Consider the following 71,653-nt stretch of genomic DNA (forward strand, 5'->3'; position numbering starts at 1 on the left):
CTCGCGAGACCCTTCTGAAGCCAAACCTCTGTCGGCTGACACTGAGCCCCTCTTTGACACTGTAATAAGAAAGATTGGAAGAGCCATAGAAGAGCATCGCAGGACACTGACTCCAGTCCCAGAGCAGCTCTCCTTGTACAATGTTGTGTGGAAGCCGTGGCTGCAGCCGTGCTGTGGGACCTTCCCATTCTGTTGGTGTGATAAGGAAGGCGATAATAAACTTGCTGACCTATAAAGGAAAGAACCAAAGTTACTTCCTCAAAACTGTTTTTAAATCAAGAGTGTTTTCTTTGGGGGTGTTGATTGGTGGGTTGGTTGTTTGGTTTAATGGAGCCTTTATTTGAGAATTGTTCCAATGAATGGCACAGTATTTGGTAAAGGTGGCTTTAGGCTGGACACTCTCAGGGAGGGATCAAGACAGAATGATCTGAAGAACATGTTTTAACTTGCATCTGCTGACAACTGAACGAATAGTTCAACTGCACTGAAGTGGGCCGAGATTAGAGCTGTACAAGTAGTGACATAACTTATGTTTTGTTGTTTATGAGTGTATACTTAGAAGCTTTGCTTTTGGTTTTTGTTCTGAATTTCTAAGTGATTCCTGGACTGAGGCCTCCCTTAATTTTGTTATCCTTACTGGCAATGCATAAGATGTCCCTATAATAAATTTTTGCAGACTATTGCTTCCAAAAATAGTTCAAAAATAATTTTTCCCACAGTTCCTCACAGACTCTCCTTTAAAAGTAGCTTTCTTCTTTCCTTGTAGCTAGTCCTTCCAGCAGCAGTGATGATGGCAGCTGATTAGCCTGGGGCTTCTGGATCAGGAGAAATTGCCCAGGTGAGGCATAAAGCTCGGAAACGTGACAAGCCGGGTAACAGCTGTCTGTGCTTTCTGAAGAGGATGGGACTCCTCTGATTGAAGTCAGCCTCTTTTGACGGAGAACACAAAAGAGAAAGGATTTTCCCTTTCCAAAGCTCCCATTGCACCCAGCTCCCTAAGCAGCACTGGCAAGGGCATAGTAGCATTGATGGTCACAGAAGTGCCACACTGATAAGCAGTTCAGTCATTTGGGCACAGGACTGCACAAGTTACCTTGCTGCCCATATCTCAGTCATAACTGGTTCCTGCTAACAAGTACTAGCTTCGGAAAAGACTCTTTGAAAGATGCCCAATACTAATTATGAAGACAAACAAACTCTAATTTACTAGTAAAAAAAGAAATGCAGAATTAAGGCATTTTTTGCTTCACAATTTAAATGTTCATCCCACCAAACAGCTAGATTTACTTAGATCTATCTCCTTTGCTACTGTAAATTCAGTTCTTTCCTTCTTTGTGTTAAAATAGTTGTTCCTATTAAAGTGGCCCTGCAGGTAATGCTTTTCATTGTAGGGTACAATATATATCTGTTCACATAGACAAATTTACACTGGTATCTCTGAATATGTAGGCATCTGAGAACATAATTTGCCCATTTGATTTATTTCACATGTTTTTTACTGTTTTTCTAATTATTGCGCTAGGACCCATTTTAATTGTTCATCTCCTTTGATAAATGTTCAGTTTATTTTGGTTTTTTTTTTCCCCCTTGTTTCCCGTGATTCAGCCACCAGGAAATCTGCAGGTAAACACAGCCCTACAGCTTAAAAGCAAAGTTGTATTGTATGCTGTGACTTCATGCATTTCACAGACTGTTATAATTCACCCAGATGCTCCATCAGTGCTATTGATGAAAAAGGCACTCAGTCTTACTGTGAAAACTTCAAGAGATGAAGTGAATCCATCACTTCACATGGATTGTTGCCTAATTTCCTCCATTGTTAAGAGTGTGTGCTTTACTTCTCATTTGAATGTATTCTATTTCATGCGTTCTTTCTTGGCTAGATTTAAAGGCCTTTTCATATTCAATTTTCAGTGTTTTCTTTACATGAAATTACTGTAATCAGACTGGCATTTTTCAATTTTCTCATTCATTTTCCAACATCTCACTTCCATTCTTAAGCCAGTTTAGTATCTGGGATTTTACATCCTCTCAATTTTTCAACACCTTTAAAAATATGTGGGTATAAATCCTGTTCATATGATTGAACCAGGCTTTTTTTGCACAGAAATATTTCATAGTACTGTAGGATATCCATTTGGAGCTAGAGGGTACAGGAAGATGTCTGAGCTAGAATTTGTCCTCAACACTGGCCCATGAAAGCACAGTTATCAGGCCCTGCTGATATGCAAAGTGCCATGGGAGCAGCAAATGTTCAGGTCTTGGTAACACAGACTTTACACATGGAACGGTCATGAGCAATAATAAAGTTTGCCTTGACAAAACCAAAGAACTTGTCTGTCTTCTTCTTTTGAGTAGTCAGCAGATGATGATATCTTGCTTTCTTGTGCCGCTGAAGCAGAAAAACAACTTTTAAAAATTCATTTAATTTCCTTTTTCTTTGGGAATTCTAACCTTACGTTCGTCCATGTTAAGTGATAGGAGCAGGGGCACCTCCTCCAGCCTCCCTGGCCTAGGACCCTCTGCCCGGCTGCTGGAGCCCAGCCCAGTGCCTAGGGACCCAGGGTCTCTGCCCAGGCTCGGGGACACAGCTGGTGCTTTCCCCTCTGCAGGTTCAACCCGTGGTGAAGCTCAGCACATATCCCAGAGACACACACATAGGGGGACACACACGCGGAGGACACTGACATGGCCAGTCATTGTCCCCGTGTATTGTGTTGACATGTATTGTATAGTCTGATGAACATGGCACAGGCTTACAAGCAGTTTTGGTAGACTCAAAATGGCATTTTTTTATATAAAAACAAAGTACTGCATCAAAATAGTCTCCTTGACAGTAAGTATAATGAAAATCTCCTAACTCCACTGTTAGGAGTCCTTCAGGCTGTTTTCCAGTTGAACAAGAAGTGTATGATTAAAGCAGGTATTTCTTTAGGGTAGTCTTATTCACTTACAAGGAATGTACCATCTCCTGTACATTCTATAAATACCACGGGAAGTCGTTTCTCTTTTTGCTGTTCTTAACCTCTTCTTGTCATCAATTTGTTTGAAAGTCTTTTTTTTTTTTTCAGAGTAATTTTTCACCTTCAGGCTATTCCCCCTGTTCCATTTATCATATTGCCATTGCGGCAGTGAGAGTTGCAGTTTCTTACAGCTGGGCTACCAGCTTTTCCCCATGTTGAGAGAGTACCCAGATTTATTTTGCAAACTGAAAGATCTAACAGCTAATATTTACTAATACATTGCAACCTGTGCTTTGAAATTTTTTTTTTTTTTTTCCCATTGCTTATCATTTGCAGCTTTTTGGAAGCTTATTTAAATTAGTGAAAACTGCCTATTTGAGACTAGGATTTTTAGACATTGTTAATTTGTTTATTGTTGCCACACCTGACAGGAAGTTGCAAAAAAGAACAAGGCCATTCCTCTTTGCTTTACAGGATCCTGAGATATAAAACTCAGAAAGTACATAGCAAATAAAATGTTGTGGGTAAGAAAAAGGTCCCCTAGGAAAAAAATAATATTCTATCATATTTGGAAGTAGACTGCTATTAGTTGTATTACCATACTAGTACGATAAAAGTAGTCATTTTATGTATCTTATAAATTGTTATATTAAGTAACTAATACAAATATGTCATATAATTCGTAAATACTTTAAAACGTTGGATGAATATAAGATCTATAAAACATGAAAGCAATGATGTGGCTTATATGCGGTTTTCTGCTTCCCTTTCTTAGTCTTTTTGTATCACCAGCAGCATAAACTCACATGAGGAGAACTGAAAGAGGACTTTCTAAGTATCAGTTATAACTCTTCAGCCTAATTCCCCCCCAAAAAAAAAAAAGTCAAAGCCAAAGCATAAAAATAAAGTACTTTCACATTAAGTGATACATGTGAAGCATCAAGCTTGAGTAAAAGTAGTTCTGAGAAGCTTGAAGGGAATTTTAAAAAGTCTGGAAGAGGTAGGGTTGTACTTTTCTCTTTGTAACAGCAGTTTGGAGTTAATAATTCAAGTTTTGTGCACTCTCTCTAGTAAATTGAGAACTCCAGGGCAACAGTTGGGTTGTACCAGAGTGCCACATCAGTTTCTCAACCCCACCCCAGGTAAAATTTAGTGCAGAGGAACACTGAGTTTTCTATTCTCCATGCAGACAGATCTCCTGCCTTCAGGAGAGAAGCTAGGAAGGACAAACTAAAGGCGTCTCCAAGGTTTCCCTGCCTTGGTGGCATTTCAGGAAGGGACCTTAAAGATCATCTAGTTCCAAGCCCCCTGCCATGGGCAGGGACATCTTTCATTAGATCAGGTTGCTCAAAGCCCCATCCAGCCTGGCCTTGTACACTTCCAGAGAGGGGCATCCACAACTTCTCTGGGCAACCAGTACCAGTGCCTCACCAGTTATCAACTCATTTTCTTGGCCAAGTGGTATGAACTGCTTTATTACTATCTTATTAGAAATAGAATAAGAATTTATTGTTGTCTTAGAAAGACCAACAATGCTTAATCTCAGGTGGGGCGTTTGTGAGCTTAATCTTGGCTGTGAGCTAACCAGGTAGTAGAAAGTAATCCAGGTAGTTAAAAAAAAAAAGAGAGAAAGATAAAAAGATAAATGCTCTCTCCACTCCTCAATAAAGTAAGCTTAACAGACTCTTCATATATGTAAAATAGATCATATGATTTCTGCTAGCCTCAGGAATTTATAGGTTGGGTCCTCACATACACAACATTTTGCTTCCCTGAGTCAAACCATCCATCTTGACATAACGGGTGAAGACAGGGCATCATATGTCTTGTATAAACTAGCACATTTTCATAGACAGAAACACCATCAGTGAATACTACTGCTCCCAAACTCTATGCTGCTCAAGGTTACCTTCCTTCTCCATAACACTAGATTTGCTGTTAACAACCCTGGATTACAGGTCTTTGGAGCAAAGACCCTTTGAAGCTTTGCAAAGTGCATCAACAAAATTGGTGCCAGAATGAAATAGACACATGAAAAGAAGGAGGAAAAAAACCATTAATTTTACTCTAGGTGAAACACTTACATTGGGACTGGTAAAAGGTTGACTAAGTAGCCTCCAAGGATAGAGAATGCCTGTAAGTGAGATTTTGCCCTGAGTTCTAAGCGTTGCAGTGGCCCTCTAGACTGTGTAACTCCCAGCTTCAGTTTATTTATGATAATTTGGATAAACAGCTCATGAGAAGCTTTCTTCAGCCAAATAAAAAGAGTTCATTGAAAGCTCTGCAGAATGCTGCACATTCCTGCACTGACCGGTACCCTGCTCTGGGAGCCTCGCACCTATCGAGACGGAAATTTTTTCCCCATTGCAACAAATGTGCATTCCACTTCCATATCTGAGAACTTACTGAGACACCGTGTGTCCCCAATCCGGTCTGTGCTCCCTCTTCTTTCCTTATTTATTTCTCTCTGAAACTCCTAATGAAACTGGGGCCAGGCCCTGCATCTGACTAGTTCTGAAGGAGTCACCAATAAGTCACTGAAGCTCTTGCTCTTGTTCCAGCTCTAGGAAACTCCCTGTGTCCCTTGTGATGGGCTCCGGCTCTCTCTGCAGGAGACCCAATGGTGAGTCACGAAGGGAGAGAGGATTAATTGCTGTCTTGCTGGCACAGTCAGTCACAGCAGGTGAAGGCCAGATAGCCTACACGTTGAAGACAGTGGTAGTCTCTGCTGATGTGCAGCTTTCAAAAATACAAACAAAAAGACTGAAATGTGAATAAACCCGGATATTCTTTCCTGTAACAGACTGCTCCCATTCAGAAACATGAAATCACTTAGCCCTACAGGTAACTGAACAAATCCACGCAGACTCGCACTCATTCCCTTCAGGCAGAATTACAGGCAGGATGGCTGGCTTACAGGACCATTTTTTTTAGCTGTGTATCAAATTTTGTTCATCCCATACAATAGTCATCAGTTTGATAACTGTATTATTTTCTGAAGTTCCTTCTTTCAAGAAAAGCTATCCTGTCAAACTGAAATCCTCAGAAAGCTCCAAAAAACAGATAACTATATACGCCTCTATCAATCAGAAGCTCCCCAGTGCCTGGTACTGCAATGGTTTCAATGTGTACATTCTTGAAGGAGTGAAGCAGATGCTTCCCTCCACTCCCACGCTGAGAGCTCCCACTGCCATCAGCTGAAGATGCCAGTGAGAGCCAGGCAGCTGGCCAGTGTTTTCTGCAACCAGACCTTTCGTGTGTTCTTTAAAATTCCTGATTTACTAATATCTCACTGCTGTTGAATGAAAGACTCATCTCATCTAGTATTCTTGTGTAAACACACATGCATAACTTGTTTTGAAAAGATAACTTCAGGTTAGATATACAGAATTAAATCTATGTAAGTGTATCAAATTATACCATTTGTAGATTTAGCCCTTCAGGAAGAGAAATACCACTGGAAGGTTCTTCAGAAGTTATAGGATCATACAAAAGCAGGATTTGGAAACACCCTACCTGCCAAATACTAATCGGTTTGTTCACATTTCTTTTTTTCCACCTGTTTGATGCACTACTATTTCAATGCAAATCATTTGCTAAGACTGAATTTTACTGCTTAGTTACAAAACAGTTTTCATCTAGTTGCATTTATACTGGTCACAGCCTAAGATGATGTAGATAGTGTTCAAAACTGGATTTCAAGAGCATCTTAAAAACCCCCTAAAATCTAAATTTCGATACTGAAAATGTTTTCAAATGCAGTAGCAAGCAACATCTGAGCATGCAAATTAAGCTGTTAAAAATCTAATTATCTCTCTTCATTTAAAAATTAGTCATAAAATATTTGTTTTTTAACTGAAAAGGAGATCTTTGAAGCTTAAAGAAGAAAAGTATTATTACTTTTTTTATTTTTAAGTTTTGTTTAATCTTCTTTTTTGCTTTAGAATAATAGGAATATTTTTAAGCTGGTTTTGAACTCTCCTGAACATACATTGGTCAAGTGCTTCAGCTTGACTTCAGGATGTAATCACCAAGATCACATAGTTTTCAGTGTTTCAAGCTGAGTGTTCTTCTGTGGAGACCATGATGCAACATTTTGAGAATCTGGCTGGCCCCACAGTTTAACAGTTTTGTCCCTGAATATACAAGTTGGTATCTGTGATGTCCATGCTTGAGCACTGTCTCAAGCAAGACTGATGGTTTCTGTCAAATAGCATCTCAGGGGCAAAGCAAAATATCAGCAATCAATGGCAGTACCTGGAAATGTCAACATCAGGATTATAAAAAAAAAACCTCACATAGCATCTGTCTGTACTATGACAGTGGAATGGACACAACGTTGCCTCATAATTTCCATTAAGTGTCACATCATAACATAGTGTTTGATAACTAAGCATTTTTGTCCTCTCTAAAAATAGTAATTAAAAAAATGTATCCCTAAGTAAATTACTAGTAATATCATATAAAGAGCAAACACTTACTGTCCTGCTTTTCAGGATGTGACTTCGGTTAGCATTGTTTTCTCATTGGTGCTTCAGTGTTTTTCTCTTGTACACTTCAGTATCCTTCACAGGAATGTTTTGGGTTTTTTTTTTTCTTATAAAGGATTTTACTAGCCTCAGCAGAAGACTGGGATACATCCAAAACTCAAATACATGAGCTAGTTACAGAGTTGACTTTCTGCCATTAGGCAGTTCATTTATTTCTTATTAATCGTTGCTAAAATCAATAAACTATTTATAAACCAGTTACGTTCATTCGCTCCATGAAATCTCATAATTTCTTTCTAGACAATAGGAGTAAGACAAGAATGGTATTTTATCCTTTGTGTACTACATACTTTCTTTTCTACTTCTTAAAGCTGGCAGAGATAAAAAAGGCCAGAGATACACTGTTTTGCCTTGGAAACTGGGGCACTCCAAGTTCAAGATTCTGGTTTATACCTCTTTCTTGTGTGTGATCTATGTTATAGGGTGATGTGGAGGTCCTCCAACTTCTGTAGAACCTTACCAAGGAAAGGAACAGCAATGCTAAGGGCTTGCAGTTTCTAAGCAAGGAAACTTGATTTTAAATATTGCTTCTTAACATTTAAAAACATATTTCCAGGAAGCCACCATTAAGGTGCTTACTGTGAATCCACAGTGACCAACGTCATCACCCTTTAAATGATAGATTTGGTAATTTTTATGGAATGCCTTTTAGTTTAGTAAATAGCTGTCAGATAACTTAGCCTCCAGGACTGACGAGAGCCTTCAGTGCAAAGCTCTGGCTCAGGTAACTGGCCTCATTACACTCACTTTTGCCTTCAGATGACTTACTGCCTTGATTTTAGTCAGCTGGAAAACTGTCATCTGCCTTGCTGGGTTTGATCTCTCGTTCTTTGCCACCTACTTCTCATTATTGATTCGTAAAACACAGGAACAGGGTTATGACGAGAGCCCATGAAATTACAGCACAACCAGTGGTGATGGAACAGACTTCATTTCTTATCTTGAGAGAGGCAGCATCACCTACTGAACGTTAAAGTAGATTTCCCTGCAAATATACTTTTGTTTCTGGGGCATCTTCCTTCTCTGTTTGAATGTCTGAGAAATGAATGATCAGTAAGCTAACTGTCTTAAGCCAAGATTTCAAAAGTAAGCTTGACTCTATATTACTGATAATATTATGTCTTCATGCCAAAAGCTAAGGTTGCCCTGAATTTTCCATGATCATTAGCTCTTTTCAGGCACTGAAAATTTTTTTAAACTTTCACATTTTGGAAAAAAATTGTTCAGACGACACTTAAATAAATATTTCTTTTTGCTCAGGAGAGCAAAAGGATTTTTAAAGGATTGCAGCCAAAGACAGAAGCAGACCAGCCTTCCAGAACAGCACATCCTATGACAAGTATTTCCCACTCACTTCAGTCATGGGCCCAACAAATTAGTTGCATCTGATTGTACTTTACTTGAGCTACTGACCCATGTAAGTACTACAGGGGGGCTTTTTCTACTCTCGGCCCAGCACTCCCCCACAGGAAGAACTCTTCATAACTTCCAGTCGTCCCGCTTCTGGCAGTACTGCTTAGGGCAGGTGCCACAATAACAAACCACACTAATTTCTTCAAGGGATCAAAATCTGGGGAATCTTACCCACTGTGCAAATCACACCAGTCTCTGAAGTTTTAAACTTTTCTCCTTTGTCTTCCAGTCACATGTCAACAAATGCTATCACATCTGTAACCGTAGCTGAAAAACCAACACAGATCTGCTGAAGAGCAAAGACTGATTTGTTATTCTAATAACTGTACAATTAATAATTACCATATTTTGACTATAACTAATAAATTTTGTTTAAAGTACCTAATATCTTAAATAAGCATCTTAAGTGCAATGACTGTTTAGTTGTTACGATATGCAAGCGTACCAACACAAGTATACTCAGTAGGCTCTGTAAATAGTGCTAGATGGGACTTTTCAAATATTGATACAACTGATAGACAAATGTCATTTTAACCTTGTTACTACCTGTGAGTCTTCAATATTCAGAAAAGCACTGAGTCTTGATGAACATTTTCAAATATAAAAAAAGTTTATGAATTTTAATATTTAACACTTAGGGGCACAGCCCATTCTCTGTCTCTGCACTGTGTGACAGAGTCTTGGTCTGGAACTGGGTCTCTATATACGGCGGCAAAGACACTGCTAACAAGGAGCTGCCTTCACAAAATGCTTTCTTGGCACTTGCAGGCTTTTTCTGTGATTGAAAATACAGCTCCTGCAAACACTGATGTTTAGGCTACGTGCAGCTGGCCCATCCATTAAGTTTGGATGACTGTGGGTGCTGAATTTACAGCTGGTCTCTTTGGTTATTCCTGTATGTTGGGGATCCACATGTCACTCAGAGTGATTATGTCACCTTGCCAAACGGATTGGCTTGAAGAACTAACAATAAAACAGCCTTATTGTAAACCCCAAGCTAAAGGTATTAAAGTCACAAAAATGCCAAAATAACCTGTAAAGACATGATGAATAACACTGAAGAAAAAAACCAAATTTAAAAATCTATCTAAGGTTAAAAAATGCACTTTTCAGTTCTGTGGGGAGAAAAAAAGAACAGATATGTATAATGTAACCTAACTAAAACTGGTTGAATCAACAAAAATACATACTAAAATATTCACACAAAATTAACACATCAAAATAGCAAGTATTTTTAAAAATTCATATTCAATCTATATGAAAGAACTTGAGAAACCACAAAAAAATATTCATTATCAGGAGATACTGAAGTTGCTTTATTTCACTATATTTCAGTCTTTCTCTGGAGGCCAAACTGAAGATGCTGTTGACAAGGAGGATTTTAAAAAGAGCACATTACCTTACTCTGCTTCTGATTATGGCAGGTGGTCAGGGAGACGAGATGGAAGAGCCTTTCTGGCTGGATAGAGTGAGATTTCCACAGGTGTGAGAGTCAGGAGTGGTGCGATCAGAGCTGCACTGGAGTAAAAGGGCCAAAACCAAATCCCTACTTTTTTCACCATGTCTTTGCAGAGTGGATCCTTTCTTTCACTCTTGGTTTGTAACCCAGGAACTTTCTCCTGCTTCCCGAGTTGTACCATTTCCACCTAGTTCTTTCCAAGTCCCTCAAAAAAAAAATCTTTCCCTTTAGTATTTCTGAAGCTTTACTTTAATATCTGCTCCTTGATGCATGCAAGCGTCCTTCTCTCCTCAGGAGTGTCCTTGTCCTAATTTGAGCTGGAAGCTCCTTCCTTGCACTCTCATTTCTTTGCCCCACTCCATGAGCTTCTCCCAGCTTCAATTACTTCTACCAGTTACTTCTTTGGGCAGAAGTTCTTGGTTCTTGAGGAAAATGGTGCAATTGCTACTGCTATATCCAGATAAACATTTAAGTCCCTAATGTTCTCCTTGAGACTCATGCACTGCACCCACTGATGATGCTATGAATCTCATTGTATCCATACATTGTATTTATCGAGGTCTAGTTAATAAGTTCTGATTGGTTTCTCCACCTTGCCATTGTATTTTGTATAATATTTATTTTGGCCTCTGAGCAATAATATGTCTACACCAAGAACTTCTATCCTTTTTTCTGTCTTTCTTTGAATAAAGCCCTTATTCAGTGGATTAGAGCATGACACATTTGTACCCTCTTTTTAAACCACCAAAAGCACATGTAGCCAGTAAAAAGAGGGGTCCAGTGCCCCCATGGGCCTGTGAAGTTGCATGGCAAGCCAGACTGCGCAACCACAGGAGTATTGGCGCTGGCACAGGAGAGAACTCACAGACAGAGGCACTGTAAGAACATAATGAGGAATTAGCCAGGCTGCCAGAGTTGGTATGCATACACCAACATGACACTATGATGATTGATTTTCTTTGATCTCAAAGGGGCTAGTTGGCTCACCCTCTGCATTAGCCATGGCTATCCTGCTTCCATCCATAGAGTGGTTCTCCACACGGCATGATGCAGCCTACAGTCTCACTGCCCGTGATTTCTGACCTTCCACTCAGTTACCACCAAAGCTCTTTCTATTGGCCTTGGCTGTTACAGGAGCTGTATTTCCAGCTTCTGTTTTAAAACAGTTCTTCCTTATTCAGCACTTGCTACCAGGAGCAGGCAGGGAAGCCTTCCCCCGCGGCAGGCGGGATGAAATGCCTTTGACCAGATTTTTAAAGGAGACTGACACTCACCAATTACTCTGATAGGAATACAACCCGTGCTTTTGAAAACCCCTCTTTCGATGCAAAGATCAGAAAGCCTGAGACGAAGAGGAAAGCGAGACCAAAGCTCCTGCAGCGAGCGAGTGAGCAGGGAGTAAGTCAAAGGTTAGCTTTAAAAACAAACAAACAAAAAGTCGCCTCTGTTTTTCTCTCGGGAAGGCCTTTTCCCCCCCTCGCTCGCTCACACAAAGCTGAGAGGGCTTTCTAGCGGGGGGTGACTTTGCCGCTGCTGGCCACGAAGCCCCGCTACGCGGGGGCGGCGGGGGCCGGGGTCAGGGCTTTCCTGGGCGGCACCCAGCCCCTTTCCCACGAGGCGTCTTTGGGAAGCTGTGCTGAAACAGTCCACTTCGCTGTGCCTCCCTGGGACGGCCTCCTGCCTCTGCTCTTGCTGCACCTTCCTCTGCTACCGCCGGCTGAGAGGGCAGCCCGGCCTCTGCCTTCCCGCGGAGCTGATCCACCAGAGCAGAAACAGCAAAAACAACGTGCGAGCGGGGTTACAGCGTGTGTCAGAGGAGGGAGGGTTACAATAATTAACAACCTCCGTTTTCCTTCCCTCTTCAGCGTTTCAAACCAAACTCCAGTCTTTGGAGGGTTAGGTGGTGAATGGCAGGTATTCTGCTTTCATTATTCCTATTATTATTGCTAGAGTTACTGCGGCTTTACAATGGCGTACAGAAAGCATAATTTGCCTCCAGATTGCTTCCATGTGACCTTCACTGCTTCTCTAGCAGCTGTGCTCCTAGCTGCCCCTCTTTTTATCTCGTTTGTCTGCCCTGTTTCTTTCTCCAATTTTCCACCCTTGCGCATTGCTCTTGCCCCAGCTGTAATGAAAGCTGCGTGTTCCTAGCTGAGTGGTTTGAAGCCAGAAGGCACAATCAGATCATTTAGACCAGGGAGTGCTAATCATGATGTGAAAATGCATGAGCTAATTCAAAGCCTAGGGCCAGACCATCTCTTTCCGCTGTTGCTCTGAAGGCAGGGTGCTGCTGTGCAGCAGCAAGGCCAGAACAGGGCAGCCATAATAAACTACAAAATCTGGGTTGCTTGCCATGAGAGTTTTGGTTACTGACAATGCACAACACTAAGTGGTAATGCAGTGCTATAATCATGGTAACAGATAACAACTATTGATATTACCCAGGTCAGTAAGAGCTATATCCCCCCAGTGAGCACTGTTGCAGTTGATTCCCTGAGAGCGCAGAATAGACAGGAAAAAAGACAGACTACTGAGCATCTCCTGATTTTTGGCTTCTACCTTTCTTGCAAGGACATCCCTTGTTTTATGGTTGAGGAACAGCACCTGTTTCTGGCTCACCAGCTGCAAGCACTGAGCAAGTGACTATGTTCACACCAGCTGGGAGCTTTTTCTTCCTTGTTCCACTCATTCCCCACTTGTTGCCTCTCCCTTCCTGAACATCTGGATGCCTAGAAGCTATGGGAGAGAGGGAGGAAAGGGGCAACGAGGTAGAACAGCATGTTGCATGTGTTTCTTCCAGAGCCATAATGCAAGCTGAAGTTAGCATTTTTAATTACATTCTAATATACTGTTGAATGTGATTAACCTGTTGTGTAGTATATTTTTATAGAAGGTGGAAAGCAAGTATGTATTTTCAACTAATAGCTAAGCAGCAACATACCTCCACACATTACTTGAAAATGTTTGTCCTAATACTTATAATTCACTTTTGTTATATTTAAATAAGTGGTAAAGGATTTGGGGTTTTATTTTGTTTTTGCATTAGCATGCAAATAATTTCAGTATCTGAAGTTAGACAAAGAAAACAAGAAAGCAAATTCTTTTGCTGTGTCCAGTTACTGAGTTTTAGCTTAATTGACAAGAGCTTATCCCAATTTTTTCTGTTGGAGCTTGTCCTGAAACCATGTTTCTCAACATTTTTAAGAATCAGAAGTTCCTTTCAATTCTGGTGGATTCCCAGAGCAAGTGGTGGTGTTGTCAGCCTTCTGGGCATGAGGGTGAAATGTGAGATATGCCTGGCTTCAATAAATATTTTGTCTGTGGGCAGATACTTTTGAAGCAAAGGTTTGTCTTTTTTCTTCTCTGTAAGACTTCAAGAAGGATAGACTCTAATCTGGGAATATATTCAACAAGTGAAATATTCAGAGGATGGGAGAACTGCCTGGAGCCAAGCTATAGTGGGGGAAGAAGGGGCTCATTTTCTAGCAGTTTCAGGCTTGCAGCTTGCTTTCTGTAAAGCAGAGCTGAAAAAAAAAAATGGGGTCTGCACGAGGCACCTGGCTAGAAAAAGCTATATAATGCTACTTGGAGTTGTTACAAATCCATTTGAGTTAGGTCCACCTAATTCAGCCACGTAACCAAGCAAAAGCTTCTTTTGCTAAATCTCCTCAAGTGACTGTTGAGGCAGCTGCAGGCTTTGTGGCATTCCTGCAGGCTGAATGAATTGTATTGTAAATTGATTAAGCCTTCATTAATGGCTGACAAATTTGGAGAAAGAAGTGGTAGGGCAGTCATGTGTAGTATCAGCTGCAGAAGACAGTTTGGATAAGGTTTACAGACAATTAAAATCGTTTAACTAAGGGGAATATGTCCACACAAAACTGTGCTGGCCAGTTCGTGCTGTTCATGGCTCTGCAGGATTTGGCCTCGTTTTGCAGAAATATTTAGACTGAATTATTATAAAGTCCTATGACTTTTTATGTGGAGGTACGAGCCTGAATAATTGATGCTGTGTACTTCTAGATGTAAATGAAGTAATCATGTTTTTAGTTAATAATGATATTTGAGAACCGTTCAGTTGAAATTAAGTAGTAACAGCAGTGATAAATTGCAAGACTGTACTTGCTATCAGCTTGAAAACGACCAGCTCTGTTAGACTTTGGGAAATCCACAGTTGCCTCCAGTGATTCTTTGTCTGGGGAGACTCCTATTGAGAATAACTTGGCATCATCACATATATTCAGAGTCCCCTTTGTCTGTGCAAAGACTAATCAATCTATAGAATTAGTATTTTAAGATTACTTTGGGATTATATGAATGAGAATTTATATAGTGGGGAGGCTTATTAGTGTGAGAACTAAAAGTGATCTTGAAATAAAAAAAGGAATGGTTTGATTAGAAGCAGCTTCTTCAAGTCAAGGGCCACTTTCTTCAGGTTATTTGAACTCTTTAGGTAAGAGTCTTAAAACTAGCTTTAATTGAGCTCCTTTAGGTAGCTTGGAAAAAGATGTCTCATGAAGTGGCTGCTGGGGAAAATACTATGGAGTTTATATCAGATTGTTGCTCTGATCATGTTTACAGTCAACTGTTAAATTTCACCTGACTGCCCGTTATGGGGAGTCCCATAACTTGTGTTTCTTTACAATACTTTTCTTTCTTCCGCTTAAGGTACACAATCATGATTATATTGCACTTGGAAACATGATTGAATAATAAATCGCCTTGCTTGCAGAAAATGCATGCTCTATTTGTCTGACTTCACTTCCCAAATACTGGCTCTGTCTCAGCAAAATTGATGAGCTTTCCAAGACCTGTGTTTTCTCCCCATGAATTTATGCACTAATTCATCTCTTGCTGTCTTGCTTTTGATTGAGCTCTTGTTCTCTCAAAATAAAACATCTTTTCCCACTCTTGAATCGTTTATATGGGGTCTTCTGCCCCTCTCCAGTTCTCAAACTTCACTTTGAAAATAGTCCACTTTTCGTCAGTACACAGTTTGATCCCATCAGTACTCGTGTCTTTGAGGTAAAATAATCTCACTAGTCCCTCTTTTGTAAAGAGATACAAGGATTGATTGAGTTATTTTTTTCCTCCAACTTCACACTGGTGACTGTGCTCAATTTGTTGCTTACTATAAGCTTAACTTATTTTCAGGACCGCTGCCTACCAGGAGATGATTGCACCGCTACCTTGCACAGCCATTGCTGCCATTCTATTCAGGTGAACAGATTTCTGGGTCCTCCCTGCATGTATTTGTTTCTACTTCACAGAATTAAAATTGCATTGTTTGAATTGACACACCTTTTATTCCCAAGCAACCCTGGATTCAAATGAATCACTTTTCCTGATTCTTCATTTGCTTTAAGTCTTTGTTGTTCCCTTCCCTATCTCCACGTAAGAAATTCAACTCCATTAAAAATCATGTCATAATTGTTCTCTCCCCCCTGCCCTTTTTTTTTTTTAATTCCTCCCAACCCAGACTGTAAGCCCCACACTGTTCTAAAGTTGTCTCTCCCTTTGTACAAATCCTTAGAGAAGTAGTCCGAGGTGCCAGGCTCTTATACAGATAGAAATTCCCTGTGAAATCTTGTAGGAGGAGCACATTTCTTGAACAGAAGGATGCTATAATCTCATAATGCTGGAATTATCTAGGTATGCACTAAGCACAGCAGTATCACCTTAGAAAATAATTCTAAGGCAAGTACAGGCACCAAATTTTATAGTTTAGTAGGTTTTTTTCAACATTTGATTGTCTGTGCTAATGGTTTCTAACCTGTCCTCAGAAAATCATTGTCAATAAAGCTATGGGAGCTCAACTATGGTGTAAATCCATATTAAGTCTTGTAAATAAAAGTTACATAAATAGTGGCCTGTATTTTCCTAATGTTTTGCATTTACCTGACTCATTAAGCAGATGATGTAAAATCACTTAGTAATACTAGCTGACAAATGATTTTTAGGACCATCTTAACTACATAAATATTTAAGGTCTTCATGTTTTTAAACAATGAGATCTGTCTCCCAAGTGGAAGTCTCTGCCTATGCCTTTAACATTATCATTTCCAGAAATAGCTTTCTATGTAATTCTGAAAGGGTTTATATATATATACACATATGTATCTATATGCATGTTTTATGTTCTACTTTCAACACTATTGCTTTCAAGATATATCGGTGTTTAGTAACTAAGCACTTGCACTCTTCCTCCATGTATTGCTGAAAGATGATCACTTTGAGCTCTAAGCATGGTTATTTTATAATGTACAGTAATGCTACATAACAATTTAGGATATGGACTTGTAACTATAAGCAGTAGCTTACCTGAGGTGGAATTTGTCCTTGACCCTATCTTAATCCACAAGCAAGATTACTACAGGGATCGGCAAATATCCAGCACTTAACACCATGAGAAAACAAAGTGCTAGGATGGGGCTGCAGACATCAATAAAAGCAGATTTCATCATTTGCTTTTTTTTTTTTCTTTTCCTTTCTTCAATGTAACAGAAAGAGGTGGAGAGCACTACTCTTGTCCCCAGCTTGGAAAGAAGAATGCCCAAGTGACTGAAATGGGCTGTTGGGGGCTGCTTATTTCCAGGGTCGTTTAGAGACCTTCTCCCTGCAGCTCTGACTGAATGTATTAGCGCTCTGAAAGGATTCATTATACCAGTATAATGCCCTGTAACTCTTAGGAGATACGACATTGGCAAACGGAAAATTCTCCTTTCCTTAAAATGAGTAATCCAAGCACAGAGATGGAAATTGCCCACAGTGCTTCTAGCACAAGGTTTCACCACAACTCTGCAAATCGCTGTTGTAACTTAGTAGTAGAATGTACAAAAAAAAAACAGCTGGAACTTTGCTCTTGGATGATTAAATCCTCATAGCCGCTGGTTACTTATTTACAACTGGGAGTTCATAGTCACGTTTACAGAAAGTCCTGTGTGTTGTGTTTGCCTGTTAGAGGTGATGGTTACTTGTTCAATCAAAAACATATTTTTGTATACAAGATCTTCACACCAAAACTGCAAATCCTGGAATGATTTGTAGGAGCTTTCTCAGTCTGTGCTAGAGAGTTGCTGCTGCCCCATGTCCTGCAAAATTAGTACATATTGCAATGATAACTCTGTCCAACTGAAAAATCAATCCAGGATTAGGTTTTAAGACTATTTATCAGCAATACTTACTTGGAGGAACACATAGGTTCAAATGTTCTAGGCATATTTATATTAAAAGTATGGTATGTATATGTAAAAATGTAAATTCTGTTTTCTGCAGATATTAAATATAGTTAACACTGGTATGGGACCTGGTTGGCATCTTAGAATGGTGGTAGAGGAGATGGCTTCAAGTTCAAGTGTTCTTGAGTTGGAGGGGAGAATTTGTCTAGGTTTTTCCACTTCCAAATATAAAAACTGCTTCATTCACTGGAGACAAGATACTCAGAAAATGCCAGAGTGACTTTGGAACATAACCTGAATTTTCATAGAATTTATGAAACTTAAAAACACTAATTTTTCTCCACTCTTTGAAGTTTTTGATAAATTTTGATATCTATGCAACTGATTCAAGATGAAAATTCCTGGGCCAAATGAATAAGATGACAGCCTTCACTTATGTCCTTGCTTCTTGGGCTGTAGAAAGGCTACTGCAGCCTCTCTGGCTAGAGTGATCTAGGTGGTAGAGATGGAAGAAATGGAACCAGTATAACTCTGTCCTCCTTCTTCCCACTGAAACTGGGGCTGGGAAACAAAGTTTCCCACTGTTTTGTGTTTCATGCTTCAGATCTGCTGCCAGAGGGCTCCCGTCACTCTCCAACCCTTACAAGTCAGGTATCTAAAAAGTTATTTTGTTGTGTTTCAGGAGGTACCTCCTAACAGCACTGACTTCATGTTTACTCTGGAACACGTTTGGCTTGAGTGCAGCTATGGACTCTAAACCCAATATACTTCTGTTTCTGGCTGATGATCTTGGAATTGGAGATATAGGTTGTTACGGGAACAATACCATAAGGTAAAAGATCTCTCAGTACAACATATTTAACACTATAGAACACCTATCCTGGGTAATTAAGACTAATTATAAATTAAGAAATGTTCTTAATCCAAGCCTCTAGTAATTGTGTATTTAAGTACTTGCATATATGCACATAGGATTGGGGCCTAAGTAAACAGTGTGCAGTGAAAGGAAAAAAAAACGTATTTTCATTTTGTTTTTTAAGTTCTTTCTGGGAATTCCTCCCACCCTCTCCTCCATTTGCTAACTCTCCAGCCACTTGGTTTAGTATTACGGTTACTGTTTTCTCTCCTTCTCATGCATGAATTTCTTTGTTCCTTTTCATGCATAGTTAAGCCTTACTCTATCCACCCAGTGCTTTTCCAGAATCCCTCATCCACTTGCTTGCCGTGTCCACCAAAACACTCTGATCCAGACTCATGTGGACTGACCCACATAATTTATATGTGATTATGTGCCTTCAAAACTAGTGATTACATTCCTTCAAAAATAAAATGGCAAAGCAGAACTGAATGGGCATTGGGAGCACATCTTACAAGCCTCAACTCATGCCCTCCAAGTGGAGCACAGATGTTTTGTTGGCATGCTCTGGGTGCATCTCCCTCACATGATGCTGGTGGGGTTGTGCAGAGAAATGGGAATGTGCTTGTGGAACTCCATTGTCCTTCTCTGCTGGTGGTGAAGACACTCTTCACTCTTTGTGGTGGTGTAGTCCATTCTTCTGGGAGAGCTAGGCTCCGATACAAATGTAACTATGTAAAGATATCACCATATTATGAAATAAATAGCACATGTTAAAAATGTGGAACAGAAAGTCTTGGTTCCAAGAGCTCCAGATGCCCTGTGACATTCTCTGGCTCAATGAACTCTGAAATTTAGGGTCCAAATGTGCTGGCAGAAGTCATCTATTGGAAGTACTGGAAGAGAAAAATATCAGCCTTTCTTAGATAGGTCTTTCCATTTCAGTTTTATTTTCAAACTAAACAGTACCAACAATGCCTAGGTTTCTTTTCAGCGTTGCCAAATGCACTCTATGGCTATGTCCCAAGAATGGATTCTCCAATGGCTACAACCTACTTCACCCACTGTATCAAACTTGTTACTGTATCAGTCCTGGAGCATGTAAAGAAGAGGGTTTTGGTTTTGGGGTTTTTTTTTTTGTTTTTTGGTTTTTTAAGGAACTGTTCAAAAGCTCTAGTTCTTCTCGGCAGTTTATTAAAATAAGTTTCAGATTACCTTGCTTCTATTAAACTTGAAACTGTTTTTTAGGACCCCGAACATTGACCGCCTGGCAAGAGAAGGAGTGAAACTTACTCAGCACATTGCTGCAGCTCCGCTTTGCACTCCGAGCAGAGCAGCTTTTCTCACTGGCAGATACCCCATTAGATCAGGTTGGTCCCATTTTGAATTACAAATATCTGTGTATGGTGCTGAGGTACTACAATAGCCAGTAAGTATTGGAAAAGGAGAATTCAGCTATTTCCTCAACATGAGATAGAAGATACACTGCTAGAGGCTCAAACGTTCTATAAGTAACTTCTGAATGGGAACCAAATGGGAACCGCTGCCTCACCAGCTGACAGATCTTTAGCCTGACTTTATAGGATGTGGGAGCTCTATATGATGAAAATAGATAGGGATGGAGAAATGCCAACAGCAGTAATATCTGTCATTTCCTTACTGCAACACAGCCTAGGGCAAACTGATGGAATTCCTCTTGATGGTGATGGTTAGAGGTAAGGGCTTGAGACAGGGCTCCCGAGAGAAATGGGAGAGTTCATTGTCAACAAAGTGCAGAAAGTCACAAAACTCCAGTGAAAAACAGAGTGCTGCATCCATTCCCCACCTACCTAAGGTGTTTTATGGAGGTGTTCATAGATATCCAACTCTCACTAGGTGAGAAAATTTTGAAAATGAGATGCCTACTTTGAGAGCCAAGTGCAAAATCAGTGTGTGTTGTGCGAACTGTATCTCATCTAACATAATACAACATCCCTCTGGGCCAGGGAAATGCAACTGTTCTCTCATTTTAGATGAAGAGCAGAGAGACTAAATTATCACAGTTACTCAGAAAGGCAGAAAATAAAACCTACTATATACTGTCACCAGTGATTTACTTCAGTTTCATGGTAAAACTGGTGCCAAGCAGTATTTGCTTTGAAATATAACTCCTGACTACCTAAAGTACTTCGACACACTGACGTGACTGCCTACAAGACGTGCTCGCTTTTATGTCTTGTGAGGAACTCTGTGGGCTTCAGGTTGAGCTCCTGACGCAGAGGTTGGCAGGAGCAGCCCAGCCTCTGCTGGCAGAGAGTGAAAGGCTCACAGGAATGACCAGAGCTCTTTCTGTCAGGAATGGCATCCAGCAACGGGTACCGAGCACTGCAGTGGAACGCCGGGTCAGGAGGGCTCCCTGCTAATGAAACTACTTTTGCCAGGCTGCTACAGCAACAAGGCTATACCACTGGACTGATAGGTAAGAGGAAATGTCTTCATGTGACCTTGAAAAATGAACTAGTTATATGAAGGGAATTTAGGGACTGTATTCGCCCAAAATGGTCAGTTAGTCACAGATATGAAGCCCCTCCAAAAGGCTGAGGGGGAAAACCCCTCTTATATGCAAGACAACTAAAAATACTGCAGGCTAAAGAGTTTTAAGACAATGCTAATGCCTGTATAGGGCACCTGAAATGGGAAGAATTAAAAACTGTCTCGTGAATATAATGGGTAAGCATTTATTTCACTTGGCCTAAGATTTTTCAACGGTTGGTCCACTGAGAGAGTTTTGTTAATGTAGAGATTTTTCCAAACAAAACAATGCCTTTAAGTATTTCATCTGCTTTTAGGAGGCAAGAGGCAGAGAAACAAAAGAGGATAGGGAAAGAAAGGAACCAAGTTTGTACCCACAGAGGAGAAGATGAAGCACAAGTGTCTCACAGATGATGTTGTGACATCCCAAAGAGGCACGATATGGTGGCTGTTTCCTCAGATGAAGCCAAAATGCAAAGGTGTCAGGGAAACAATGCCCCAGAGCACCTTCCTGTCTGTGACTTTGGTCAGACCTCAACAGTTTCAAGATTCATCATTCTTTTGCCAAGTATCTCTAAAATCAACTGGCAAAGTCTCTCTTTTTCTTTCCATTCACTTTTATTACTGTCAAGTGACAGGCAGTCCTGCAATGGATCCCTTCATATAAATGGGTCAGTAGGGTAAGCACTGTGTCCCTTAAAGCCAGGGGGTTTGGGGCCAGCTGTGCCAAATTCATTGTCATCTCCAAGTGCTGGAAATAGATGTGGCTGCATTGAATCACGAGCTAATGAACTGTTGTCTTCCTGGCTGAGTCTGTAATTAATTGGCAATCGCATAACCCAGCAAACCTCAGGGTCCTTTGATCCACCACGTTTTCTAAGCAGACAACAGCTTCTGTCTACTTGCTCTATTTTGGACAGGGATAGAGTGAAAAGTTGGTTACAGCCTTTTCCCCTTTTCATATGGAGTCAGGACATGCCCGAGAAATCATCTTCCTGCATCTGGTGATCAAGATATCTGTTAAAATTGGCCAAAAGTTTACTGTATCTTCCAGTAAATTTGTAACATTATGTTAAAATGAAGTTGCAAGTAAACAATTGAAAGTTAGGAAGGGAATGTACTAAAGCAGCCAGCGAGTTAGAGTACCTTAATTACTTAATTGAAAGGTAATGAAGTCTCATCCTTATGTGACCTGTAGCCGAGCATCTTGCAGATTTCTCTGTTTATGGCACATCCATTTGGGGATCACCCATTATGGTGTGACATTCACCTGATCAGGCACTGGTTTCACCCAGCACCCTTGCGCATGAGGAGAATGCGTTGATACTCTGTTGAAAATGGAGTGACTCGCCTAATTCCCAAACAGATGCTGACGACGCTACCTTGGGCTCCTTTTGAGTTGTCTACCTTAATGTTCTAATTTCTTTCATGCTTTAAAACCTTCAGGAAAGTGGCACCAAGGTGTAAACTGTGAATCCTTCAATGACCATTGTCATCATCCTCTAAATCATGGGTTTGACTACTTTTATGGTATGCCTTTCACACTTCTAAACAACTGTCAAGAAAACAAACCTCCAGAGCTGGATGTAGCCCTTCAAGCTAAGCTTTGGCTTTACAGTCAGATAATTACTCTTGCTGTGCTCACTCTCACTGCTGGAAAACTGACTGGTTTGATTTCCATCCGCTGGAAGATAATCGCCTGTTTTACTTTGGTGGGCGGCCTTTTCTTCATTTCTTGGTACTCCAGTTACGGCTTTGTGCAGTATTGGAACTGTATCCTGATGAGGAACCACAATGTCACTGAGCAGCCGATGAGGTTAGAGAGGACTGCTTCCCTCATGCTGAAGGAGGCAGTGTCATTTATCAAAAGGTAAATGATTGTCTGTAGTTTTCTTTAAAGGGGCCAGGATGTTCTGGGCACTTGGAATAGAGTATTTTTCTCCAGTAACTATAGTTGTATCATGATAGCTGCTTTGAAACTCATATCCAAGTTCTCTATTTAGAAACCCAATGCACTTAAATTTTAATTGCAACTGTCTCGCATTGGAAGTTACAGTAAATGAGATGGATTTTAACCAAATGATACATGACCACCTCACTATGCCCTGCAATCTGTAATTACTATATTTGCTCCAAAATTAACCAGCTAATTTTTACACTTCACTCTGCAAGCCTCATTCGTGCTCTTTTTCATAAACCCTACAAAATAAAATGTGATACACAAAATACCCAGATAAAATGTGATACACAAAATTATTTAATGTGAAAATCTCAGAACACTTTAAATCTATTTTTATGGATTGAGAAGGAAGCCAAGTAAGATCATTCATTTTCTAGATTCAAGTTCTGCCTGCACAGCCTTCTGTAATATTTCTGTGCATCAAGTGTCTTTCTGTAAAACAGGGAAAGTAACTATTATTTTCTTAATGTTTGTGAAAACAAATATATTGAAAATTGTACGTGGCCATCTTAGAAAAGCCACATGAATATTAAAGTAAATATGAGACTGTATCCAGTTGCATTTAATTAAAAAGGCATCAGAGTTAGGCATCTGATTCATTTAAGCACTGTGCAAATGCTATACCTGTTTACACATTGGAATTTGAAAATAATCTGGCTGAAAAGGATCTTTCTTGCCCATACTTCATGCAAAAAGAAAACTGTCAACTGTGATCAATGAGGATGCACTACATCTGGGTACTGTCTAGACTCAATGTCTGTGTCTGTGGATGGATGACTATGAAACCTTTCAAAATATTCCAAACACACATCCAAAATTATTTTTATTTTTGGTTTGTTTTTAAGAAACAGGCATGGACCGTTCCTCCTCTTTGTTTCCTTTTTACATGTTCACACCCCTCTCTTTACCACGGCAAAATTTATTGGGAAGAGCCGTCATGGTTTATATGGAGACAATGTAGAAGAAATGGACTGGATGGTGGGTAAGTATTCTTCATGAAGGATTTGTTTCAGACACATACACCTGTGTATTTTAAAGCAGGAAAACTAATAAGGCAAAAATACCAACAGAAATCTAAGCTATTAAAAACTTCTTACAGGGCATTGCAAAAGATTATTATTGAAACTTTATAAATGTGGTTTGATCTTTCTAATTGGTTAATGGGAACCTTGCTGTCTCTCTTCTTAAATTTAAGGCAAAATTCTGGATTCGCTTGACAAAGAAGGTTTGAAAAATCATACGTTCACATACTTTGCCTCTGATCATGGAGGACACTTGGAGGCTCAGCATGGATCTGCCCAGCTAGGTGGCTGCAATGGTATTTATAAAGGTACAAAAACCACTATGACTTTACATGAATGTTACAGTCAGAAACATAATGAATTTGCCTGGCTGAAGCTATCAAGGCTGGAATGAGCTGCATTTTTATCTTGAAATGTAGGTGACATACAGAGGTGCTTTAATCTTAAAGTCACCTTTTCTTTCAGTAAAGTGCAAGCATTATTACACATCTCCTTGACAAAGGTATTGTCTAGCTTGATACTTGTAAATTATGTGGTGTTCTCAAGTAAAAGGTGCTGGAAAAAATGTAATAGTTCCCTATATTGAATTCTCTCCCTCTCGTTCTCCCCCTGCCATCCCCCTCTCCACAATAGGACTGTTTCCTGATTTACTTGTTTCTTTTTCTCATTATGTTCCAGAAATCATTGCGGCCCAGCTAATCAACACAGAATAGAGTAAAGGCACATTGTGTCATGACTTGCAGCACCAATTTATTTCCCGTATGCTTTTATTGCACCTGAAATCAGTGATTGGCATAAAATCCAAACGGCCTTGGTGGTCTAAGAAGATCTCACTCTTCACCTCCTGCTCGTCCCTTTCTGCTGTGACTCATTCTTCAACCTGCTGAGCAGTGCAGTGGCTTTTTCAAGCCAAACAAATATGCATTCATTGCATTTTCTCCCACCTACCCCGACAGCCCTGTGTCATCAGGCCACCTCATCCTGTGAGCTGTCATGAATGTGTGACAATGTGTGTCAGGGCTTAGGCTCTGTTATCACCAGTGAAGCATCCACCTCTTGCCCAAACTTTTGATGTTTTTATTTTCCTAAAACAGGTTTCTTCCATTTCAGAACCTTCTTGAGCCACTCCACAGGGCACAGCAGAGGTCAAAGACATGGAATTTAGGCTCCCACGAGGTGGATGCTCTGCTGCTGAGCAATGGAGGTTGCTGGCCCTTATGAAAGGGAAGGGCTTTCAGTTAGTCTGTTCATGCTCCATCTCACTCCCTGCTTTTGCTTGAGAAAGTGCTTCTCTTTGTGGATGATAAGACTGATTCATAAGCCTGACGGGATCTAACAAAGACAATGTTTTTCTTTATTGAATATATGAATTAAAATAGGTTTCAGCTTTGGGAGTTAGGTAAATATTGTCTTCATACACCCAGCATCAGGATGCTTTATTAGGTTAGTTCCTGTTAGTAACAAGTTGAAAAAAGGTGTTTTCCTGCCATTTGAAGTAAAGTGTATGTGGTACAATTTAATAGGTTCAGATTTTTTTTTCAGAGTTGAGTATGTGAAGTCCAATGCAAATGAAGAGTCAAATCTGTTGGATAAGCAGTGTATTACTGCATCTTTTTCTGTACATTAAAATGCAACAAGCCAATGAACAGGTTTGTATTTGCCTCTGAACTGCCATATGCTGATTCATTTCACTGCAGGTGGAAAAGGCATGGGAGGCTGGGAAGGAGGGATCCGTGTGCCAGGAGTATTTAGGTGGCCAGGAGTGTTACCTGCAGGCACAGTTATTGATGAACCTACGAGTCTTATGGATATTTATCCCACAGTTGTTCATCTGGCTGGAGGAATATTGCCGCAGGACAGGTATGGAGATGTTTTCAACAGGAGGGATTGATAAGAGAGCTAACTACTAACAATTTACTGTGTTTCTTGTCATCCTGGGAGATCCCACAAATATTGCTTAGCCTCAAGCCTGGTCTGAGATTTTAAACTAGTGAACAAACTCTCCCAGATATGCCCACAGGTGTGCTCATGGCCAGAGGAGTTGTTCCTGCCAAAGACCAGGTCCTAGTTTCAAACCCAGGTTCAGCCTCATTCAGGAAAGAATTGGTGGCTGAGGTTGTTTTGGTACTAACTGACTTGACTTATGGACACTTACAAATGCCTCCTAAAGTCATTAAACCCATCCTTGCTCAACAGATTTCTTTAAGCTCCTTTCAAAATTGCTAAATGTAAACAATTATGAGATTGGTATTGATTTCCTGAATAAATTACTTTTTTCCACTAGACCAAGCTCTAAATATTGTTTACGTATTGCTAAATGGAATGAGTTGACCCAGCTATTAAAAAAAAAAAAATTATCTAGGGATTTAAATATTTGCTTGGTAGTCTGCTGGCTGCTCTAAATCTATGACCAAATTATTCTGTATGCTGTCTCAAGCACTGGTGCAGCCAATGCAAAGGCAGTGATAAGTATGCAGTTCACTATCAAGTTCACCCCTGCCTGAATATGCTTCTCCCCATTACATTAGGGTGATTGATGGACGAAATTTAGTGCCTTTACTGCGAGGAAGAGCTCAGAAGTCGGAGCATGAATTCCTGTTTCACTATTGTGGGTCCTACTTGCATGCAGTGCGGTGGCACCAAAAGGACAGTAAGTATAAATGTTTGTTCCATGGTAACTGCAAAACATGAGTTTTCTCCTCTTGGTAGCTGTCTTGCTAATTGACAAATTTATTGCATGATGGGTGTTTATCAGTACTGATGTCTGAGATTCTTGAAATTGTTGTGCATGACATACCAGTGACTCTGACTAGCTGGACATGTCTTACAGCAAAGAAATATTTATAAGCAACAAACCTATAGGAAGTGGGGTGGGAATACAGGCTGTCTACTACTACACTGGAAATTTAATGTGGTTTTCTTCATATTTCTAGTGTTTTCCATCTTCAAAGTCAGTACTTCACACAGAGAATCTGATTTGTGGTGATGGGGGTGCCAGGGTGTGCGGGAAGAGGTCTCCTTAGTAAAAAGCGGTACTCCTATCGCTTGAAGACGCTTTCCATTTTCCTATATTGTCTTGTAGTTCTGCCATAAGACTTCTTTCCTGCCAGGTGGAGCCATCTGGAAGGCTCATTATGTGACCCCTGTCTTCCATCCACTTGGGGCTGGGGCTTGTTATGGAAAAGGAATTTGCCCATGTTTTGGGGAAGGCGTGACCCATCATGACCCTCCGTTGCTGTTTGATCTCTCGCGAGACCCTTCTGAAGCCAAACCTCTGTCGGCTGACACTGAGCCCCTCTTTGACACTGTAATAAGAAAGATTGGAAGAGCCATAGAAGAGCATCGCAGGACACTGACTCCAGTCCCAGAGCAGCTCTCCTTGTACAATGTTGTGTGGAAGCCGTGGCTGCAGCCGTGCTGTGGGACCTTCCCATTCTGTTGGTGTGATAAGGAAGGTGACAGCACACAAAGTTTGTGAGATGGATGTCTACTAACGTGTCCTGTGGCACTGAGTCCTCTGCTGACAAAGCTTTCAGAAAATAACTGTGTCCTTTCTCTCTCTGGGAAGCAAAGTGGATGAAAATAAAGAAAAGGAATGTGATTTTCCTCTTCATTCTTCACCACTAGCCAAAGGTCTAAGGAAATCCTGTCTGGTGTGCTAAAGGGCTTGAATGGAGGCTGGTTTTGCAGATTTGTGTGTAAGAGAGGACTGTAGAGCTATATGCCTAAACTTTGCCTAATTTATGCCTGCTCAGGGAAGACGAATGGAAAACTCTGCAGAGAGCCTAGTCTATGGTACTGAGCAGGCAGCAGCAAGAAATACTAGACTTAAACAGAACTCTATATGTTTGCAGTTGTGCCCCTACAGTCCACAAATCATAGTTGTACTCTATCCAAACATAATAGTTTGTGTCATTATTGCTTCCTGTACTCCTCTGTTACCTCTTCAGTGTCATGGTTTAACCCCATCTGGCAACTTAGCACCACACAGCTGCTCGCTTGCTCACTCCCCCCTGGTGGGATGGGGGAGAGAATTGGAAGGGTAAAAGTGAGAAAACTCGTGGGTTGAGATAAAGAAAGTTTAATAGGGAAAGCAAAAGCCGCATACACAAGCAAAACAAACCAAGGAATTCATTCACTCCTTCCCATGGGCAGGCAGGTGTTCAGCCATCTCCAGGAAAGCAGGGCTCCATCATGCGCTACAGTGACTTGGGAAGACAAATGCCATCACTCCGAATGTCCCCCCCTTCCTTCTTCTTCCCCAGCTTTATATGCTGAGCATGATGTCATAGGGTGTGGGATATCCCTTTGGTCAGCTGGGGTCAGCTGTCCCAACCGTGTCCCCTCCCAAATTCTTGTGCCCCGCCCTCTCCCTCCCCCCCGCCTCCTCGCTGGTGGAGTGGGGTGAGAAGCAGAAAAGGCCTTGAGTCTGTGTAAGCACTGCTCAGCAGTAACTAAAACAACTGTGTATTATCTCACTGTTTTCAGCACAAATCCAAAACATAGCCCTATACTAGCTACTATGAAGAAAATTAACTCTATCCCAGCCAAAATCAGCACATTCTCCACCCCTTATTCCATACCATTTACATCACGCTCAGGTCCCACACTATCCAATAGATTCTCATTAACCACCACCACCCTTCCCATCCTTTGATATAATACACAGATATAATTCCCTTAGTCTGTGGACTACCCCTGTAAAATGTCCACAAAATGCCCATTGAGTTCATTTAGTCCATGACTTTGGGCTCCATCTGCTATGGTGGTCACTCAGGACAGGAGAAGTGGTGTGTTGCCTGGAGTTACTGGGCACCAAAGCCAGCTCAGGTCAGGTTGCTGCTGCACTTGCACTGCTTCTTGTAAGGCTTGTCCTCCATTGGTTCAGGTGGTTCCTGCTATAGTAATTCCTATAACATGCAACTCAAATAATGGGTTACAACAATTTAAAGGTGTTTCCATTACAATCTCCATACCTGGTCCTTGGGACCAGACCATTGGGTTTAACATTGCAATGAACTCCTCCCCTTGCCCCTGCTCTGGCTTGGACTTACCCACAGCCTGCAGTCCCTTAAGGATGTACCTGCTCCAAGTGGAGCCTTATCTATGAGCCACAGTCTCTTCAGGGGTATGCCTGCTGCGGCATAGACTCATCCACAGCCACAGTTGCTTTGAGGTGCGTCTGTTCCAGCATGGCCTTCTCCATGGGCCACAATGCCTTCAGAGATATACCTGCTCCAGTGTGGCCTTACCCACAGCCACAGTCCCTTCAGAAGTAAACCTGCTCCAACATGGCCTTACCCATGGCTGCAGTCCCTCCAGGGCTGTACCTGTTCTGTTGTGGGCTTATCCATGGCCACATGCTTTGAGGTGCTCCAGCATGACCTCATGAACAGCTGCTGATGCTTCAAGGTGTACCTGCTGCAGCATGGACTTATCTACAGCCATAAATGCTTCAAGGTGTACCTTCTCCAGCATAGACTTATCCTTGGGCCACAATCCCTTCAGAGGTGTACCTGCTGTGGCACAGACAATAACCACAGCCACAGATACTTCGAGATGTACCTGCTCTGGCATGGGCTCATCCATGGCCACAGACGCTTTGAGGTGTCCTGCTCCTGTTTGGACTCATCCACAGGTCACAGTCCCTTCGACTGGAGTTCATGCTGGAGTTCCAGCCTGTCCAGTACAGCAGCACAAAAAACAGCAGCAATGCCCTGGCCATCTGCCAGCCCAGTGCATGGCCATTGCTGTTATCAAAATGTTCCCAGGCACAGCAGAGTAAGATGATCATCAGTACAGCAAGCAGCAAAAGCAAAAAGCAGCCACTAATGAGCACTGGATTCTAATATACAGTAAGGCAAGCAAGCCCCATGGCAAGCACAGGAGCCTGCTGATTAATAGCTGAACAGCAATAACAGCTATAGATTTGATCTAGCACGTTACAATCAAATCTGTCGTTATCTCAAACCCTTCAAGCCTCACGCTGGGCACCAAAAAGGACTGTCGTGGTTTAACCCCAGCCGGCAACTAAGCCCCACACAGCCGCTCGCTCACTCCCCCCTGGTGGGATGGGGGAGAGAATCAGAAGAGTAAAAGTGAGAAAACTCATGGATTGAGATAAAGACAGTTTAATAGGTAAACCAAAAGCTGTGCATGCAAGCAAAGCAAAACAAGGAATTCATTCACTACTTCCCATGGGCAGGCAGGTGTTCAGCCATCTCCAGGAAAGCAGGGTTCCGTCACGCGTAATGGGTACTTGGGAAGACAAACACCATCACTCTGAATGTCCCCCACCTCCTTCTTCTTCCCCCAGCTGTATATGCTAAGCATGACGCCATATGGTATGGAATAGCCCTTTGGTCAGCTGGGGTCAGCTGTCCCAGCTGTGTCCCCTCCCAACTCCTTGTGCACCCCCAGCCTCCTCGCTGGTGGGGTGGGGTGGGGTGGGAGGCAGAAAAGGCCTTGACTCTGTATAAGCACTGCTCAGCAGTAACTAAAACATCTCTGTGTTATCAACACTGTTTCCAGCACAAATCCAAAACATAGCCTCATGCTAGGGAGTAGCTAGTGAAGAAAGTTAACTCTACCCCAGCCAAAACCAGCACAGCAGTAATCTTGAGATGTTGAGCAACACCTGAGACAGAGTGAATCTGATTTAGTGAGGGATCATTGTCAAGTTGTGAATAGCTTTTTGAACAGATCTGCAGCTTAGCTGGGCAACAATAACATATATCACAAACAGTACGAAGTACAAAATGTTAAAGTCCAGTATGACTGTGCAACAGTTGCAAAAGAGAGAGAAGCATTTTGCTCTTCAGAAAGAGGTCCTGGTGCATACTAATTTGGCAAACAGCAATTTTATTGAATATAAGATGCCAATAAAAAATGTTTTGGATTAATAGCTTGCACTGTTTCAATGTCAGTTCCAGAAAAACAAGGTTCATTTGAGAGTCATATTGGAATTAATGCTCAAAAATATTTGGTAGCAGTATATACAGGTTTACAAACTACAACTTGTATAAAGGGGTCTTGCGAATACTAGTTAAAAAAAAAAAAAAAACCAAACCCAAAAAGCCAAACAAACAAGCAAACACATAAAACAAAAATCCTGCAGTGATGTGACCCTAGCCAGACTTTCAAAGGAGACATGACTTTGCACTGAAGTTTGCAGTGAAATTGCAGAGATTTTAGGGCTTTGAATTGTATTAACAACTGGGGTTTTTGCAGGAGTGGGTGAAATCAGAGTTTATTATAAACATGCTGCTAGAACTCTGAAGAACTTGGGGGCTGAAGTGAGTAAATAGAAACAGATTATTTTAGTTTGATTTTTGTTGGTGGTGGTGTCGTCCCGTGTCGTGTCCCCCCACATAGGAACACCCCTGCAAATGTTTTACTTGCTCAGCCAGTTTAGTTGATTAATGATTTTCTTTTTATGTCTTAGCCTTTTTTCAGAAGTGTGACATAGAAACAATTTTACAAATTTCTGTTTGTGTCATTTCAGTATTTATGTTCTTCGCTACTATAAGTTCACTCTGAAAACTTGTCAAAGGTAGAAGGGACTATACGAATGCCAGTGTTTGCTTTTGGTACTCAGACCTGTGTGAAAAGCCAGATAGAAAGTGGCAGTATAAAGCACACAATGACTTAAAAATTGAGGTTTTGCTGGCAGAGAATTTGCCTGTATGCAGCAGTAAGTAAACAGCAGCTTCCTGTGCTCAGGCACAGTGAAAAACCAGTTAGCTGAAGAGAAGGAAATAATGCAGGGCTCAGAACGCAGAGATAAAGATCACCTCCTTTCTGCTTCATTGTTAAAAAGCTCTTTTTCGTTAAAAAAAAAAAAAAAAAAAAAAAGAGGTCTTGGTTTAAAGCTTAGTTCTGTTGAAGACAATAAATAATCACATCTGTTACCTCTGTATTGGGTCACTAATGTAGTGGTGAGGAACAGGGTGCGAGGTCTGTACTAGCAGAATGCCTCCTCCACTTCCAGATAGTGTTTTGTTATCAGGGAAAAATTTAAAGGTATGGGGGTTTGGGTGGTTTGAGGGGTTTGGTTTGGTTTGGTTTGGTTTGGTTTGGTTTGGTTTGGTTTGGTTTTTTAAGGCATGCCAGCAGCAGCATGGGCACATCTTCAGTAGTGATCACATGGTGAGAAAGATGTAAACAGTCTAGAAAGGCTGAAAGAAAAGTTTAGTCATAATTTGGACCAAAGACAGGTGGAAATGAATACTTATGTTATTGGCAACTTTTAAAGATTCACCTTTCCCAAGGCATAATGTAATTTTTGAGAAATATTATTTTTTTCAAGCAACATCTTTGCACCAGAAGCATCACAAGCTGTTAAGTAATCATACAAAATAAGTAGTATAGTCAAAGAGGTGTGAGTAAAAGTAGCCCAATTTGAAAACTTGTATCTTACAAAATGACTGAGTATAGTCATAAGTACGAGGAGGTCAGCAAATAAAAAACTGCTTCCAACCATGATTATCCCTGCTGTGTATTATACAAATCTCATAGTTTAAGCTGCTTCATCCTTCCACCTCACTGACTCCTACTGACTTATCTAGAACAGTGTTAAATTCAGCATTCACTGTATTCAAGTAACTCGGAGAACTGAAATGTCAACAAATGAATAGATGAGAGCTCCTCTAAGGAATTGCTTAAGACCTTTTGAAGGGTAAAGTGTATTATAACAGAGTTAAGTTCTGAAAGAAGGGCGGGGGATACTAAACTTTCAGTTCTTGGGGGTGGGGGAAGAAAGTGCAATTAATAGCTTCAGCACAGGTAGGTCTATCTTTCCTGAAAATGCAACAAAGAAGAAAAAACAACATGACAGAAGAAAAGGGGAAGGACAAGCTAGTCCTGTTATCCTGCCTGGAAGGCTGGAAAAGTAGAGTGGGAAAGACAAAACCCCGGGGCTCCAAGTGCTGTGGTGTTATTACTTATAGCAACTCTTTTGAGGCACTGAAATAGAGCAGTGACAGGCTTTATACAAATCCGCACAGAATTAACTGGATAGGGAATATAGCAAAGGTATTAGCCATGTTGTGCCAGTATTTCAAGAATAAGGACTTTGTACTCCGCCTGGAATTCATGCAAAACCTGCACGACGGTTCCAGTTTGCTGGTGGTTGCTGGCGGGGATCCCAGGCGGTTTCTGTGCTGGAGACTGGGGGAAGGGAGAGTAAGAGGAAAAGGAGCAAGTCCCAGCCCGCTTCCTCCCACACACGTCTTAAAGGATCAGGACTGCTCAGCACAGCAGAGAGCAAGAGGGATTTCAGAGCAAGAAGAATAACTGAGACGAGGGTTTGTTTTCCGCACTGTTAAAAGGGGTTGGCCTTTTTATTAGTCTTGATCATTTATTGTGACGTACTGGGTTACAGAGGGAATTACTGTCTGATGTTTTCTCGGATTTCTGTAAGTAACTCTGCTGATTTCTAGAGGCTGATGTTAGATTTAAGGATTAAGTCGCTTTTTTCATTTAACAGCTAAGGAAACTGGACAAGCCCTAGGGCCCAGTACTGGGTTCATGACACTCCTAGCAATGTCAGTGAGAGCTCTGCTTTCAGAATGAATCAGGCCCTAACAGAAAAAGGTGAATATGCATATTTAAATTGCTGTGGTTTGGTTTTTTTTAAACAAGTTTGATATTTCTTCTCGTCCTTTAGTAAGGTTAGTGTTCCTAAAATGGGCTTGCAGTAAATCAGGAAGCATTAATTTTAATCATGCCACTGCCAGTGGTATTGAGATCCAGATATTTTTTAATACCACCACTGCACCTCCCTGGTTCAAAATTCACAGCTTTCCTGAGGGGCTGTACAAAGTCTCTGTCTAAATAACAATGTGCCTGCCATCACCAGCTGGCTGTGCTGCATGAACCTGTGGGGAGAAAGTGGAAGGTAGCAGAGCTGTTGTACCAGCTTGGAAAGCCTATCAATGCCCACAGGAAATCAAGGCATTTCTTAGATGTCCAGATCTGTCTGGTTCCTTTAAACCACTACAGCTCACAAGGGCTGTAACAATCCTCACCTACTCAGCGTAGGCTGAGTACATTTTCATTGCAATGGTTTTGGCTTAATCATGTACCCCAGAGCCCTTTAAACGCAACGTTGCCTGCCAGTTGCTGGGAAGGCAGAGCTCTGCTTTCATTGTTAAAGCACCATAAAGACGTTCCCATTATAGATAAAGACCAGTTCTTCCTTCTCGCAGGTTAATGCCTTTGTGCACTTGCCTGATCGTCACCTCAGCTCTGTCCTATGGGGCCATAGTTCATTGGGGCTTTGAGAGAACTGCTGCCAGGCTGTGATTCTGAGGCACCACTACCATACAAGTAAAACACTTGAGCTCCTAGTAGTGAATCCTTTGCTTCACATTAGTACAGCCTGGTTTTTAAAGCATGATATTAGTCTTCTGGCATCTGCATTTGCAGCAAGGTCCTGCTTCAAACAGCCAATGCATTGGTCAGAGGGATCTTGCAGCTTCCCCATTAATCTCCGACTCAGCCAGTGGGCAGGGAGGATGAGGTCTCGGTATGAGCTTTCAGGATCTTGCCAATAGAGAGCGGGAAGCATCATCAACCCTATGGAAAATTCCACATCTAACAGAGATCAAGCTTTTTTTTCCTTTTTATTTTTTTTTTCCGTATGGTCTCACCCATAGCCAAACAAGCACCTAGATGCTACTTGGAAAAACCATCAATGGACCTCAGGTTCTGACTCTTTTTATACTATTCTCCTGATCAGAATAACAGCATCTGCAATTTTTTTTATCCTATGGCCCATTCTTTGAAATGCATAGGTCAGGATTATACGCTACTTTGGCCAGTTTAGTATTCCTCAGACATTCAAGGTAAGTGTAACACTCTTATATACCAAAAAGGCAGAAAAAAGTTATCTCGGAAAATGCTTTTTTTTTCCCCACTGGAGAACATGCTGACTTTGGAAAAAAAAACCCCACACATTTCATTAGTCACGATGGAACTTTTCAGTTCTCTCTGTTTAGAAGTGACTTTATGTTAACAAACATGCTTTTAGTTGTTATAGAAAGTAAATATTCTTATTAGTTTCAATCTGTTCCTTAACAGAGCTGACAACATCTTTGTTCTTGTGCTGGTCTGAAAGGGAACGCAGCCTGGAAAAGAAGGGATTTCGCATGGACGGGATATTTCAGATTTTTATCTCTTTTCACAGTGAAGGAATGAATGTCATCTCTGATTTACTTCAGTGTACAGCATGAAGATGAGCATATGCCAGTCCCTGTAGAGCCAGTTTATCATGTACTTCTGCATGACTGTTTGCATGATTCCAGTGCAACATTTTCTGCAGATCCCTTAGTCTGTGGCCATTCACAAGGAAAAGGAGTGCATTTCCCAAGCCATTCTTTGTCCAAAGCAACTAGTTGTGCTATTTCAGCAAGCATAGGCAATTGCTTCCACTCATAAAATTTGCCTTGCCATACAAAAATAAATATTTAGAAACTGAAGGGTTATTTCTAGGTTTTTAAAGTCCAGGTTGAGTTCATAGAGTTGGCAGGTAGAAAAACTGGCTTGTTAAATTTATAAATGGCATTAAGCTTTTAAGTCCTTTAAGGAAATAATTATAATAATATTTATATTTCTGGAAAGTTTTTAGTAATATTCAGATAGAAACACCTCCTTGACTATATTAGATGGCATCCAAACCTAAGAACGTTACAGTCCCTTCCCTAAGAATTACACTGCAAATATTACTTTCCAGGATGGCTTTTCTTTGAGGCATTTTTTGTAGTTTCAAAGCTCACAGTAAGGATTAGATTATTTCCCTGGACCTTACAGATAATTTGACATTAAGTAAAAAGTGAGATACTGGTTTTACTTATCATTACCTCCTGTTTGTAAAATGGTGAAAACCTTCCTTTCAGCGAACAACAGTTCTGTGCAGGTATTGAGTAACTGGCACCTTTGACACTTGTTTAAAGCCATGGGCATTTAGCCTTCTTGCCAAACACTCACAAGTCCCCCTGAAGTTACTGGCAGCTGGGAACAGGCCAGATCTGTTCCAAATCTGCATGCTGTGCTGTCTGACCTCACCTGGCCTCAGAAGTGCCCCTTCTGCCTTGCAGTGGCAGTTCAACAGGGCTCTGCAAGCACACGTTCAGGAATGCCAGGCCTGTGTCATCAAGCCCTCGTAGTCAGTTCACCTCTGTTGCAGCCAGCCGCAGGCAGTGGCAGTGTGATTGCAGTAATGCAGGGTGGTTAAAAACCAACTTCACAGGCAAGGTAACCAGAGCTACTGGGCTCTGATTTTTTATTATTATTATTATTTTGTTTTTCCACCAGAATTTATGTAACCAACTATGTACCTGTTTCATACATGGGGAAGCCACGAAGTTTACCAGGGAAAACAATGGTAAGACAAGACATTCACTGAGGGTCTTTTCTGGTTTTTACGTGTTGTGCTTAAGAAAATTGAAACAGATCTCTCTTTTTTTTTTCTTTTAGAAACTCATTGAGAATCTGAGAGCAGTTAATACAGGTTTAGAACTATTGGTCTTTCAAGGCTTTTCATCCTACTTTTACAGGACATGGAGGTTTAGAATTATATATATAATATATAGTATGGTACATTTACTATGCATTTATCACATTGCAGTATCTATTAATGAACTAGCAGTCAGTAGATATGTTCTAGCATCTGTATTTTACTTCAGGTGAACATCCGTAAGGTGCCTCTTGCCAATACCTTGAGCAACTAAGACGTGCTGAGATATTCTTAGGGTCTTCTAGGAAGATAAACAAGATTAAGCCTGTTGCTGCAATCTTGAAAGGAGCACTTTCCAGATGCTGTGTGTAGCACTGGATGCAATAGTCAAGGCCTTGCCATCATAACCAGCGTGCTTCCACACCAACCACCTCCATGCTCCTGTCCCACCCATTCCAGCAGCCTTAAGAAGAGTGTCCTACACCCCTGTACAAGGGGTGCCTCAGGAGCCTTGCAAGCATCCAACCCCTCATTCTACTGGAAACATCTGCTGAGATCAGTGCAAATCTCAATAAAGAAATGCACACGCAAAATTCCTGTGTAAATAAAAAAAAATATTACTGGTTTTAGAAAACTCAAGAACTTCTGTAAATATTCAGGAGCTCCATCTGCTGGCCGTATTTGGCAGCTGTTTGCATCTATACCGAGTCGTCATAAAACTTTAAGATTAATAGTTTAAAGTCTATTGTAAAGCTTACAAATATTTTAGTAATATTACCTCTTTTGATTTCAGGAGCTGCCTAAACATATGGCTAATTTTATGCTTATTTCCAATAACCTGTGTATCAAATCCTTCAAAACCCAATTTTTTACTGATACTGGCTGACGATCTTGGTATTGGAGATGTGGGTTGCTATGGCAATGATACAATAAGGTAAGACTGTATTCTATGAAATAAATTATCCCTTCCTGGTGAATTTCAGTGGAAAAAGTACTGATGACACTTAGTATTAGAAAATTCATTATTAATGGATTAGTTTATCTAGATACACTTCTTTTCAAACCGTGTACAAAATAAATGTTCTACAGTAATTCCTACTGGCGTAATAATTATACAGGCATGCTTGAGTAACTTTCCTGGACTTCTAATTTTCAGCATATACAGGCAGAACTTTGCAAATGTGTCCGTGTGTTGTGTTTGTCAGGCATGTGTATAATTTATAAGTTTCCACAACTCCAGGATTGAAATATCAAGGACTGAGATTAGGATTTAATATCAGCTAACAACTAATGATTGTGTATATATATCCTGTGTTTACTCTAACCTATTATAGACTTGGAAATTGTGTTGTCCTATATCTATTAATGGAATCTTTTTCACTATACTGCATGAACTTTTGATATGGGATAGCCCTGAAAAACTTTTTCTTTTTTTTTTTCTTTTTAGCTATTAATAAAAACACATTTATCCATGGAAAATTCATTTCTAAGGGTCAAGGTATCTCAAAAAATAGATAACACAGAGCTTTCCTAGTTGAGTTGTAGATAAACAGAGAGTTTTGTAAATTTGATGGTGATGTCCTCGACAAAACTAGGAGGAGTGGGATACCACAAACTTCTGTGTAATACATTTTCATCAGAGATGGGATTTTTCTCTTTAGGACCCCTAACATCGACGGCCTGGCAAAGGAAGGAGTGAGACTTACTCAGCACATTGCTGCAGCTGCTGTCTGTACTCCAAGCAGAGCAGCTTTCCTGACTGGCAGATACCCCATCAGATCAGGTTGGGCCTCTCTCTAATGGTTCACTGCAGTCTGTCTAGCCATTATTGCTATTAAAAATCCCCTTAAATAAACCACTTTTAAGACTAGTTAATCTAAGGATTGGGGGTCTTAGTGAGATGAGCAAAAATAAAGATGACTAGATTTAGTGATTGATTTCTATGGGAAAATCCCCACATAAAGCACATTTAATGTGGCTAAATGACAACACAGAAATGGATGAAAATCCAAACAGCACAAACCACCCAGAGGTAGAAACATGAAGAAGAAAATTGTGTAAACACTGTATGTTCAGTGGTATTAAGATTATATTAAGTCAAGTGTAATATTTTGAATATCCTGGTAAACTTTTTCATAGTGAAATGTGCCAGACTGTGGAATAGTTCTCAACAATAACGTTTTAAAACAGATTTACTTCAGCCACTGCATATGGCAGTAATAATCAGTAGAGCTCCTCTGATGTAATTCTGACTTGCTAAAGGAGAAATGTAATAATGAACTGTACATTTCAGAAGTGTGTACCCCTGACTCTGTAAGCCTTTTGTTCTATATAAAACCTTTCTTTCCCCCCCTTTTCTTTTTTTAACATTATATTTTAATAGAACTTTTATTGTAAGAGGTTGCCTAATGTCCAAACATAGGCATCTTAGTGCCATTTGTAGACACTCCAGCATAGCTGAGGCATCTGTGTTGGACTAGCAGATAATGACATGGGACTTGGAGGAGACATCGTTCTGGGGGTCAATCAGAATATCCCAGGGCATACTGAATGGCTTATAAAAAGACACTAGGCTTAGGCAACTGAGTCCCATTCATTAGAAAGAACAATCTGAGAAGACTGAAAATCTGAAATAATGGCTTGTTTTATTTTAAAGACTGTTATTCCTCTCTAGGCATGGCATCTGGCACTCAACGGCAGGTTCTCTTCTGGAACGGGTGTTCTGGTGGGCTCCCACCAAATGAAACTACTTTTGCCAGAATACTGCACCAGCAAGGTTATTCTACAGCACTTGTAGGTATGAGACATAGCAACTTGCTGCCTTTTCATTGCTTGTTATCCAAACAAGGCAGCTTCTGTAAATATTTTTCTTTGCCGAAATGTCTAGGATCAGTTAAACTAGAGTTTCTTGTATGCTTAGCTTTCAAAATCAGCAGGGTTTTTAGAATGCCATCCACAAGCCCTTGTGTCAGCACAGCACATCTGATAAATCCAAAATGAGGATGTATGGAATACATAGATGTACACTGCAAACAGAAGTAAATGCAAAGGAAATAATCTTGTTTGCGCAGTACAGATTGCATTAGGAAGAACCAACAGAGATATTCACTGATCTATTCGAGCAGAAAAATGTTGTCTGCCAGTTGGTACCCAGGCATCACCGTGGTCTTAATTCTATCTGGTGGCTAGATTTTATGTTATTTACACATCCTGCTTATTATCACAGCTAAGACTCTAAGAGTGCCTTATTTTCTGCAAAAAGAAACTCTGCCAAAAAAGCTGAGAGTCCCATTGACTTCAGTGGGTTTTGGATCAGAATACATGTCCAAAAAATAAAATCCTATTAACTCTTTGCTAATTTTGCCTGAACAGCAATTTAAGGCTGTGTCTTTCAAGCCCCTCTCATTTTTAAACTCTTTTTGATGTAGTCAAAGGTGTCATGTGCTTAATTTTAATTACTGTGTTTTTCACACCTCTGCTTGGCTCCGGCACACTGAGGTGTCATTTAGTTCCTAAATTGAAGTGAGTCTTAGTGATACTTAGTCGTACTTCACACAAGCCTGTGCAAAGGGGCGAACCTTCCCTAGCTCACTGCAGTCTGGTACAGCTTATACAGTAAACTACACTCATATACATGAGCACAAAGATGTTTAGCAGTTCTCAGAAGTTATTTGTCTAGCTAATAGCCCCTAAGCCCGTGGTTATAGACTGTCTGTCCTTCAGTGTCAGGGTAATTACACTGCTCTGTAATACGACTTCATTAAGGTTCATTAGCAGCATATGACATACTCTGATATGTCCAATTGTACTGGATAATTGGAATGGCCTATTTTTGCTACTCATTTTAGGGTGAGTGTAGACACACAGAGCCAGTATGTACACCTTCTTCCTGAAATTTGTTCTTGGGCTGTGAAGGACAGATAGAATTTGTATGTAAATTAGTTAATATTTTTGCACTTAGCTGTTTCTTTTGGCACAAGAGTTTCTCCAGTTTGTCCCCATCAGGCTACCCATTAATGAATGGCTACTTTATCCTGTGAAAAATAATAAGCACCAACTATTGCAACCCTATTTGTTCTTATTCAGGGAGGCGTCTGAGCTGGACCATTGCCCTACATGGAATTTTAACAGATAGGTGAGGAAAACCAGCTGTTCTAGGCAGATAAAGTGCCAATGCATGACTGCTCCCTGAGAGTCTGTCCCCATTCCACACCAGCTCCTCCCTTGGCTGCACCTTAACTGAGGAGTGCAGCCAACCTATTAGAAATATAGGCAGACACACCCAAGAGTAATGATGTTGGATTTAAGATCTTTGTTTTATGTTTTCAGGAAAGTGGCATATGGGTGTGAACTGCAAATCCCGCCGTGATCACTGCCACCACCCTTTAAATCATGGCTTTGATTATTTTTACGGCATGCCTTTTACCCTTCTGAATGAGTGTCAAGGCACAGATGACCCTGAACTGGCCAAGTCTTTGCAAGATACATATTGGCTGTACACACAGACGATCATCCTTGCAGTGCTTACTCTTTTGATCGGAAAACTTACCAATTTATTCTCAGTAAAATGGAAAATAATCATATGTCTGGCCATCTGTGGTCTCCTGTATTTCATCTCCTGGTTCTCCAGCTATGGTTTCACCAAGTACTGGAACTGTATCCTGATGAGAAACCATGATATCACTGAACAACCGATGAATCTAGAAAAAACTACTTCTAATATGCTGAAGGAGGCAGTTTCATTCATTGAAAGGTAACCAACAAAAATTGTATCACATTTTAAGGATTTTTAAAAATAATGCAATTACTGTGTAATACACCCCTAGGTTAGGCAGCCGGCATGCTGAACTACCTGTGCTGATGCTGGCCAGTGATTTGTTGTTCTCTGGCACCCCCCTACCTGTCAGCATCCAACTGCTGTCCTTTGTCTTATACATAGCTTGTCAGCTCCTCAGGAAAAGGAAAAGGATTGTTTTTGTGTTTATGCTTTGTTCACCTAATACAAAGGGGTCCTGGCCAAGGACTGGGCCTTCTGCCAGTAGGCACAGAAAAATTATTAGCCTGATGAATGGACTGTCACAGAAAGTGTCATATGAAGTTAATACTTTACAAACAGGATGGTGATAGTGAGTTTTGTTTTGTTCTCCAAGGGTGTCCTTCATTTACAATACCATTAGTAGTCTCAACTGGCATTGAACAAGCCACTAAGTCTTTAAAAGTATACATGTGTCAAGTTTGGGCATATCCCTGAATAAGGTTGTACCATTTCTGTCAGGGTTTTTTAAGGGAAATTGGGGGTAAGATAAATCTCTTCTGTAAAACTTTGAGCATAGATAATCTCAGGCTCCTAGGATATCCTGCCTGGCCTGATGTTAAAGGGGTACGGTTCCCCTGTCATATCTGCCTCTTCCATGAGGATGTCTCTTATGCTCAGTGACACCCATATTAATTTTAAGCAAGCGAGTCCTATTCTCCTTGCCTCTGAGAGTGTGTCAGTCTTTTGGCTGTGAGCTTTCCTAGTTATTTATTTAATGTTCTACACGTCTAGTTTGGAACCAGAAAAAGAAAGGGCCCATTACTATTTTGGTCTTAATACAGAACCAAAATCTTTGAGCGGTGTTTTAATCCCCTCTGTCTCCCAAAACCTAAAAAATGCAAAGATGTCAAAATCAAAAATTTTTCTTTTACACCCCAATAATAATTTTTATTGAGATAGTCACTACCATGTCACTGTTATATTTTGGGTTGAGTGACAGTCTGCAGAGAAATGACTGTTGTTTTCTTTTATTTCAGAAACAAGCATAGACCGTTTCTTCTCTTTGTTTCCCTTTTACATGTTCACACCCCTCTCATTACCACAGAGAAGTTTCAGGGAAGAAGCAGACATGGCCTCTATGGAGATAACGTAGAGGAGATGGACTGGATGGTGGGTAAGTGGTCGTCTTGAAGAAAATCCTTAATTTATTTCAATGTGGAAAATAAACTAAAGGGGTGGTCACAGAACTCCCTTTTTGCATATGACAAAAATCAGTGAACTTGCCTTGGATACACAGTTAGCTCCAGAGATTGCCATTCCATTACCACACACCTCTTTTTTTCTTTCTTGAGATGAAAGCCCAAACTTTTCCTGTAAGGATTTGTTATTTTTATTTTTTTAATTGACACACTTCTGTGCTGCAGTGTTAAGTGCAGTCAAATAACCAGATATGTGCTTGATCATGTGGTTAATCAAAATGTATGACATTTCTCCAGCTCCGTCTAGTCTCAGAAGATATAACTGGTGCTGCAGATGAACATTACATTATACAGTGGTTGTTTTGTGTACTTGTTTGTTTCTATCGAAGAATAATCCTTGGAGCAGAAACCAGAACTCCCTCCTAGCCAAAAGTCCAAGTTAAAAAGCTATGGCGTTTCACTTAATAAATTGTGTTAAGTCAGTATATTGTGAAGACTCACTTACGTCTAAATCTAGGCTTTGAGTGCCAATTGGACACTAAGCCTTACTTTGTAGTTGCTTTCTGCTTCAATGGAGGGAGGGAGATAGCTCCTGTTTGTATTTAGTCAAAAGTGAAGACCCTATTGAGAAAGCATTCACCTCCTGTCCAGGCCAAGATTCAATCCCTGAACCTTTTCTTCCTCCAATAACCATGTTTACAAATTTGTATTTTGAGAGGAGCCCCATTGCTTCTGATGGGCAGGCTGAGAACCTCTGTGAGATCCAGTTGAACCAGAGGACTCTGCCATGCTTCTCCTGCAACTTTTTGGCACCAGTCACCTTCAGGCACAAGCTACACAAGCAGAGCTGGATAGCAGAAGTCCGATGGTGTAAGGAACATGCCTTGTATAGGCCAAACAGGATGGCAGCCCGTGAAGACAGAAGTCTCCAGGGTTGGACAGCTAAGTAAGAGATTTGGGGTCTAATTTAGAACCAAGATGCCTAGACTCAACCTAAACTCTTTTTGGGGGCAGGTGTCTACTTTTAGGTAAGGTCAATAAGTAGTTGTAAAGGAGAAGAGATTGAGCAAAAGAGATAATCACTGCCTTATGCTTTTTCCTTGTATACTTCAGCTTTTGCTGCCATTTCTGTAGCTATGGAAGCTGTTCTTGGCAAATACATTTGATGCAGTAGGTGATGAGGACAAGCAATCAAAGATAAATCATATTCTGCATAAACATTTGATGCTATCAGTACCGAAAACATTCATTATGAAGTTAGATTTGAATTGCACTCTGTGGAGTTTTCCCACTGACATCAGAAGAAGATTTTGGTTGATAGTATGCAGCCTGATCTCAGAGTCCCTGTTCAGTTCCTGGTGAGACACAACAGTTTTCTATGATTAGGAATCTAGGCAGCACCATTATTTAAGCTTTTCAAGATGCTTGAGGCTACACACTGGAGACAATCCTTGACTCAGAGAACTTAAAGCATAAAGCTGACAGTATTCTGAGTGGCTTGAATAAAAGAATCATTCATTTAAATTATTTTCCCATTGGTTTTATATTTTATTTTTCTGTTTTTATAGACACCGCAAACAAATTTTGGACACATTCAGCAGCATTCTGTTGGGCTCTTATTATTTCTGTAATGTAGGATTACTCTTTGCATTGCTTGTGGTAGCTCATAACAGAACTCATTCAGGTAAATGGAAAGACTCAGTCTTCACTGAGGTTTGAGTCAAGGCCTAAAAAATCTGACTGCATCTCCAGGCATAATGATGATGTTTTGCCTTGTTTATAGGCAGGCTTCTGGATGTTATTGACCAAGAAGGCTTGAAGAATACCACATTCATTTATTTTTCATCTGATCATGGAGGATCTTTAGAGGCTCACAGAGGAAATGCTCAGTTGGGTGGATGGAATGGGATCTATAAAGGTAAAATTTTGGTCGTGTGTACATGCATAAGACTTCCTGTTAAAAAGAAAATTATAGAATAAAATACATCCAGATAGACTATATTTACTAAACTGGGATGATAATCTTGGATTGTAGGATTGGAGCAAAATCAGGGCATCAGCTATTCATCTTTCAGTCCCCAGACAGGATCACTTTCACCAAAGCTACTCCTGACAGATATATTGTCTAACCTGTTCTTAAAGGCCTTCAGTGATTTCCCAGATAACCCAGTTTTCATTGTCTATGCTACTGGAGGTTTTTTCCTGGTACCTATCTTAGATTTCCTTGCTGCAGTTTAAGCAACAGATCTTGCCCTATTCACCAATCTACAGAGAAGAGATTCCTTCTTTCCTCCTTGCAACAGCCTGTTGTTGTGAGGTCATCATGTATTTCAGTGCTATTATGTTCCTCCTCGTTCATCCTTTCTTTAGACTCCAGTACATTTGTACCCCCTTCTAGTTCCATGTTGTCTTTAAATATTGTAAGCATACTATCTAATCCATAACCCAAAGCACTACTTGAAAATGTTGTAGCATCATAGCATCATAGAATATCTCGAGTTGGAAGGGACCCATACAGATCATCAAGTCCAACTCCCTGCCCCTCGCAGGACTACCTAAAACTAAACCATATGACTAAGAGCGTCATCCAGATGCTCCTTGAATGCTGACAGGCTTAGTGCTGTGACCACTTCCCTGGGGAGACTGTTCCAGTGAGCGAACACCCTCTCAGTGAAGAACCTTTTCCTAATATCCAATATCCTGATGCAGATCCAGAACACACTGTTTGCAGGCTCACTTGAAACATCCTTCTGTTTTTCACAGTAGACAATTATCTATGTCAACACTAGCAGATATCATGATGACTATTTTCTTGATACAGTTTTCCAGTTTCTCATCTATCATACAGATGTTTCATCTAGACTGACTTTCTATGACTGGCTTGCAACACGGTGACAAAAGCTCTATGGAAATAAAGATCTATGGTATTTCTTGCATGTGCTCCCTCCAGACTGCCAAGCCTCAGAGAGCCACTGCGACAGCTTGAGCAGCTTGGCACTTATTGTATAATGAAGCCTGAAAACTGCTCCCATCACTTATTTCCCTACAGAAGAAGATTTGGGTGCTTTGATCTTGCTCAGCATCAAAATGCACATTGTCTAGTACTAAGTTCCTTGATGAGCGACACAAGCAATGTTTGATACAGCTGGGATCTCATCCAGGAACAGTCCTAAATGCTAAATTAGCCTTCAGTTCTGGATATGAAGTTTCCATACCAGAAACAGATGCAAAAAGGCCAGTGGGCTCACTTGAATAGCTCAGAACCTAACCTAGGGAATTAACTTCTACTAGCCTAACACAAGTATATTAGTAACAGGGGAGTCCGGAGAGGAAAAGTGAATGTGATTAGACAGAGATTTCAGTATGAGAGGACAATGATGAAATCACACCTGCTTAGAGAGGAGACAAGAGGAGACAGAATATCAGTTTAGGTATTAATAGCAGAACGGCATTCCCATTTATGTCCACATAGAGCAGAACAGGGGATATCCCAGTGAAACTAACTAGCAATCACTCAAAAGAGATTAAAAGATTTAGTTTAATTCATAAATATCTGTAGAACTCACTGCTGCTATTGCTAACAGGATATTAAAAACAAGAAGATAAATAAGCCACACATATGAATAGAGAGAACAGCCGCTAGTGAATAACAAAGCATGAGATACCTTTACGTTACATAGCACACAGGTTATTGCACGAGCAGCTGGACTTGCCCTGTTCATAATCCATCATGCCACCTTTATCCATAATCCATCATGCCTTTAAAACCAAGCTCTGGAACCTTGCCTCTCAGCTGTGACTACGAGCACACCTCCTCCATAGCAAAGTCAGGCATTACTTAGCAAAGCCAGAGGCTAGTATAAACTACCATTCAGCTGCTGATTTATTAGCTGAGCTAATAAGCTAGCTTCAAGTTTTGTTTGCCAATTTTCCTACAACACTTTCCAGCAATGACTTGTCATTTCTGCCCTTGATAGGAGGAATAACAGAGCAAAGGTCATATAGGTACCTGAGCTTCAACATTTTTGCAATTTTTGTTTTTCTAACTGGATCCTCAACTTGGAGTTGTGGCTTTAAACCACATTGTTTCATCAATATCCCCATCCTTGACATCTATAATTCATATCTGTAATTAATGAATGGTTCTCACTTTGAAATACTATTCAGAACAATGAATATTTTGACTGATAAGAGAGCTAATTACGTGGTGGGATTAGAGGAATGCAAGAGAAACCAAGTTAAGAAAGAATCCTTGGAATACCTTAGGACAACTTCAACAGAAATGTAGGTGGAAAGTCTTCATCACTGCAGCATATTCAGAGTACTCCCCTATTTACTGCACGGGTTCCACACTCTTCCATTTGGGACCACCTCAGAGCATCCCTGAGACTGTAAACTCCTGGAGGGCGAGCACACATTATCCTAATTCCACTCACTGCTCTCCAGGACTGCAAATCATTTCGTAATGTTCCTGCTGCCCTGATTGTGAACTGTCTGACAACCAAGCTTGCCACGTGTTAACCCCCTTCCTCAGGCACCAATTGGGGCTGCAACCTCTCATTGACTCCAAGCCAGATTTTGCTTTTTATTAATAACAGACTTTTTTCTTGTGCATGTTATTAGGGAGTGTGGAGATTATTCTCAGACATGACAGTCAATTAAAATTATGGGTCAGAATGTCTTCTCAGGTGTCAAAGGGTGGAATTGTTCCTCTTCTGCCAATAATACTGCTTAGTAGTGAGTTGCCATATGTGCCACCCAAGAAAGCACTGTAAAATAAAGATGTTAATAATACTTATATTTTAAGAATGGTATCTGCACTGTAGTCATTCTACTGTTCTCCAGGATTTAGTGTGTCTTCATTAAAGCTATTTGAATATTCTGAAAGTTTTAAAACCTTTTATTATACTTCTGTAATAAATGTCTAATACCTTTCATTCTTTATCTTTTTTGGTACATTTTTTCTCCCCTCTAACAGGTGGAAAAGGAATGGGAGGCTGGGAAGGAGGCATCCGTGTCCCAGGAATAGTTAGATGGACAGGAGCGTTGCCTGCAGGGACAGTTATCAATGAACCGACAAGCCTTATGGACATTTTCCCAACAGTGGTTCAACTCGCTGGAGGGGCAGTGCCTCAGGACAGGTACAAAGGTGGCTTCACAAACCATATTTGCTCCCCTTTCTTCATTTAGATAGATGCTGACTATACATGTCATGCATGCTAACAGCCACAGGTTAAATTCTGTTTGTTTCTTAACCAGGCAGTTCTCTAGCTTGCTTCCTGTGTAGCTCTTTCCCCATCTTGTCTGCAGACGCACATATTCACAAAGCTGGTTGGTCCTGTTAGAGTACTAGGACAGGCCCTTTCCAAGACTAGGAAGCCTGGTTCTTCATGAGTAGGGAAGGTGGAGCAAATGGCTCATGGCCTGCATTTGGTTGCCTGTACCGGAGAAGTAGCTTCCTCGGCAGCAAAAAATTTGTAGCATCTATGTTAGACTCCTCTAAAGAACACAAGAAAGCATGGGTGCCTAAGCCATTTGAGCAAAAAGCATAAAAGTAGTGGTGGTGTGTAACTAAACCAACTGTTAGTCAATTTTTATTTTTTTTTAAATGAAGCCTCGAGCTCACAGACCTATCAGTGACTTCAATTTCAGGGAGCAAAATTAAAAGCTGTGAACCATGCCTTCACTATAGTTATCACTTACTTCCAGGAAAATTACAGTAATGGTGACTTATCTTTCCAGGCAGGATGTGTGAACTAGCTCTAATTGCAAAAACTGCTAGTAACTGCTAATCACTGGTCTCCACCCATCCACAAAATTAAAAATTTCAGGGCTCATTAGCTAAACAGTAGCTTGGTTTAGCAATGACACTTGAAATCGTAATGCTGCATACACGGAGAGTGAGTACTGCTCACGCTCCAGCTGCAGACTGAAATTCTTAAGCGGTCTGGTGACTTCTGTCCTCTCCATCAGGGTAATCGATGGGCGCACCTTGCTGCCTTTGCTGCGGGGAACAGTTCAGCACTCCGAGCACGAGTTCATGTTTCACTACTGCGGTGTGTTTCTGCATGCAGTGCGGTGGCACCAAAAGGACAGTGAGTATAAACAGCCCCCTCCAGCGTATCAGAGATGATGTAATGAACTCTAGCTTCCAACAGAGTATCATGTAAAAACATATGTACATCTATCTGGAGTTAGTTTATTGCCTCAAATGCTCACTTCTTCTGCAAGGTGCAGAATGACTTCATTGTTAGCTGTCCTGCCTTGCCTGAGATGAAGGGTTTCACTTCCTGGGTAGCATAGCTTCAAGAATCTCCCCTGTCGCTGCACTGTTTCTATCGCTTTTGCTGCAAAAGCATTTGGGATCAGCTTTAGTGTAAGACTGAAGAAAAAGGAACTGCATGCATAAGGTCTTTATCTTAAGCAGTAGTTTGTTTGTTTTCAATAGCCCCATCTTATTTGTTTTGTTTTTTTCAGCTGTGACATTAGTCAAGCTGGCTGCAGCTGTAATGCTTTCCTGAGCTTTCAAGAAGCACCCAGTCTTTGCTGATGTCACCCTCCATTACAGCGTAAAAGAGCACGGGCCAGTGACTGGTAGCTGTGTCCTTATTCCTGCTCAGAAGGGAGGATGGCATTTGTGCCACCAAACACGGGTGCCTGGATCTGAGCTTGTTTTATAGTCACTGAAGAGATGCAGATGTTTACAGGGTGTGATTCACCTCCTTCTGGTTAGCACATCTGGGCTAGATCAGTCAGGCCTGTTTCTCTCCACTAACTAAACAGGGAGCTGAGACCAATCATATCAGATATAAAAATCACCCTCATATTAAAGTTAGTTGAGATGAATTGCACCTTCTGTGGATGGATGATGTAAGTGTAAAGTTAAGTTGATGAATTTGTGGTGATGCAGCACTCATTTTCTTTTTTCATTCTGCACAGCTGGAGAAATGCAGAAGTCGATGGAGTAGGCTATGCCTACTCATCTTCCCATCCTTTAGAAACTTGAATGAGCCCCTTTAATTTTTGTTTTGCTTTCCCTAACTGTGAAGTGAGAGAATTACAGAGTTCTTGAGAGACTGCAATTAGATAATGGTTACAAATGCTAGGGCATTCCACCATCAGCAGCTGTTCACATTCAGCTGGTATGTTGACAGGGAGCGGGCTGTTCAAAGAGCACTTTGAGTGCTGACCATGGGGTGAGAGAACCTTAGGCAGCCCAGCAGGAAATCCATCTTATGTCACAGTGTTACCTGGGTGATCTTTCTCGTGCCCATTTACATTTCCTTTATGATACTTTCTGATACAATGACAGTATCAAGCATAGATAGTATCAAGCCAAGAATCTGCTTGCTCAGTGAACACTTGAAGACTACAAAACTTACTTGTACTTGCAAATATTTCAAAACTTCTCTGTTCCCCTAGGTACACACACACACGAGAGTATCAGGATAATGGCTGAGAACTTTGCTGTCTGTCTTGTTGGCATGAATAAATACATACCAGAGTTGCAACACCAAAATTTTAGTCATGCTGACAGTTTAACCTTGAGGTCTGTGAAGCATGGCTCCTGGGCAGGAAGTCACTGCGCTCAGCTCACAGGAAACATGGAGGAAAGGGACTAAAGACTAAATGTGAGGATGTGATGCCAGGTGCTGTGGTGAAATTTTATTTTTAGGTTCTTGATCACCAAAGATAAATCTGGGTACTTCATTCAAGGAGAAAAGTGTAAGCTATACAAGCCATACAGTACTCAAGGAGCTAATCCTTTCAGGGTGAGATCCAGAGCAACCCACGCAGTGCTCAAGGAGCTGTATGGTAGAAAATGCTAAGTACAATGGTGTTTCATAAATCCAGTTCTTCCACAGAGTGGAGCATCTTCAAGCCCTCCATGGAAGGTTTGTGTTTTTTTTTTTTCTCTTGGGAATCCTCATTCTCTATTTTCTCTGGAGAGAAGATGCTGATAACATTTTTGCCTAAGAACTAGGAAAGGGATTGTTTATTCAAAAAAAAAAAAAAAAGAAAGAAAAGGGAAAGAGTGCTGCAACTGCCGCTATTCTGCCTTGTAGCCGAGCGATAAGGCCTTCACAACCCTACCAGGGCTGCTGCAATTGAGCAGAACTGCTGCAGAGCTGGTGCTTGGCGCAGCCACGAGCAGGTGGGCCTGGTCTCAGCAGCTCACTCTGCCTTGCTGCTTCCTGAAGCTGGGGGTTTGGATGACCTGATACCACCATGGCTATGAAACAAGATGATCCCACTGAGGGAACCACGCTTAAGGTGCTCACGGCCAACATTTTGGCTGTCTCAACTAATTACTTATCTAAGGAGACCAGGACTCAATTCTTTCCTCTGTTTGGGCTCAATCAAAAGATATCATCTCTAAGTGACGTGTAAATCACCACTCTGCATCTTTGGTCTTCCTGTGGAAAGTGGGCCTCTGCAGTAATTAAAAGTCAAGATTAGTTGAACCAACCCCACGACCTAACACTTTAAGCAATCAGTTTTGGTTAGGGGTTATCTCCCTCCGTTTTTATGGAGCACCTTAACATGATTAAAATATAGAAAAAAAAAAAACAACACAACAACACTGGAGGAGGGACTGATATGCTCTTTCCCTGGTAAGCGCTGTAGGGAGTAGGCCAGCATTGGAGAGAAATGCCCAGCAGGGGAACGCTGCAGGCGTGGTGTCGTGCAGCACCCACCTCCCAAAACATACACCGCATCCCCGGCCGAGCCGTCCCCCAGCACCGGGGCAACCATGAGGGTCTGGTTTTCCAGCGTCCCGCTGCAGAGCTGCGCCGCGGGGCCGCTTTCCCCTCAGCCCGCAGAGAAGAGCCGCCACGGGAACCCGCCGCCACGGGAACCCGCCGCCAGGGGGCAGCGCGGCACCGCCAACCGCCACCTGCCAACCGCCGCAACCGCCACCTCGCCGCCCGGCAGGCGGCAGCAGCGCCCGCGCTCGGCGGGCGCCGGCTCGACAGTCAGGCGTGGAATCAATGCTTGCGACGAGAACGGTATAAAAAATAAAATCAAACCAAATCTCCCTGGCTCTTCGGCGCAGTTAGCTGCTCCGCTTTGTATTTTCACATCTCGAGGTGCCCTGTATGAAAAGCCGCCCGCATCCGTGGGCGTGCAGAGGGAGTGTGGCCAGGCCCCCGCAGGCTGAGGGCTGCAGCCTGCTGCCCTGGGTCCCCGGGGAGGCGTGGGGCAGCCCCAGGCCCAGCCGGGCTCACGGCGCCAGGAGCCCTCGCCGGGCCCCCCCACGCGCAGTGCCTTCATTTCCAAAGCGCTGTCACCGCTGGTGCCCACCCGACCCACAGCCTGAGCCCCGGGCCAGAGGTTTGCACTAAGATGCACCAGCAGAGCGGGGCATGGCCCGTGCCCCAGGGAGCGCTGCTTTGAGTGTAGGCATGGAGCCTACAACAGCCTACGCTTGGCAGAAACATGAGGGTCACCGCTGTGAATTACTCTCCCCCTGTATCCACTACTCAGCAGACCAGGGAGACTGACAATGAGAGTACAGGTCTTAGAGCTGCCTCTAGAGACATGAGACCGCTTCACCTGACACAGACTGGTGCCAAGCCTGCCCCACACCACAACTGCCAGTAGCTCCAGGCTTGATCACATCTAACCCCGAGCCCAGTCAGCTGTTCACATTACCTAAAGCAGGACAGCAATCAGAAACTCAAATCTCCTATGCCTCTAAAGCCATCCCTAGTCTTAGAGATCTCTCTTCATTTCTTTGTAATGCATATTTTTCTGGACAGAGAAAGTTTCCAGGCAGAGAAAGCTTTGTCTGACTGCAGCGACTCCCAGAGAAAATTCCTGCTAGAAGAGTCGTGCTGCACTTCCCTTGTGAAAGGCTAAATACATACTCCATCAAGGGATGTGCTTGAAGAATTGCTTTTCAGGTTAAAGGACTGCTGTTCTCCTCACCTAGCTTTCACCTCTTGTTCTCCTGGGCTATGTAAGGTGTGTCTACATTACAATTTCAGTTCAGATCAGAAGCGTGCTTTTGAAGCAAACCCCTCTTGCGCGTACCCACTCACTGGGTTGCATTGTGGAATGGGCTTGGAGATCGTGACTTTAGTTTAGATGAAACTAAACTGTAAAATAGGCTCCAGTACCATACCTAATATGCTCTAATCACTAAAAGATGTTGTGTAGATAGGACCAGACAAGAGTTAGCCCCCAGTAAAACACCCCCAGACAAACACAGCATGGATGTCAAGCCATCAATAACTGTTCTGCTCTACAGATCAGTTTCTAACAGGCCACGCTACCTGTAACATTAACACAGATACAATATGCAGATGCAAGATGTGTTTTGTGTTCCTATGAAGCCACAGGTACAGCTAGCTCTCCTACGCCTTTCTGCAATTTTTCCCCATTGAGTCACAACTGCTCATGGCAAGAGGGCTGAAAACAATGAGATGTTCTGCATATGAAAGACTGGCTCATCAAATCTTACCGTGGGGCTCAACTTTCAGCCAAGCCAGAAATTCTGATTCTTTGCTCCAACTGCCATTACTTCTGACTGGGCTGACAGACTTTTTAGTCTGTTTTAGCTCATTTACAAGTCTATGATGTTTATATTACATATTTATTGTCTGTTTACTTCTATCTATTGGACAGGCTAGATATGAAGCCATTGTGTCTTGATGTCACCCCGGCAGGACCCATCAATTAAGCCCTTCACTACAGCCAGAAGAATCCTTTGTCTATATGTTAAAGAGTCCTTTCCTCTAGCACAGCACAATAAGGCTTATTAGTGACAGTCTGTTTCTTTCTGCTCGTTAAACTGATTGTTACCAGATGGGTTTGAGAGATGTTTGGATTGAAGAAGTAGGTTTCCTTTCCCTCGGGCATATTATATTAACATGTTGCCCTATAATTCACACACATCCTTCAAATTCTGTCAGAGGTACTGCAGTAGCAAATTGCATATCCCTCTTTGCCTCTTGGAGATGACTGAAACCCCTGCTGCTCCCATCAGCACTGATTTCTACCACCTTTTTTTTTTTTTAATCCCTCTGTAACCCAGCTGTCTACTCAGCTCACCAAGACAGGTTAATTACAATCAGCCTCACTGTATCCTTCTGAATGAACTAAAGAGGACCTGGCTCTCTCCCAGTCTGCAACTCCAGTAATTATTTGCAGCTGTGAAAAGTGGATGTCAAAATTTTGCAGCATCAGAACAATTCTCCTCACTCTACACTCACTTCTCTGAACTGCCCTATAGTGTATAAGTTATGGCGAGTTCAGCTCAACTATTTATGGAAAAGAGTGACTAAGTTTGTTTTTTCTGAACATTGATCACAAATTCCTACCTATAGCTAGATAAGTCTACCTGCCCATCCCATATTTCTCTCTTAAATGGTCATTTTAGCAATATCACAATAGTGCTCTGACTAGAGCTAGCTAATCAGAAAAATGCATACGGCCATGAGAGTACTTATTTCACTCCTTCTAACAAGTATCTGTGCTATCTGACCAACAGACATAAGACCCAAATCCCATGCTCGGGGAACCCTGATATGACAGAGGATGCTTGTATTTTTGTCATGAGACAAATGCTCTTTTAGTCGTAAGACAGGGAAAAGTAGAAGGATGAGGCGCACGTCCCAGCCAGCAGCAAAGCACACACCCAAACAGAACTAAGGAATACCTGTCCTTGGTAAGCCATCAGGAACTGAGCCCATTTCCTTTAAGAAATCCACATTCTGCATCCTTTCTCACAATTTCAGAAATGGAGGTATCTAAAATCTGTAACATTTCTAAATGTATTATGCCAAAACATTTCAGAACCATTGAGACATCATCCCTCCACAGAAGTGCAGAAGCGTAGCTTAGCAGGACATGGAAACCGTGGGGTGGAAATAAATAGACACATAGCCAGCCAGCCAGCAACCGGGGATTTTAAGCGAAAAGATTATCTGAGCCTTCATATCTGTTATTTGTGCCCCCTCACCTTTTAAAAAGTTTCTAACTTTTATTTATTAACCAAATATGCTCTAGCAGTAGTGACACAACAGAGACAGAAGAATAAAGCTGCAGACTCCCAGTCACGAAGAACAGCTCTGGGGACAACAGAAGGAAAGAAAGTTCAGCTGATTCCATTGAACCAAAAAAGAAAATGCCACGTAGGGACAACAGAGTTGTCAGCTCAGTGCATTACAGAAGTGGCTCCAAGTGTTGAATGTCCCCTTTCTTCTCCTGTCCCTTTTTCAGACATAGTATCTAATTGTTGTCTTCTTGTTGGGCATATCCTTGCCTCTGAGTTCAGTGTAGTGCTTTCTACACGTGGGGTGAGGAATAGGGAAAAACGGAGGAGGGAGAAGGAAGGAAAATCTCCTGTTGAACCGCATTCAGATTTAGCCCTAGTCATTTGTCACTTCCATTACCAGTTACAGACCTGCACTCATCCAGCAGTCAGTACAAGAGCTTGATAAAGTACAAGCTCTAAAGCCACAAACTAGTTGCCTTCATCATGTTAACTTAAAAACTAGACTCCAGATTTTACTGTTTTCATGGCCTGCAATTACCACCCTATTTGAAAGTGTGCTGCAAAGTAAGCACAGAAATGAGCTGTGACCAGTTTCTGCCCAGGTTCTCTTCTTGGCTCAGATGTACAGAGCCAACAGAAGAACCATGACAGAAGTACCTGCACCCAGAAATTGGGGGCTACATTCCCATTTTTTTCCCCCAAGAAGCAGGTAGAATTTTAAAGGGACACAAGAAAGTGGCAGAGACTCCCTCTGCACCCAAAATATTAGACCTAACCATCCACATAGCATATATGGCCCTGCACGTACCAAGAGCCCAGGTGTGCCCATGAGCCACAAAAACCATTGCGAATCCCTGCCAGCTCCCAAAAGATCCTTTCCCCATATGCAAAAACCGCGACATAAGCTTGCCCTAGGAACTACAAAGCAGGTCACTTAAAACATGAACCAATCTTTTGGGGACCTCCCCTGACTCCTAATGCCATTAAAGCTGTTCAAAATGTGCTTCTTCTGTGACAGGTGGCACCATATGGAAAGCTCATTATGCTACTCCAGTATTCCAACCAGAAGCCTCTGGGGCCTGTTTTGGAAGAGGAATTTGCCCGTGTTTTGGGGATGGTGTAACCCATCATGACCCTCCACTGCTGTTTGACCTCTCGCGAGATCCTTCTGAGGCAAGTCCTCTATCAGCTGACACTGAGCCCTTGTTCAACGCTGTAAGGAGGAGAATAGGAAAAGCTGTAGAAGAGCATCGTAAGACGCTGACTCCAGTGCCACAGCAGCTCTCTCCTTACAATAATCTATGGAAGCCGTGGCTGCAGCCATGCTGTGGCACATTTCCATTCTGTTGGTGTGATGAAGAAAACAACAAAGCAGATGGCATACTTTAACACCAAAATCAAAGTACAGTTAGCTTAAAGAAAAAGTAATAGTTTTCACATTCACATGACTACAGTCATACAGAGATATGGGTCAAATTACACTGGAATAACTGAAAGGGACGTTATTGATGCTTTTTATTCAACCTTTTTTCTTACCCACAGAAACTCAATAAGCCTGTAGTTTAAAATAAAAAATTGAAAATGCTCCAAATGTATTCCACCTATGGGTCACCTGTATAATCTATCCCTCAAGTGCGTAATTCTGGATTAAATACCCAAGTAAATGAAACAAAATTTCTTCCCTTACCGATTTTCAATTCAAAAAAATTATGAATGATAAGAAAGCAAACTTTAATTGCAGCTGTTTGTACAGGTAATATGCTTGTTAAGGCAACAGGACTAGCCCAAGAGGGGACACACTGGCCTTTAAGAACTAAATCCCTACTAATTTACAGCAATTTTTTGCCTCATCTGTACATTCATTTATCAATCATGTAAGAATTCCCAGGAAAAACTGAACTGACAAGTATGTTTTAAAAATTAGGTAGCTAATGTTATCATCTCAAATTCAGCAGTGAAGTATCTACCTATTCTGAAATGCTAAACCATAGCAATTCCTACTGACATACATTTCCACGTTGTTAAATGATCTTACTTGTGAGAGCACTGAAAATCATTGCCCAGCTGCCTCGACAAGATAGGTCCCAAATTTCACAGTCTGCGAGACCAATTCATAAGCTGCATGTCCCACTTCAGTGATAATGCTCCTGATTTCATAAGTGTGCTATTATGCCCCATGAAAAATGGTCTTTGTTTTGTGAGACAGCACTTTGTTTTCAGTAAGAGGTGGTAAAAAATTCCCTGCACATACTAATCACTTCAGTGTACAGGTCATCTTCTCCAAGCCAAACAAGTGTCAGCACTCTGTACAGTCATTAGGGAAAGGGAAGGAATTAAAATATCTAATCCTCTCTTGCTGCCCTCAGGTTAAATAAATTCATCTCTCAATATATAATCCTAACCATGCTCTTGCAGGGTTTTTGTGTCAAATCCGATTTTTAAGTGGAGGTTCCTGCATTTTCTGCTTCAAAAAAAGTAGATTGTGTGCCAGAGACTCAAACTTCTAAGGCCTCCTGGACACTGTGTATTCGCTCCTACCACACAGCTTAAGGTCACCAAGATTTTAAAAGCAACAAGGGACAGTAAGAGCAGCACAGCAGGTGCTTCAGAGGACTTGTTTCCTTAAAGCTAGCTACCTTGCAGAACCACGCCAGTGCAGCTCTGTTCAGTACCAAGGTTGTCCATGTGTCATTTTTTGCCTTTTAGAAAGGGGAGGCGATAAGAAGGCCCACGGCAGCCGATAATCCCAGAGCAGTGCACTGCTCTCAGCTCTTGAGCTGCAACAGCAGGTCCCAGCCCTTTCACCGGCCTCAGGACAAAAAAGTCTGTATGCCTGGACTATGCAGTGTTTTGCAGTGTTTTCAGGCAAGCTCCTGACTTACACCCCCGATGTGGTATGTCACCGTGTGGTAAATCGCTATGTTATTTTGCTCGAAACAGCACAGGTTGTGACCATGATGTAGCACCAAACAAGTCTCCAAAAAGCTGACCAGGCATTTCTTCAGGTTGTTACTTGTTTTACCTTTCCTCTAAAAGGTCACCAAGCAAGTTACGTGGAAATTATTCCACATAAATCAAAGGGCTTATCTGACAATGAACTGATAGGACACATCAACGTCAGACTTGACAGAAGTACCTAAAAATACATTTGTTCTTACTGCTTGATAGCATTTAAATCCACATCAGCATTGCTAAGAACTTGTCAGAAAATTTGACATTTTTCTGTGGCTGACAGGGATTGAAACCAGAGCAGCTGCATTTCACTGGATTCATGCAAAAATAAAAGAGCATAAAGGACCATGCATTTTAAAGCCAGTTTGGCCAATTCAGAGATGGAGGAGAAATCTTACTGCTCAGTGGGGAAGAAAGCCAAAAGCTGTTCTCTAGAGTCAAGCCAGTCAGTTCAGTAACATCTACATTGTCAGTTAAGCATGAGGATAAGCTTTTTCTCAGTTCACCTCACTGCCCTCCCGGCCCCCCACCCCATTTATACACACGAACATGCCCAGTCACAGATGAGGCCACGACTAGAGCATTTACCAGGGGATGTTCAAGCATGCATGCAGCATGTCAGCATAGGTCCAAGCTCCTGTTGACAGACTGGGAAGCCCAGTACATCAGCAAAAACCCTGAACTCCATCTCCAAGCATAGCGCAAACACTTTTGACCCAAGTTTAAAGCCAGGCTAAGAGCTAGAAACATGAGCAGAGTGCATTTGGATTGGCTTATACCACGTCCATCATGAAAGCCTGCCCTTCACCTCACAGGAAAAAAGTCACTCCGTATTAAAAGTATTAAACATTTGTGCAACACCTCACTCCTCTGAAAGGTAAATTTGCTGAACTGCCGTATAGAGTCAGATGCTATTCACATGAATTTACTTGCTGCCTTCCTGACATCCAAACACAATTTCTTCTTGGCTGGCATCTGTGGAAAGCCAGAGGGGCTTTCGGGCAGGAGGGGGAGGAAACACGCCTGGCAGCAGAAAGTAACTGGCTTTTGTCAAGAACTGTTAGAGACCTCAGCCAGGCAGAGGGAAATGGGCTCTCCCCACGCAGAGGGAGGAAGAGGGCAGACAGTGCTCACAGAGGGGATCTGTAGATGACAAGGAGAACAAAGTAATAGGAAATCACTGAATAGGATGTACAACGTCACTTAAAAAAAAAAAACACTGGGGAGGGAGAGAGAAGAAAGAATGCCCTAAGCAGACTATATTCAGTCCTAAATTCCTTTCGCTCTCTGAAGCTAAATGTATCTTAAAAGATGTAAATTTTGAGGAGACAGTGGTAAGCAGGGAAAGGAGGTAAATTCTTTTACCTGTTTTCTGCAGATCCTAGCCATGGAGTGGTTGCTGATCTCTTCATCTGTATACACTCTAGCCAGAGCATGCAAGCTCTGCACAAGCTATCGTTCTGATCTCCTGGGAAATGTATATTCCCCATAAAGCAGGTGAACCCAACATGGCACTCAGGAGTTGTCCTGGTGCACACTTCCACATAAAACGCATTAATAGGTAAAAAGCTGTTACAAAAACTGTTTGCATTCGAATAATACTGAAAGAAATAAACTCTTAAGTCAGTTACCTAGGTTTGCTTGAAAAATCACCTATAATGATCTTTTGCAAAACATATTAATATAAAATAAAAGCTAAACTGTATGCTTTCTCCCTTCTTTTCTCATGGTCTCTCCCTTTGTAGAAGGGAGCAGGCACCACATAAAATAGCCTGTTGGGAAAACCTGAAACAACTGGCAAATCTCCAGGCCAGTGTTAACCATAGCAGAATGTGCCTACACATGGTTAAATATAGACACCATAGAGAGAGAAGCACTACTCTATAACAAATAAAGTTTGTTTTTACTGAAAGAACTGTGGCTGAACTGTATAAATGTTTGACATTCATGTTGCATGAAGTTGACTTCCATCTAAATAGTTGGATCATTATTAAATGACATTTGAAATCGCTGCATTAGACTTACTCAACAAAGTAATTGTCGAGTCTCACAGTAGTGAGACAATAAGCTAAGAGACCTCACTTCACCGTGTTTAAATATCAGACACTTCGCTTTGCGCTCTGCTGGGACCCAAGGGCATGCCAGCGCATGGATCACAAGATCCCATCATTTGAGGATGCAAAATAATTGTGTAACAGATAAATTGAGAAAAGCAATTTGAGCTCGGAGTTTATCCAGCTTGAAATTCCTGGGGACCCAGAGTATATTTAAGAAGCATTTACATAAATGACCAAAAAGGAGGAGTAAATATCAAAACACTTTTGCTCACCGCCAGACTGTTGGTTAAAATACACACACATATAGTGTGAATAAAATATTGGAGGATTTTTGTAGACAGTTTTGATTGTAATGTTACATCTAAACAACTCTGTAAAAATCAAATTTATTAAAAACCTAGTTGTTCTTTGAATTACTGTACTACTGCATTACTAAGATTTTTTGAAAGCAAGAAAAAATATAAAAAAAAACCCCAACCCCACATTTCTGAGATAAATGGGGATATTACAGGTTCCAAACGGCCCTGGCTTCTGTTCTGCCATTTGTCTAAAAGCTGTAAGTGAAAGGTTTGGAAACACAAAGAATTTAAGGAGGTTTAAAAAAAAAAGTCTTTAAAGTAAACAAAACATAAAACAGGTACCCACCCATAACATGCAATCAGTTTTGTTCCAAGTATTTAATACTATGAGAAGACTTTGAAAATCACCATTCTAAAATAAATCACCTGTCTCTGGTATTACACATCTAAAGGAAAATCACCTATATTTATCACAGTTCAGAACCCTGCACAGTATCATAAAAGAGAACAAACATTTTTCCAAGGCAGTTAACGTCATGCCATCCTGAAGTGAGAAAAGCATTAAAATAATCACAAGTCAGAGGCTGGCTCTCTTGGAATTTTAATTTTTTTTCCCCTCCAGTTTGTTGAAGTTGAAAGGGTTCTGACAACAGTCAAAGTAAAATTCAGGAACTATATTTTTTGCAACTGTATTTTTTCCTTTATTCATAGTATATCATTGTCAGTCTTCTAACAGTTAGTGTTTATAATGCTTAAAGACAATTATATACCATTGTATTTTTTTTAACTAACTTTGCTATAATTATGCTATGCTGTTATTACAAGTTGAAAGTTTATACCAGGATACAACGTATTGCTTGAGTGTCACCCCTTTTAACTGTCAGCACCAAAGAAACTATTATTTATGAGCCAGCCAACTTAGGATGAATAGATTTTCAGCTGAAGTGTTTTACAACCAATATACTGAAAATGCAGACTATTTCAATAACTAGTATTAACTGATGTGTATTTTTGAAGGCTATTGAAGAATCAACTGCTACGCATTTAATCTCATTTATAGGGCTGATTTAAAAAAAAAAAACAACAAAAAAAACCACAAAAAACACACCACAGAAATAAAATCCAAAAACAATGAAGAGAAAACTGGGCGGAAAAAGCAATCAAATATATAAAACATTTTTTCCACAGACTGACCTAAATACCTTTACACAAAGGTAAAAATATGAGAGATGTCCATTAAAACAGGCCCATCTCATGTTATTTTCAAAGTCATATGAATCAAAACAGTTTAGATTAGCAAAACAACAGACTCAGACCCATTAAGGAATAAATAGGCATGCTGCAGACTTGTTTCTGTTGAACAAGCAGACATTTTCAGGAGAGTGCAAATGTATCAAGCCACCTGCTACTAACCCAGCCTCCCATTCATGGACAGAAAAATCAAGGTAAAAAAATAACTAAGCATTTTTTCAAATACCAGCCTTACAAAACAACTGATGTGAGCTGACTGAACTAGAGGGACAAAGAAAACGTCTTCCTTCCCAAGAACAACCCAATTGGAAAGGTCCTCACAAGACACCAGGCAGTAAGTAAAGTGATATTTCAAGAACAACAATCTCCTTTTCCTGTAGGCTAGGAAAGTGCATTAACCCACATGTCTAAAATTTTCAAGAATTTTCCTTGTGGCGCACCCACACTATCTCCTGTTTACACATGAAGAGCACCCAATAAAATTGTTGTATGGCAAATAAAATTACTCTCTAAGTCTAGCTGCAAATAACTCTAAGCATGACAGAAGAAGAATCAGCATGTTTTGTTTTAAAAGCAAGCTGTCCTCTTTAAATACAGACTCTGCCACACAGCAATAGGTCGGAGTCTGGCCTTTCAAAATCTTTACAGCTGCTTCTCAGGTCACTAGGGCTTAAACAATACTGACAAAACTCTCGGTCACATACACACACAGACCAGCTGGTAAAAGATCTTCGGTGGTTCTCATTTTACCATGCCATTTTTTTCCCTTTGCATTTCATTGAGGTTATTATTCTACAGTGCCCTCCAAACTGCCAAAGTGAAAATATGCCTTGTTTAGGGAGGAATGGTGCTGCCAAAAAGCCTACATTTCTTAACTTTCTTTACCCCAGAAATACCTGGGGCTATACCACACTTTAACATGGAAGAAATTCTAGGTGAAGCTTGCTAAGTTTTTTTTCCAAGTCATGTTTCAACTTCACAAACCTGAACCCTGTGCTTCATGGCAACATGCTGCCCGTAACACCCCACCAGACCTGCTTTTGGCCCCAAGATTTCAGAATGATGTCTGTAAGAGCAAAGAATGCTGCCCAAAGCACAGCACTTGCAAATTCTGGATCCACTCACAAGATTCTCCCTTCTCACACTCTGGTGACAACAGTGCTGTGCTAGAATCCACTATGACACTACAGTACTTGTGACTAGTTCAACATTTTTTATGTGAAGACAGTACACAAAAGCTCGGGCAGGGTTTTTAACCACAGCTGTACTTTTCCATGAAATACAATAAACCAACTACTGTTGTGCTAATTCAAGACATCCTAAAGCTTTAATTATGTATGTCTGTAGAAATAATTACAACTCACACCTTTTAATTCTGCTCAGCAGGTAGAGCTAATGTCTCAAAAGCTATTTAATAAAATTAAAAAAACATATTAAAGTAACTAGTCAGTCACAAATAATACTCCCTGGCACAACACAACCAACCTGTAACTGCATCATCTGATAAGCACATGACTTCGTATGTCCTTTCCATTGCGATTTTATTTTCATGACATTAATGTACTACATTTCTTTGCAAAACATTGTATAATCCACACACAGTACCATTTTACATATCAGCACTTTCAAATGTATTCCATGACAGCTCCTTTTACTCCATTCATATGACTATTTTAAAACCTTTCAGTTACTGATTTCACATCAGTAATTTTTCTCCCGTAATCTAGTTAATGTGCCCAGTAAGGTCTAGTAGTTACTTTAAAAAGTACAGCTGCATGAAGCATGAATTCACATTGTTGACTACATATAGTCCTCAAAAACTGTTTGAATTATATTAGCAATGATGCTTGTAAAACAGAGAACTTTCTCAGAAGTGCACAAGTTCACTAAGAAAGAGGGATAATCAGCAGATCAAATGCCACACGAGTAAGAGTACACTGCAGCTGCTGTGATCTCCACATAGTGCTGCACTGGGCCACACACAGCAAGAGGTAGAACGCATCTACCTGTGTCAACATGCGAAGGTTACCTACCCAGGAGAGGCAGGCTATCGAGGGTCCCTTTATTATCAACAGAGAAATTGAGAAGAATCACCTTCTGGACATCTCTCTCTCTGACTTCAGAGACCCTAAACATCTAACTTGAACTAGAAGCTTGAATTCAGCAGACCCACCAAAGAGATTCCTCCTTTAAGAGTGCTTAGAATAAATGAGAAATAAACAACTAGATAAAATTAGAAATACCCCACAAAAGTAAAAGCAAATCCACTATTGTGAATATTAGAAAGTAATTCTAAAATACTCAAAGATAATTTTTCTTCCATTAAGGGACCTTTTGACTCTTTTGTTCCTTTCCTAATTTGTGCAAGTTATTCCCCGCCCCCCCATCCTTTTTGACGAAGGAAAAAGAAACAAAAATTCCTTCCCTCCTACCCTGCCTTTTTCTCCACTAGCATCTATGGCAATCTGTCTGATGCATAACGTTACATCATTGCTTTTTAAACAGAATTCCCAAGTTCATTAGGTATATCTGTACCAAAATTGGTGACATATTACGACTGAAACGTGTTTCAAGTCCTGCATCAGCACTGCAGAATCCTTATTCTAATATTGAGTGGCGTTATGAATAACTGTCAAATCTGTTATCATATTAGCATGCGTGTCAAGCTTCTTTCTTTCAAAGTGTTTCTTTTTCCTTGTTTGTTAAGACAAACTTGCTGAGTTCAGTCAACTTTAAATACCCAAATTCACAAAGCAATCCCTCATAAGTATACTTAATATAATGGAGTCTCATCAGTAGATTTTTCTGGAACTACACTCACAGATTTATTAGTTCCCACACACAGCTATTGTTTAAAAGATCTTCAAAGGGACTGTTTACTAAAACAAGTGCCAATTGTGTTTTCAGTTGCACTCAAACTGCCTGCAATATGGCGCATCCATGCTAAACGAGAAGAACACCTTTGTCAACTGCAGTTTGAAGTACTGTAAACAAATTGATATAAAGCACCAGAAGATTTACGCCATAGTGTCAGCATTTCTTCTTCTGACTATGCAACTCTGAATATGCAAGTAAAGCTAACAATATTTTAAAAAAACAACTGTATCCTATAACAACAATATAAAAGGTTAACATATATTATCAGTCTATCTTAAGAGTTTTACACCACTCTTCATCACTCACTGGTGATGAAGCTGAGCAGCTTCCTATAAATAGGGAGAACATCCACTAGTGATCTCAGACAAAGTCTGAGTTTCCTCTAAGCCTAAGCATACTTAAATTAAAAAGTTTTGTCGCAGACTCCTATGAGGGCAGGATTTCATCTCCTCACTTTTTTCTCATATTGAAGTCTATGCTACAGTTGCCCTTGAAAGTGTTAACTTGGTTTCAAGAACAAGGTTTTCATTTAAATAGTTTTATAGCATCTAAAAGGTAAAAGTACTTTTGAAATAATCTCAATTTGTGAAATAATCTCAACTTCCAACATGTTTCATGCTCAGAACTCTTTCTGCAGAATGCTGTAGGGAGGAGCAAGAAAGAGTGATAAATAGGAGAGTTTGAATTCAGAGGGTGTCATTCATTATACTTCAGAAGGCACTATGGGAGAACAATGAAGATGAGACACACATAACAATAAAGATGAGGCACACTTAACAGTTATAAAACAAGAGTCTGTATCTGTTATCTTCCCTCAAAATATACGAGGATCTATATCTCTAACTTTGGTGTCAGATAAACTATGGAGATAGCGAAGCATTCAAGGATTGCATTTACAGAGGAAACACAGATGGTGATGGCCATTAAACTATATTCCATCTTAATGTAAAAATGCATCCAATTTCTTTTTGATATGTTCAAAAGCATCTTTCCCCATATAGTCCATACACCCTTCCTCCCATTTTCTCCGTTCATCTTCTGGACTTGGTTCTTCTGGTTTGAAGTGAATAGACAGCTCTGAAACAGAATGTGTGACCTCGTTCTGTGGGAAGAAGCAGAACAGTGGGAAAACAGTCATTTGGTTGTTCTCATTTCAGTGCTGTGAAGTTAAACCTTAAATGTCAAACTTGTGCTTTGTACAGTCCCAGTTAAAACAATACAACAAACAGTATTCAAACATTCATTCTTGTTTTGATAATGTGATCTCATTTTCCTGTGCTTTTACTACTTGTCATAGCATCTTTGAACATACCAAACATTTATTTTACTTGTCTTAACTCAGACCTTGGCATACTCAGCAACACCACCACGAGAATATTACAAATACCGCCTGTTTAGAGTAGAATATCTCCTACAATAAAGTGTAACCACGTATCTGTGCAAATTTTGTCTTCAACAGGCTTTCATGTGAACATAAGTTCCTAGAATTTTTGGTCATTTGTTTTATCTGATCTCCAGTGAGATCAGTATTATTTAGCAGATGTCAGACACATTGCCCATATAAATTAATTCAAAAGATTGACACTATTAATTATACTAATAACTAGTTCATTTTGAATGACGGTCCAAAATTGTGAATCCTGGTTCAAGATCAAGTTATCATAGGTGCACAAATGCAAGACACATTGTTAGTGATATTTTCATCCACATAAAAGAGTAACTGTGTCCATGATTGACCAATGCCAGTAAAACTGGAACATCCCAACAATTATAACCCGTAATAAAGATGAAATATAACAAGGACTCATCAAGGCAGCTACTGAAAACCTGCTTTCAGTACTACTCCAAGAAACTCCAAAGCAAACAACTCATCTCGGGCTATAACCAAAATTGAAATCAACCAGAATGGCCTTCCAGTGAAGCCCTCACAAATTCAATATAAAAATGTTTCAGTATAGAACTTAATCAGCAGGAATCAGTGGCTTAAACTGCCTAAATGCCCTGGAATATCCATTACATCTGCCTATTTGGGAGAGATAAGGCACAGGGCTCACGCAAGACCTGCACCTGCAGACCAGGTAAGGTATTTCAAACAGCTAACATGACACTGTATGCTTAGGCAACTGCATCCTTCCATATGTATCCCCACCTGGGTCCCACTCTGTAATGACTTTAAACATGAATAAATATTGTGAAGAGCATGCTTGCTCCTTATATATGCAAATATGCAACAATACTTGGTATTTAATTTTCAGGCTTTGTATACACGTAACTGCAGTAATGCATGAAGATTCCTTTCTTTACCATTGGCAAGCTTTATCAAAAGTTTTGGATGCCATTAACAACAAGACAGGAGTCATCATGTTTTTAGAAATTAAGAATTTTATCTAGGGCCCAAACACCCCTGGATGCACAGGAGCTACAGTTTCACCTACAGTTTTGTTTCTCAGTCTTAAAGTATTTCACTGTAGTGCTTCACAGTCATACAAAAGGCCTCATTAGGAAAATGGCTGCGTTGTGTACCTTACAAGATACAACTCCTTGACAGTCTGCCACCCACATCAATGCCAAGTCTGGCACTGCCGTCACACTGCCCACAGACAAATGCAGTGCAAGATCACAAAGGAAAGCCTGGTAGCTTAGGCTTCATGCCTGACTCACTGTACATTCATTTTCCACTTGCTTGGAAACATCACTTCAGCAGGTAAAAAAAAACAAAACAGAACAAAAAAGACTGAACAGCTTTGCTTGTATTAGTATTGCAGAGCTAAAATTAACACCATGCATTTATTACTTGGGGGCTAGCACAGGAAAATATACATCTAAAAACTAGAATTATAACTGATAGAAAGGGATCATATCGCAGTATTGGAAGCAGTTAAGGAATTACATAGCTAAAAGATTCAAGAATTTATTTGCACGTTGCATCATAATTAGTTGAGATTTCCCCAAATTATGTTGGCAGCAAAGACATGCATGCAATTATCAACAGATGTACAATGCAGAAAGCTACATGTACCAGTTCTGAGGTTTCCTGAAACGCTGGATGAAATACAAGTTGTTCTGGAGGTCTGTCAGGCTCATAGAGATGGACTTTAGAACCGCTTTGTTCAACTTCACATACAGGTTGCTAAAATACAGCCACTGAGGTTTTATTAGGAGAATATTTTTTCATAGTTTCCTTATCATGAGAATTCATACAATACAAATCGATTTCAGTCTTGGGGTAGGGGAAAGCAGGGGATGGGAGGAAAAGGAACGAAACACATTATCACCAAGGACAAAATTCATCTCACCCAGCTTTAGCTATCAAAATGGCACTGAATATAAGCTCCTACTATAATCAATCTAGGATAAGTAGCTCCAGAGGGCAGCTCATCTCATCCTAAAATAGGTTCAAGAGTGGCTGTCATTCTTCGGTGACTACAGAAAAGGCCTGGAAAGCTACCATACAGTTGATGCCTACCATTCACGTGGCCAAACTTCAACGAGAAAAATCTCATTTTAGGATAATAGCTTGCTCTATAACTCATGAGCTTTTTACATGTATAGAATGAGAACAGAACAATGAAGTCCAAAACAGTGGTAAAATAGATTGCCCAAAAAATACTGCCCCAAATATTTGCCTTTGCCAGATATCAAAACATAAATGAGTAGACAGACCCCATTCTGAAGTCTCTTCCACCAAAACCAAAACAATCCCAAAAGACTACTGAAGCTACGCAACAAAAAGTGGAATGATGGTGTTCCTAAGTAAGAAGATAATCAGGCTATTAATTTTTAATTAATATGATCTTCTGATAAACCAATCCTAAAAAAATTAAAAAATTAAATTTCAATGACACACTATAAGTGAACATTATGACTTTTTTACCCCAAACAAACATCTTGAAAATGTGTCCCTATTTGGTTTGAGCACTTCCAATGGAGTCAGATGCATGAGGCACACAAGATAACACATCCTTTGCAAGTAAATTATTCTTAAATTATAGAGCTGGAAGGTTTGCAATTTTCCTTCTCGCCATCCACACTCAGGGTGGAAAAGAAAGGAAGGAAGACTACAGTTTTACTTTATGGAGTAACTATAAGTCTAAAGGGACAAAGCACTGAACATAATAAAAACTGTCTTCACCTTACTAGAGAGTAGTCCACAAGTTACAATAGCAGATGACATTAGAACATTAATTTTATTTTCTCCCAATTGTACCTTGCTGTAGCATGGGTTATCATACAACATGTAATTACTTACACCTGCAGAAACATTCTGCTATTATGTCCAACTTAATTCCTGCATAAAATAAGAGGAGTCAGTGCAACAGAAACACCCAAATACAAGAAGAGTGACAAAAGAACCAGGACCCCTGGAATGTTCATCAGTGGGTTCTTTTAAGACACTCCTTGTTGCCCAAATCACAGAAATTTGGGGAACAGTTTTCCAAGTCAACACTTCTGGAAAAAAAAAATAATTTCTACAGAGGAGTGATAGAAAGGATTCTTGTTTTAAATATATTAATTCACAAGAGTATTAATATTCAAAAGATTACTTTGGTAACAGAGTTTTTTTATATTACACTTTATTAAGTACCTAACAATTTTCAATAAGCAAACTCTTCATAAAATTCAATGCAAACTCTTTCAACCTCCAGACGCATCATGCATGCATGACTAAAGATTAAAGAAAATACCCTTCAGACTATTTCTGATGCTAGCAAGAAAATTCAATAGCTACAGCTAAATTGAAGATGATATAATCTCCCAGATGAGAAGCATAATTAAAAAAAAAAATCTCATTTTATTGTATCATTTTGCTTTGTTACTGTATATAGTAATATACAGCATACTTACAGCTTTGGAAGTGAGTTCCTCAGGTGAACATGCTGTGGGATATATTTCATATGTCTGCTCTGGAAGCACAGGCATTTGCAGCGAATTGGCCACAGGACTGACCTTTTTCAGTGTAATTTCAACTCCATTGAAAGTGTGCTAACAAAAACAAGAACATCTCACCACTGAAATGTAATTTTGCAGGAAATTAATATCTCATTTACAACAGTTTAACTTCCTTACAGTGATCTCAGCATTAAAGGAATAAGTTAATAAATTCAAAAAAGTTTGTGGTCCCAGATTCAGAGCATGTTGCAATTTAGATTTTTGCACTCGTGAGTATGCCAGCATCATCAGGAGGTAAATCTAACAGGTAGTTCCACCTTCATGTTACCATGGCTGAAATATTTCTTTACTGCACAATTTCTTAAAAATAAAAGCATGTTAAAGTATGAGATCAAAAACTACCCATTCCTTCCTCTGCTTTCCAATTTGTCATGAGGTTACCAAACCAAATTCCTCTCTGGGGCTTTGATGGTAATTGTCCAACTGATTGTATGGGACTATGCAATTAGTTCAATTATGGTAATAGTCTAATATTTAAAAAACATTAATAAAATATTTACATATGGGTAAAAGTGATCTAAATTGTCATGTCTGGATACAAAATTAAAAATCATACTTCTCCTACTCATTATTTTATGCTGCTGGTCTCCAAGAAATCATCTATTTATCAACAGATTTTTTAATTCTGTTCACAGAAACCATACATTGCAGCACTTCCTTTGAAGAAAAAAAAAAAGTGTAAAGAGCTCAGTAAACGCTTGATGACATACAAGTACTGAATATAACATCCTAAATGTAATTAACACTGCCTTTGCAAATCTGACTTATTTGTTATCACCCTCATAAAACAAGTTATAATGCAGTTCTGAAAAGGTAAATTTTACTATAGTTCAAGGGCTAGTTTGATGGCCTACATCAACTTAGCTTCAAAAAGTCTAAAGTCTGTTTGTTTCATAGCCAGATTATCACCTTCTCTGTCTAATTTGTACCATACTTTGTGTTTGATCTGCAGAATCTATACACAGAATCTATACATTCCCATAAAAACTCTTCATCAATTAAGAAGGGGGCTGGGAGAATCTTTGGAAAGCCAATAGTACTAAAAATCCTTCCTAAACTGCTAGTTTAGATGCTTCTAGAAGCAATCACTGCTACTACCAATCAACAGATACTATGTTTCTTCATGTAATTCCTTCCTCTAGCAAATACATAATTTTCAGAATTTTTCTTCTGATTCCAGTGTATTCCCACTAACTCCTTATTAGTTACCTTGCATTCCTCAGATTCTGATTCTTCCATCTTCTGAAGTTTTTCTAACAAAGGCAATATACTGGCACTGTATATATTCCACCAGAGGGCGAGAAATGACAGCTGATGAAAAGATCCAGACGTGGTGCCATCCTGCATAACTCTCTTTGTTTGAAGGTTGTATTTGTAGTTCCAGGGCTTTGTTGCTCCCAAGAAGTGAACAACTTTGGCATCTCTTCCAAAACTGTGCAGATTAAACATACAGGTCTATACATTAAATATATATTTTTTAGCCTATATAAACTGCTACAGAAACATGCTTACTCTCACTGATGAAGTAATTTTGACATTTTGCAATAGCAACACATTCGATATGAGTATATATATTAATTTTTTTTTCCATCTTATTAGTTTAAGGTATCTAATTTAGCATACAGAAAACAAAAGGCTGCATTGCCATTTGCTTCCAGCTGCAGATTCTAGTAGAAAAGTTCATGAAGGAAAATGACAGGCTCATGCAGTAACATTTCCAGTCCTCCTGCATACTCTGTTCACAAAACAAATAAATACCACTTCAAACATTGAACAACAAAATTGGTTATTACTGATCCCATATTAAAAATTACTAACAAATACATAGTCCTAAGTTAACCTTACAGTAAGAGTGGTTTGTGCAACTGAAACAGTAATTCATGACACCCTAAATGCAACTTGCCTTCTGCCAAAAAAGTTTCTCTAACTGCATTGTCTGAAGTCATATAATTACTAGCACAAATTTTCTTTCACAGAACCACCTAAGAAATGGTTTAAAAAAATAATAATTAAAAAAAACCTGTTTCCCATAGAACTGACTGGAAAAGAAGGGAACAACTTTCAAAGTAAAGCTGTGAGAACCTAAAGCTAAAGTAATCTACATCTTTTCAAACATGAGAAAAGCTTCTCTGAAACAACATATGAGACAATGTAGACAAGTCTGGGACTCTCTGTGTCCAGATGCAAGACATTCATATTGCATTTAAACTTCTGCTGCATGATTTTTACATAACATCATTTGTAACTACTGTAATTTATAACCAACAGAATATGCCATTATTATTCTCTCTTATAATAGAATGTTTGTTAACAAACCACAGAGGTTTACAGTCAGTCAGAAGTATTACTACTTACTGATTGAAAGCAGGAACGTAGGTGTATACAGCGCTGCTGCTTAAGTTATAGAGAAAAGGTAAGTGTTTGCCAATATCTGCTGTTGCCCAGCTGCTGAAGAAGCTATTCAACAAGCCTTGATCACCTCCTAAAGAATATAGAAAATAATTTTACCATAATTATGGTACACTCAAATTTACATCAAAATTTCATGTCCAAGGATGGGAGTGAAACTGGTGTGTTCATGGGACTACAACTTGGACTTGACAATATGGCCACATGAGCAGGTACAAGTGAATAATACCTGATCCACTCCGATGCAAGTTCACTGTAAATGGAGTCCTATTGTAATATATGAAGAAAGGAGTAGGAAAGGGTTTTAGTCTCCCTCAGAGCAGAAGACTGAAGATCAGCTGTATTTCTCTCTCCTAAACCAGACAGCAAAATTAAAACTTACTGAGCAAGACTCAGGCACAATGTCCCTTCATTGCACTTTTCTGGGAAGCACAGTCCACAGTAAGTCAATGGGTCTTAAGTACAGTGTAAGAGGCAAAGGTCTGCACCTTAAATTTTTGTGGGGGCACAATTACGTGAAGAGAACTGCC

At 40.5% G+C, this 71,653-nt stretch overlaps 4 protein-coding genes across 10 annotated transcripts in view; 3 read left to right on the plus strand and 1 right to left on the minus strand.

Annotated features, from left to right (window-relative positions):
• The window catches only part of LOC140647876 (arylsulfatase D-like), a 17,171-nt gene extending 14,896 nt beyond the window's left edge, over window positions 1-2,275 (plus strand). For all 7 annotated transcript variants that reach the window (XM_072853010.1, XM_072853050.1, XM_072853059.1 and 4 more), the window contains one exon: window positions 1-2,275. This exon is cut by the window's left edge and continues 136 nt beyond it. In XM_072853010.1, coding sequence (XP_072709111.1) covers window positions 1-235 — 235 coding nt within the window. In that variant the 3' untranslated portion in view covers window positions 236-2,275.
• Window positions 2,276-18,309: 16,034 nt separating this feature from the next.
• LOC140647893 (arylsulfatase D-like) lies at window positions 18,310-27,425 on the plus strand. Its single transcript, XM_072853082.1, has 9 exons — window positions 18,310-18,395; window positions 19,668-19,789; window positions 20,755-20,877; window positions 22,377-22,800; window positions 23,736-23,872; window positions 24,086-24,220; window positions 25,610-25,772; window positions 26,441-26,562; window positions 27,023-27,425. Exons 1-9 carry the CDS (start codon window positions 18,310-18,312, stop codon window positions 27,388-27,390), a joined length of 1,680 nt encoding a protein of 559 aa, XP_072709183.1. The 3' UTR covers window positions 27,391-27,425.
• A 5,978-nt stretch (window positions 27,426-33,403) lies between these two features.
• LOC140647899 (arylsulfatase D-like) lies at window positions 33,404-55,717 on the plus strand. Its single transcript, XM_072853095.1, has 11 exons — window positions 33,404-33,506; window positions 36,228-36,297; window positions 37,163-37,303; window positions 38,031-38,152; window positions 39,044-39,166; window positions 40,699-41,122; window positions 42,163-42,299; window positions 44,108-44,242; window positions 47,303-47,465; window positions 48,298-48,419; window positions 55,347-55,717. The coding sequence occupies exons 2-11, from the start codon at window positions 36,245-36,247 to the stop codon at window positions 55,715-55,717; spliced, it is 1,791 nt and encodes a 596-aa protein (XP_072709196.1). The 5' UTR covers window positions 33,404-33,506; window positions 36,228-36,244.
• An 8,726-nt stretch (window positions 55,718-64,443) lies between these two features.
• The window catches only part of GYG2 (glycogenin 2), a 16,162-nt gene continuing 8,952 nt past the window's right edge, over window positions 64,444-71,653 (minus strand). The window contains exons 5-9 of the mRNA XM_072853109.1: window positions 71,070-71,196; window positions 69,924-70,146; window positions 68,610-68,747; window positions 66,784-66,894; window positions 64,444-64,866 (exon numbers count right to left, since the gene is read on the minus strand). Of these exons, the coding sequence (XP_072709210.1) occupies window positions 64,705-64,866; window positions 66,784-66,894; window positions 68,610-68,747; window positions 69,924-70,146; window positions 71,070-71,196 (761 nt within the window). The 3' untranslated portion in view covers window positions 64,444-64,704. The remainder of the gene's footprint in view (window positions 64,867-66,783; window positions 66,895-68,609; window positions 68,748-69,923; window positions 70,147-71,069; window positions 71,197-71,653) is intronic.

This window comes from Ciconia boyciana, chromosome 1 (genome assembly GCF_034638445.1).
Source record: "Ciconia boyciana chromosome 1, ASM3463844v1, whole genome shotgun sequence".
NCBI classification, from domain to species: Eukaryota; Metazoa; Chordata; class Aves; order Ciconiiformes; family Ciconiidae; genus Ciconia; species Ciconia boyciana.

Coding starts and splice junctions, on each gene's coding strand:
- LOC140647893 (XM_072853082.1), top strand. CDS start 18,310: ATGGACTCTAAACCCAATATACTTCTGTTTCTGGCTGATGATCTTGGA. Junction 22,801..23,735: donor GCAGTGTCATTTATCAAAAG/GTAAATGATTGT, acceptor TTTGTTTTTAAG/AAACAGGCATGGACCGTTCC. Junction 26,563..27,022: donor GCGGTGGCACCAAAAGGACA/GTAAGTATAAAT, acceptor CTTTCCTGCCAG/GTGGAGCCATCTGGAAGGCT.
- LOC140647899 (XM_072853095.1), top strand. CDS start 36,245: ATGTACCTGTTTCATACATGGGGAAGCCACGAAGTTTACCAGGGAAAA. Junction 38,153..39,043: donor CAGATACCCCATCAGATCAG/GTTGGGCCTCTC, acceptor ATTCCTCTCTAG/GCATGGCATCTGGCACTCAA. Junction 39,167..40,698: donor TTATTCTACAGCACTTGTAG/GTATGAGACATA, acceptor TTATGTTTTCAG/GAAAGTGGCATATGGGTGTG.